This window comes from Equus caballus, chromosome 15, assembly GCF_041296265.1.
Source record: "Equus caballus isolate H_3958 breed thoroughbred chromosome 15, TB-T2T, whole genome shotgun sequence".
In the NCBI taxonomy this organism is placed as follows: domain Eukaryota; kingdom Metazoa; phylum Chordata; class Mammalia; order Perissodactyla; family Equidae; genus Equus; species Equus caballus.
In genome coordinates, this window is record NC_091698.1 from 11,111,209 (window position 1) to 11,183,297 (window position 72,089).

Genomic DNA, 72,089 nt, shown 5'->3' on the forward strand with positions numbered 1-72,089 from the left:
AAGGTGCTGAGAAATGGACAGATCCTTAGTATGTTTTCACAGTAGTCCTGGAAAGATTTGCTGTTGGAGTAGATATCAGGTGTCAGAGAAAGAGAAAAGTCATGAGTGACTCCAAGATTTAAATCTCCAGAATTGGCAAAATGAAATTGCTGTTTACATTGGGGCACAATGTAAGGACTTGGGTTTTGGACAAATCAATGTTGTGACCAATGTTAAATATCCAAATGTTGTTTGACAGATTAATTTCCAAATATGGAGTTTCAGGAGAAAAGTCTAGGCTAGAGATATGCATTTGGAATCAGTAAGCATATTAATGTAATTTAATTAAAGTAATGAGCCACCCAGAGCAAGAACACATTGAGAGTTAGCTGAGAAAGAGGGAATAGGTCCCACACCTGAGACCATTGATTTGTCCCATCGTGGTGGTGGAGGAGAGGAGAAAACAGCAAAAGAATCCAAGCAGGTGTGGCAGGTGGAGAGGGAGGGAAAACATGATGGCTGGTTTTTTCAGGAAAGAGAAGGGAGGTTCTCAGTGGCATCGAATGGCACAGAAAAGCCTTTTAATGTGAACTCTAATGACTCTCCATTATTCAGTGTGGAGGTCACTGAGAATATGGACACAAGCACTTTGGTTAGGGTATTGCTTTATCCTAGTGACCAATTGAGTTTAACAGAGAAGGGGTAAGGAGAGGAACTGGAGATAGACCCTATTGAAAACCACTCCACAGAATTCTTATAAATGAAACAGAGAAGTCTGGTGGAGGCAGAATGATGTGTAAAGACATAATATATGTTAAATACCCCTGAAAATTCCATGGAGTCCCACCTTTCAATCCCTGCTATTTAAAATTTCTAGAGTTTTGGGAAATCACATAAACTCCCTGACTCTGAATCTACTCCCCTGTAATGTGGGGATGATAATGACCACCTTGACTGTGGCTACACAGCTTGGCATAAATGATTTAATACTTATGTGACTCAGTCAGGTTTTAGTATCAATAAAAGATCACTAGAAGTGCTTTAGACACAAATAAGAATAACAACTGTAGTAGTAGTATTAGCTATTATGGTATTAAAAATAAAACTATGTTAATGAAATTTACTATTTTTAAATATTTATAAAGAGAAGACACTGAATATTTTACATCCTCCCTTCTTCACTGAGATTTCACATGTAGACATTTATTAATTATGTGTACAATTAAAATTTCACATCAATCTCCCTAGGACTCACACAATCAGTATTAGGTTTCTATTGCTATGTAACAAATTACCACAGGTTTAGCTACTTAAAACCACATCTATTTATTAACTCACAGTTCTGCAGATCCTATGTCTCGATGAGATCGGCTGGCTTCTTGGCTTAGGGTTTTACATGATCAAAATCAAGGTGTTGGCCAGGCTGGGCTCCTCTGAAGTGTCTGAGGAGGAATCCAATTCCAAGCTCATTCAGCTTGTGGGAGTAAGTCACTTCCTTGTGGTTGTAGGACTGAAATCCCATTTCCTTGCTGGCCATCCATTAGAGGTCACTTGCCTTTCTTCTCACATGACCCACTTCACCGTCAAAGCCAGCAATGACACATCAAATCCTAATCTCTTTGACTTTCCCTTCTGCCACCATCCCAATAGCCAGAAAAAACTTTCTGATTCCAAAGGACTCACGTGATTATATTAGAACCAGCCAGACAATCTCCTTCTTGTCATAAAATATAACATAATCATGAGAGTAACTCGAGTCTGAAGTCATGGAGTCCATCTTAGAATTCTGTCTACCACAGTAGCATAGCTTTAAAAGTGGTAAATTTCATATTAATGAAATTTTCCTATAGATCTTTGAGAAGAAACATTACATCCCAAGGGAGTTGTAAATATTGTTTTAATGAGAAGTTCTTCCTATGGGCACTCAAGTGCTCTGAATGTAGATGAAAGGAATCTAAATGGTTATGTACTTGGTTTGTCATAACATCAATGGTTATGTTTTTGTTGGGGTGATAATGAGTCCTGAATTATGCCGACGTAGCAGTGAAATACATCCCAAAATAATGAAGAATATACTCCATGACTTTTAAGGTGAAATACTTATTTTTTCTCCAGGAATTGTTAGAGAAAAATGGGGAGTGGCCTGACTATTCTCCTTGATATTGTGGCTTCCTAAGTTTTTACCAGTCTTTTCTGTCCTTTCAAGTGTCCCGCAAAATTCTCTCCAGACACAGTTTACGTAACTCTGGTCTCTTCCGCAGAGCATCAGAGCCTCCTCTTTTTTTTTGCTGAACTTCACAATGTGCAGGGTGGAGAACTGTGAAGGAATGTCTCCAACAACCCCAAGTGATTGGACACATGGGCATATATCCTGGGGTTGTAGACCTTCTTATCAGGGAGGCATTCTTGAGAAGTCATGGTGGGAGAAAGAGCTGAGTAGGGTTTAGGTCTCTATTAAGATCTAAACCAAGAAAGGCAGAAATCATTCTCTATCAAAAAAACGGGATATGGGCCATCTGGCTATGGAAATGGAAGGAGTACATGGCCCTGCCTGCCCATCAGCAGCTCTCTTCCACCTTGGATGGCCTTCCTGTCTTGGGATTTTCCTGGACTATGAAGCAGATGAAATCTTGTATAACATGAAAAACTAATCTATACATCCAACCAACAGTTCTCTGGTCTTCTCCAACCTTATTTCATCATCTGTGATGTGATTCTTCTTGTCTTTCCAGCTGTGGCAGAAGTGGAGTCAAGAAATTGAACATCCATGGGTCCTCTTGACCCTACCTCTAATGTTAGGAATTGTCATTCCTAAAATTGTCTTCCTGAGAATTTTAAGTCTAGTAAAGATTCCTGGAGTGGAGTAGAGGATACAAATACACTAAGCCTCAACAAATTAGAAGTTTAATCTTTATTGCTATGGAAATTTTCCCATAGGGACAAAGCAGAAAATATGAAATATTCACGTTTGGAGGAGGATTTTGGAGCCTAATAATTTTAGAAATTGAGCAATCTCCTCACTCTTCTTCCAGGTCTCCCCACACAATTTCTTGACAAGTCTTTCTTCAAAGGGATATGGCTTGTATTAAACAAAGATTTTTATACATTTATAATTATTTATTTCAATATTCTTTCATCCTTAGATTTCCATATATTAGGTACTTAGAATGATAATTCTTAAATTGGTTCAGAATTGGCCAATATGGTTGCAGCATCAGATCCATAATTCTGTTTCTCTTCCTTCTTATTTTCCTTGTCTTCCCTTGTTCTCTTTCTGTCTCTCCACTTCTGAGTTTTTCTCTTTCTGCCTTTCCTTTTCTCTCTTTTCTGATCTTTCCTTTCTTTTTTGATTTACACCAGTCATTAGCCTTCCATTTCCTTCTAAATTAATATATTCAGAACCACTCCTTTATGTATTAATGATTCCTAAAGACTATTCAACTACTTTTTAAATCCTCTTTATTCAGGGACTGATTTTGGAGGATTATGAAATTCATTCCTCTCAATCTCATATCGCTGATTCCCACTCAATGCCCTTCTGAGATTGCAACATTTTCCTTTACTTCTGATACATTTTTGTTAGAGTAGAAATTTCTCAGAATTCTGATTCAACTAGTTCTTTGACCTAGCCATATATTTGTTGCAAACTTTTAAACAAATAACCTCTCTCTCTGTCAGTCTCAGCTTCTTAATATGATTCCTAGCTACAGAATAATGATATTGACCTACAACATTATGGTAAATATTTAAGGTCATGATTGGTATTATTGGTTTAAATTCAACTTTGCTACTGAAATACAATGTAAAGATGGTAGAAGATGATGATGAAACAACAGTTATAGCTGCCTTGTTTTTAAAGAGTATTCTGTACCTTCCCAACAAAATTCTTGTCATTAAAAATTAACTTTTCTTCCAGCTTAATCTTTGTCTGTGTCTGATAAATAATTGGTAATCAAATGCTAAAACACTTAAATGCTAAAAAATTATTAATTAATTACAAATTTAGTTAACATTATCCTGCTAATAAACTGCCAGGTCTTTAATCTCATTCTTTATCTCTACCTTGAATTTTAAAGTATTTTGCTCATCTAGGAGGATTTCTTTGACTGAAATCTTTCACTCACTTTTCAATAATATTATTGACGTAGGTTTCTTTCTAGGATTTTAAACATTTTTCTCTCTATACTTTTTGCATTTGGAGGAGCATTATGCATTATAATAATTTTAGAAATGGAACCATTTCAAACTCCATTTCCAGATGGGTCTACAGACCTTAATGATGAGTTCTTATATTAAAGAAAGATTTCTATATATTCACATTTGATACATTTTTCCTTGATCGTAAGCAAAGAATTCCTCTTCCCATCTCTCATTTACCAACATAAGAAATGGTAACATATCCTCCCAACCCTCTTTTTGATATTTTATAGAACATTCATGCCCTAGGCCTCTTCCATACATGATCTGAGTAGGGAAGATGTTCATGCTGTGGATCCCAGCTCGCCACTCCCCGTCATCAGAGGCTAAGTGGGGGCTGGAAACTCAGTGTAACACTTGACTGTTTGTGTCACTGCAAGGCCAGCACTCTGTGACAGGAGTCATGACAGAGGACATACACTCAGAGCAGCAGAGCCCCTTCCCCATGGGGATCAGGAGGGACAGAGTCACTGGCACGAGATCATGCATCCCCTGGGGGCTCCACCCTTTTACCAGGACAAGGAAGACTAGTGGGTGAAAGGAGACCACCACACAGGCTCAGGCCTTTTATCCTCCTCAAGAGGCAACCAGGGAGTCCCAGGAATGACTCCTGTCTACATAGAATACTAGCATCCTGTTCTCCTCTGTCTCCTTTGAATTCAGTCATCTCATGTGCATTTCATCATGACTTATGTCTGTTGCTTAAGTATTTCTTCATCCTTTGCATCCCAAGATTCACAAAGTTTTGTGCACCTCCTATTATGATCTTTCTTTTCCCCTTTTCAATTCCTAAAATGTTTCTACTGTTCTATCTGGACTTTTAGTTCATTGACAGCAAAATATTCTAAATCCACACCTATTCTCTGACTGCCCCTTTACTTTCTTCCTTATCTTTCTCCTGAATCCCACACTTCCATATTCAACTGTCCACTTGACATCAAAATACACATTTTAAACTCAACAAACCGAAACTTAACCCTAACTTTTCCCTAACCAAAACATACACATGCACGCACGCACACACACATACAGACTTCTCCATCTCAGTGGAGAGTAACTCTATTTATTCAGTTGCTCAGGTCAAAAATCCGGTTGGTTTCTCTCTTGATGTCACCAGCCCACATCCAGTCCATTAGCAAACCGCATTGGCTCTGCCCTCAGAAGGCATCCAGAGTTCAGCCAGCCCTATCCACTCCAGTTCTACAACCCCAGGGGGAACTTCCATCATCTTCTCTTGGATTACTGCATTAATTTCCTAACAGTAATCTTGGCTGTACTCTGGCACCTCCCATTTCCATTCTCAGTGCAGCAACTGAACTGATCCTTTTAGCACCCAAGATGGTAATACCACTGCAATGACCTCTCATTCAACCTAAAGTTAAAGACAAAACCTTAACAATGAACCTTCAGAACTTAAGGATATAAACACCAGGTCCTTCTCTGATTCTGATTTCTTCCCCTTACTTCCCTTATCATCCTGATCCCTCTACTATGGGCTCCTGGCTGGGTGCTTCCCACCATTGGACCCATCTCCCAGCTGTGCCCTCTACCTACAGTTCCCCTTCCCAGATGTCTCATCCATTCATCCCCTTTCCTCCTTTAAGCCTGCTCAAATCCAGCTTCTCAGTAAGGACTAGAAAGCCCTACATGCTCCAGATTATATTTAGAATACACTGTCCCAGTCCTCTTCAGCAAGGCTAATGAAAACTGGTTTTCCAATATAGTGTTTATCAACTTCTAATGTGTTATATTGCTACCTTATTTATTAAGTTTATTGTGTTTCTTTGCTTTTGTCTCTTCTTGGTAGAATGCAAGCACTCTGTAGGGAGGGATATTTGTCTGTTGATAACAATATGTTCAATATATCTCAAGGATCTCAGACCTTGGTCTGTACATGGTTATCACTGAGTGCATATTTGTTGAATGAATAAATGATTAACTTTCTAGGGAATAGAATTAAAATATGGACTTGAAAGTGTTTTGCAAATTGTAATATATTATAGTGGCAACATTATTATTATTTATAACTAGATAATCACTGACCAATAAAGTCAACCGTCAAGTGATAAATGAGTAAAATCAATTTTATGTATAGATTAAATTTGAATACAGGTCTAAACTTATAGTGGTGATGGATTCCAGTGACACAGTGACTTACCATGCCCAGGTGTAGTCTCGTCGAGCCTCCTGTAGCTTTGATTCCCTATGACATCACAATGACACCTTTGAATCATGAGTTGCCTCATCCTCAATCTATACATCACCTCTCAAAATGTTGCCATCACCAGGAATGTGGGGAATGTTCTATGAAATTATATGGACTAAAACGCTTTTCTTATTTGACTCTTTTGTGCTTTGTGTGCTCCTCTTCATCAGCCACACAGGAGAACCACTTCCTCTACTTGTGAGATGTCTTGGGTCTGCTCTCCTCCCCATCACTTCCCTACTGCTGTGCATCCCCCTGTTATTATACATTGGACTTTTTTCTGGCCCAAAACATTATAGTAGCTAAAATCATAAATGATGATTAAAAAGTCAGCTCCAAACATTAGATTCGAGATTTTCTGAAGCTATCACTCTCAAGAGCTATATCTACAGTTTAGCCGAATACTGGATGATTTATTCGACAACTAATTTGATCATTTCCCCCTCCCCACAATCAAGTGAATGGCTTGTCAAGTAAATTAATGAGCAAATAAGCTAATTATTCTAGCATGTTTGGAAGGCCCTGAATGAAGGGAACCAAAAGAAGGATGATGTTTGGAGCTGGGAGAGAGCAGGAAGTAAAATTGCTTCATTAGCAGGAAGAGGGAGCTAAGAAGATTCAAAGTGGTGATTTAAACTGTTAATGTCCCAAAGGGCAGAGAAATTGGGAACACTGAGATTTATTAAACGCACCTGCTCTCCAAACACCATTGACATCTTCTGGGTGATCTGGGGCCCTCTGTGGCTCTGCTCTCTCATCATGTGGGGAGGAGGGAAGCATGGAGTTGGTGTGCATATGAATAGAATATGTATTCTATAAATGTACAAGTTCTACACATTCACCTATATGGAATATTCTCTTTACTCTCTGATTCTGTGACTATATCTACTCAAAAGAAAGGAAATAATAATTTTGACAAATTTCTTAGTAAATTGACTCAAAATAGTCTTATTTTTCTCTGATAATGCCTGACTGATTCCAGGGACTCTATTTCTATTAAGTAATTTATTTTATTATTATTGTTAAAAGGTTAAGTTCTGTGGTGCCAATTTTGCCTTTACGAAAGCATTACAATGAGGTCATATATGCACGCTCTAATAGGTCATCATTTCATGATGCTTGCTCTATTTCCCTCTAGTTAGATTTTTTATTTTTCTTTTTTTTGGATGTACATCATATTTCGAATTCTGTATACATTACATCATGTTCACCATGCAAACACTAATTATAGTGCATCCCCTCACATGTGAGCCTAATCACCCCTTTTGCCCTCCCTACTCCCCCCTTCCCCAATGGTAAGCACCAGTCAAATCTCCAATGCTATGTGGGGTTTTTTTGTCGCTTTTATCTTCTATTTATGGGTGAAATCATATGGTATTTAACTTTCTCCCTCTGACTTATTTCACTCATCATAATACCCTCAAGGCCAATCCATGTTGTCACAAATGGTCGGATTTCCTCATTTCTTATGGCTGAATAGCAGTCCATCATGTATAAATACCACATCTTCTTTATCCATTCATCCCTTGATGGGCACCTAGGTTGCTTCCACATCTTGGCTATTTTGTATAATGCCGCAATGAACATAGGGGTGCGAGTATCTTTATGCCATTGTGTTTGCAAGTTCTTTGGATAAATACCCAGCAGTGGAATAGCTGGATCATATGGTAGATCTATCCTTAATTTTCTGAGGTTACTCCAAACTGCTTTCCATAGTGGCTGCATCAGTTTGCACTGCAACAGCAGTGAACAAGCTTTCCCTTCTCTCCACACCTTCTCCAACATTTGTTGTTTCCTGTCTTGTTAATTATAGCCATTCTGACCAGAGTGAGGTGATACCTCATTGTAGTTTTGATTTGCATTTCCCTGATAGCTAATGATGTTAAGCATCTCTTCATATGTCTGTTGGCCATCTGCATCTCTTCTTTGGAGAAATCTCTGTTCAGATCTTTTGCCCATTTTCTAATTGGATTGTTCGGTTTTTTTGTTGTTGTTGAGCTGTATGAGTTCTTTGTATATTTTGGATACTAACCCCTTATCTGATATATGGTTTCCAAATATCTTCTCACAATTGTTAGGTTGTCCTTCGTTTACTTGATGGTTTCCTTTGCTGTGCAGAAGCTTTTTAGTTTGATGTAGCCCCATTTGGTCATTTTTTCTTCTGTTTCCCTTGCCCAGTCAGACATGGGACTTGAAAATATGCTGCTCAGACCAATGTTGTAGAGCTGACTGCCTATGTTTTCTTCTAGAAGTCTCATGGTTTCGGGTGTTACATTCAGGTCTTTAATCCATTTTGAGTTGATTTTTGTGCGTGGTGTAAGGGAATGGTCTACTTTCATTCCTTTGCATGAGGCTGTCCAGTTTTCCCAACACCATTTATTGAAGAGACTCTCCTTTCTCCAGCGTATGTTCTTGGCTCCCTTGTCGAATATTAGCTGTCCATAAATGTGTGTGTTTACTTCTAGGCTCTCACTTTTGTTCCATTGATCTGTGTGTCTGTTTTAGTGCCAGTACCATGCTGTTTTGGTTGCTATGGCTTTGTAGCATAGTTTGAAATCAGGTAGTGTGATACCTCCAGCTTTGTTCTTTTTTCTCAGGAATCCTTTGGCTATTGGGGGTCTTTTGTTATTCCATATAAATTTTAGGATTCTTTGTTCTATTTCCGTAAAAAATGTTGTTGGAACTTTGATAGGGATTGTGTTGAATCTATAGATTGCTTTAGGAAGTATAGACATTTTAACGATGTTAATTCTTCCAATCCAAGAGTGCGGAATATCTTTCCATTTCTTTGTGTTTTCTTTGATTTCTTTCAACAATGTTTTATAGTTTTCAATGTACAGATCTTTCACCTCTTTGGTAAGTTTACTCCTAGGTATTTTATTCTTTTTGTTGCAATTGTAAATGAGATTGTATTCCTAATTTCTCTTTGTGCTACTTTGTTGTTAGTTTATAGAAAAACAACCGATTTTTGTACATTGATTTTGTATCCCGCAGCTTGACTGTATTCCTTTATTATTTCTAAAAGTTTTTTAGTGGACTCTTTAGGGTTTTCTAGATATAAAATCATGTCGTCTGCAAACAGTGACAGTTTCACCTCTTCTTTTCCAATGTGTATCCCGTTTATTTCCTTTTCTTGACTGATTGCTCTGGCTAGAACTTCCAATACTATGGGAAATAAGAGTGGTGACAGTGGGCATCCTTGTCTGGTTCCTGCTCTTAGAGGGATAGCTTTCATTTTTTCTCCATTGAGAATGATATTTGCTGTGGGTTTGTCATATATGGCCTTTATTATGTTGAGGTATTTTCCTTCTATGCACATTGTATTTAGAGTTTTTATCATAAATAGATGCTGCATCTTGTCAAATGCTTTCTCTGCATGTATTGAGATGATCATGTGAATTTTATTCTTCATTTTGTTAAGGTGGTGTATCACGTTGATAGACTTCCAGATGTTGAACCATCCCTGCATCCCCGGAATGAAACCCACTTGATCATGATGTATGATCTTTGTAATGTATTGTTGTATTCGATTTGCTAGTATTTTGTTGAGGATTTTTGCATTGATGTTCATCAGTGATATTGGCCCGTAATTTTCTTTTTTTGTGCTGTCCTTCTCTGGTTTTGGTATGAGGATAATGTTTCCTTTGTAGGAGTTAGGAAGCCTCCCCTCGTCTTCAATTTTTTGGAAGAATTTGAGACGGATAGGTTTTAAGTCTTCTTTGAATGTTTGGTAGAATGCACCAGGGAAGCCATCTGGTCCTGGACTTTTATCTTTTGGGAGGTTTTTGATTGCTGTTCTGATCTCCTTACTGGTGATCAGTCTATCCAAATTTTCTGCATCTTCTTGGTCCAGTTTTGGAAGGTTGTATGCTTCTAAGAATTTATCCATTTTTTCTAGATTATCCAATTTGTTGGTGTATAGCTTTTCATAGTATTCTCTTATTATCTTTTGTATTTCTGAGGTGTCCGTTATAATCTCTCCTCTTTCATTTATGATTTTACCTATTTGAGCCTTCTCTCTTTTTTTCTTGGTGAGTCTAGCTAAGGGTTGGTCAATTTTGTTTAACTTTACGAAGAACCAGCTCTTGGTTTCATTAATTTTTTCTGTTTTTTTTCAGTCTCTATTTCGTTCATTTCTGCTCTGATTTCTATTATTTCCTTCCTTCTGCTGATTTTGGGCTTTGTTGGTGTTCTTTTTCCAGTACGTTTAGGTGCACTTTTAGATTGTCTATTTGGGATTTTTCTTCTTTGTTGAGGTAGGCCTGAATTGCTATAAACTTCCCGTGTAGAACCTCTTTTGCTGTATCCCACAGATTTTGGCATGTGGTGTTTCCATTTTAATTTTTTTCTCCAGGATTTTTTTTATTTCTTCTTTGATTTCTTCATTGACCCAATCATTGTTCAGTAGCATTTTGTTCAGTCTCCACATTTTTTGTGGCTTGTCTGGTTTTCCTTCTGTAGTTGATTTCCAGTTTCATACCTTTGTGGTCAGAAAAGATGCATGGTATTATTTCAATCTTCTTAAATTTATTGAGACTTGTTTTGTGGCCTAATATGTGATCAATCCTGGAGAACGTTCCATGGGCATTTGAAAAGAATGTTTATTCTGTGGTTTTTGGATGGAATGTTCTGTATGTATCTACTAAGTCCATCTCGTCTAATGTGTCCTTGAAAGCGAGTATTTCCTTATTGATCTTCTGTTTGGATGATCTATCCATTGGTGTAAGTGGAGCGTTAAAGTCCCCTACTATTATTGTATTACTGTCTATTTCTCCTCTTATGTCTGTTAATAATTGCTTTATGTATTTAGGTGCTCCTATGTTGGGTGCATAGATATTTACAAGTGTTATATTTTCTTGTTGGATTGTTCCCTTTATCACTATGTAGTGCCCGTCTTTGTCTCTTATTACAGTTTTGAATTAAAGTATATTTTGTCTGATATAAGCATTGCTACCCCTGCTTTCTTTTCTTTGCCATTTGCATACAATATCTTTTTCCATTCTTTCACTTTCAGTTTGTGAGTGTCTGTAGGTCTGAAGTGTGTCTCTTGTATGCAGCATATACATGGATCTTGTTTTTTCATCCAGTTAGCCACCCTATGGCATTTGATTGGAACATTTAGTCCATTGACATTTAAAGCAGCTATTGATAAATATGCATTTATTGCCATTTTGTCACTTTTTCTTTTTTTGGGTGTTTTAGTAGTTCTTCTCAGTTCCTTTCTTTTTCTCTTGCTCTCTTCCCTTGTGGTTCAATGGCTATCTTTAGTAGTATGTTAGATTTCTTTTGTCTTACCCTTTTTTCCGGCTTATAGGTTTCTGGTTTGTGGTTACCATGAGGATCATATTTAATATACTATGCATATACCAGTCTCTATTGAGTAGATAGACTGTTTACCTTGACCTCTTTCTAAAAGCTCTACTTTTTCACTCCCCTCCCCCTCGTTAGTTTTTGAAATTAAAGCATAAATTCAATTATGCTGACATCTTCTTTTAAAATTCAAAAACAAAGGAAATGAAAATAAATAAATGAAACACTTCACACTTTTAGCTCCTTAAGTTAATAATAAACTTTCTATTAATTGATGTACCTGTGGATTTCTTCTGCTATCTAAGACAATGGGTTTCTTTCTAATTCACACAATTTTTAATTAAAAAATGTAAAATTACTTTTGTCTTATCTTCAGTAGATTTAAGAAAAAAAGAAAGCATGCTCCTGTTCAAGGTAGGAGGGGACTGATTACGTGTCAATTATTTCTTAGACACATGAGAATCCTTGGAAATGAGGAAAGGAGCACATGATCAGCAGTATTAATGTCTTTAGAACAACAATAGATTGAGTCCTCTATTTTACTTAACATGATGTAGTAAATTATTTTCATGTCGAGGAACGAATTCTCATGATCCTCATTTTCTGTGTGTGCCCTATGGCAGATTGGAGAGTTTGATGCATGCTTACAGCAGCTTCAGTGTATGTACTTAGAGCCCATGGGTACAGAAGTTTCCCCAGAGCTTGGAGCTGTTGATGAACCCAGACCACCATCAGGGTCCCTCTCTAGTCTTTCCTTGGGAGAGTTGCATCATGTTGTCACTTCCATGAATAATGCTGCACAAATATCATGGTCCATAACACTTATAGAGGAATGGGCCAAGCCCAGGAGTGGGGCTTTCATTTCCTCCCACATCTAGAATTGTACCTGGATGGAGCACCTGTGTGCACTCATGAGGAAAGAAGACATTGCACGTTCTCACCATGTCCCTCCAGCTAAAGCTGCACCCTCTGACTTTTGATCTTTAATGATTCCTTGTAGCTTACAAGTAACCTGGTGGTGAGTAGATTTCTAGATTTATAAGCTCAACTCAGAAGTCAGCACTTTTCTGTTGGCTTGTTGAATATAAAAAGCCATATGGAGTTCATCAAAGAAAAAGAAAAAAAAAGGAAAGGAGGAAATATTTCCTTGATCTTGGAAAGTTTATGGACGATGACAGACGTACCAAGACAGAGATCTACACACAAACACACACATCATGACATGTACTATTTACTTTTAACACAATAAATTTATCAATGCAAATGATATTTAAAAGATGAAATATAAAAGTGCTGAGGATACATAATATGAAGAAACACAAACTAGAAGCATTTTGACTTTGAGACTGGCGTTTGTCAAAAGAGACTGAGATTTGTCAGACAGATGTAAGAAAATGCAATCAGAAATGTGAGTTTCATTTTGGAAAAAAATAGCATTGAAAAGGGTATTCTCAGCCTCTTGGGGGCAGATGGGCAGGTATTAGCTCGTGACTGGGGTGATCTAGGCCTGCTCCTTGGCCTGAAAACATTGAGCCCATTTCATACCTTCTGTAATTGTTGTCATACTTCTTGTGAGCTTTAAACTCTTTCATCTTCAAGACTAACAATGCTTTGCAAATAAACTAAAATCTTTAGCCATATGGCCACTCATCCTCCAGGAAATGAAAGAAGTTCATTTTGTTTACTTGTGGTTTGAGTGTGGGCATTTCTGAGGCAGCAGGTGCATTTGGGGGCAACAGTGTTCGTATTGTTTGATCAGGACCCAGAGGGAAACATATATTTTAACCTGTGGAACACTGTCAGCACATAGACTCCCAAATACACACTTTGAACAAACGTTTTACAAAGCAATAGTTCCCTTTGTGCTGGTGAGATGTTCTGCGATCTCCAATTCCATGCAAAATCATGCCTGAAAAACTATGAGTCGTCAGTCATTGGTTTCATTTCCTGAGCTTTCCGTCGGTCACCACACATTTGTGTGGGGACAGCTCTGGTCTCTCCAGTTTAGTACTTGATAATATCTTTCAGGTTTTCTAGCTTTGAACGATGAAAAGTACATGTTTCCCTAAGATAGGAAAGGCTTTGACTGCCACATTAGCAATAAATTACTCATTCTTTGAGGTGCTACTCCGAGTCCACATATAAAAGATAAAAGAATGGATATTGCCCTATCTCTCCTCTCACCAGGAAAGTGGTGACTAATTCACATGATGTGCTGTAAAATTTGCTATGTGCAAGAACAGGTGAACAGTTAAGTTAAATATGAAGATACTCACATGGCTGTAGAAGGTACTTATCAAGTGTAAACTGCAAGTGGAAAGGTGAAGAGAGTGGGAAGCTGTTAATAATGGACCAGTATGCTCAGAAGGACCTCTACACAGAGGGGAAAATAAAATTATATTCCTTCCACAGTTTAAAGAGAGGAAATATGTGTCCCTCCTTAGAACCATTCAGAAAGTGAAGGCCCTCTATGTTCCATGTCAGAGATCTGTTTCTTCCATGGAAAGAGGCGTGTGTCAGCAGCAGGGCTGATGGCAAGGCAAGTGCTCCTGTCTTGTTCCAAGAGGAGGAAAGGGCAGTATCCTGGTTAAGAGCTGGAAAGACAGGAGGTATTAACAAGAATATTCTCTTTCAGTTGTTGCAATTCTTCCTGTAAAGAAGACTTTCTTCCCTCTACATCAAAGTTGAGAAAAACAGTTCACAAGGAAGTGGGAGCACAAGTTATCATGAAAGCCAAACTCATGCTTTTCACTGAGTTTGGCTTTTTTTCAGCTCCTCATTTTCACTTTTCTCTTATTTCACAGGGTTCACAATTTTAGGACCATGAAATGATGCCACAGTTTGTTGTGAAACACTGACTTTATTATGGTGGTTGAAAATTTGCTTCAGTCTGTTTTCCTTCGTAACTTCCCGCACTTTTTTCTACTTTTATTCATTTTCCAGTTTGTTAAATAAAAAAAAAATATTTTTAAGAAGGATGGGACCATTATCTCTGTAAAAGAGGAATGACAAAGTTAAAAGGACATATAAACAGGTTAAAAATCATTCATAGGGAAATTTTCTCAATAATACATTATAGTATGTATACATGCATGCATATGCATTTTTAAAATTTCATAATGGTTCAATTATTAACTGTTATTTAATAACTAAAGGATTATACAAAAATGGACATCTCCCTTAAACCCCATCTCAATCTCCAGAAGTGAGTTTTTTTAACAATTCAATGTACACTTCCAGACATTGTTTCAATTTCAATATAAATATACACACATAGAGAGAATTTGTGACCCAAAAAATGGGATCACACTACATATAATCTCACTATACATTATATTTTGCCTTCCACTTGTTTGAAATTAATAGGATTTTTGGAAAAAAATCAGGTGAAGTCACATACATATACTTATTTCAATTACAAGTGTTTTTCTTTTCTACTTAAAGTTATTTATTAAGTCATTTCTGCCGGGGGTCGAGGCAGCATTTGATCAGCTGTTTGACAGGGTCCAGTTGATCAAGAAGAGCCGAGGGGTGCAGGGCGCCCCTCCACGAGAATATGAAGAGCCGGCCTTTCCCCAGCAATGCTGAACTTTAAAAACTTGTTTTTCTTCCCTTTGTCTTATACCCCATTTTCCTACTCATGCTGTAATTTTCCAGATGGTCGCTTTAGAGAAAAGAGCATGCTCCCCCCGCGGGGTTGGTACTGAGAAAAATATGTGACCACCTGCATAAGCCTTCAGAATATCGCAAGGGGCAAGTTCCCCCCGACGCACATAGATAGTGGGAGAATTTTTCTCCCTAATGAGGGGTTCGTACTGAAGAGAGTATTTGGATCAAAGCAGCTGCCTCCTTCTGGTTGATGTTTTGCTCTTCCTCCAGTTTCCCTGATAAGCATAGATATACTTCTTCCTCTGTAGTTAAGTAGAATTTTCTTATGTGTTAGTTATTGAAAAATATATTATTCCCCTACATGTGTTTGGCAAAATATTATAGAAGTCTTTTCTTAATTGCTGAAGTTGCCTTTGTGCAGGAAAAGATAGTTAACCTCTGCCTCCCTAAAAGTTAACTCTGTTCCCTGTAAGTATATACTTAATCAATGAATGCTTTGTGGTTTACTCTGCAAGAACATCTGCACTGCTATATTTATCCCCTGCTAAAAAAGATATAAAAACACTGTATAAGCCAGTAAAGACAGACTTGCTTTGTACTTCCTTATCTCTCTGAGAATATTTGTAGAGCTATTTCTGTACTAATCCTGAAAAATTTAAAAACGACACTTGTGCACAGTAAAGTTGGACTTGCTAACACCAACCCAAGTCTCACGTCCTCTTCATTTCCCTCATTGCGCCAATGCCAACCATCCCTCAGGAACAAGCATTCAGCTGGAGCTGTACTCCGGCAATTTCAATAATTTTAAACATATACATTGTTTCTGAGTGTTATGCATTTTAATCAAGGCTATAATGAATATTCTTGAGGAGGTATAATTACATGTTGCAGGTTAATAAATGAAGGAAAGATTCCTAGACGCAGAGTTAGTGGGTCATAAAAACATGTAATTTTAAATTTTATGGAAGACAAATGTTTCTTTTGTTAAAATAACATATGCAATGTCAAAATATATGTGCTTTTTAAATTAATGATTTTTTTAAGATCTCTGCAAAGATAAAATATTCCAACTTCACTTCCTATTAAGAGTCAATTGGCTCATTTCCCCACACTTTTTCAGGCTCTGTATATACCACGTTTTTAAATACTTACTTGTCTGGAAAGCAAATATTTTTATATTTATATTCTAAATTTATATCCTTAATCATCAGTGGGAATACTGTAATGTTTTTAAGTTATGTTTTTGTAAATCTTTTGTCTGTGAGCTGCTTCTTCAAATCACTGCTTATTTTTTGTTACGTTTTCTTGCTAATTTCTTGAAAAAATTATTAAGCTGATTGAATTTCTCTAGTATAATCATTATTCCTTAGTCTTTGTTAGTTGTATTTCCTATAGTATAGACATTTTTAAAAATATGCAAATTTATCTACATTTTGCTTCAAAGCTTTTGGGAATTGCAACTTGCTTATCAAGATCTAACTAAATCCAAGATAACCAGGAAAAACAAATAAAGAGAGCAACTATTATTCTTTCTTACTGTAGTTGTATTTTTTTAATGTTTACATATTTGAATTACTAGTTGGGGTGAATAGAGTTAATTAGGGGTCCACACTCCTCACAACTCAAAGGCCTGGTCAATGATCGCGTTTTAATTGTTATATTTTACAAAGTATGTTTGGATATATATTAAGGATAGTTTCTCCTCATTAGAATTGCATTTTTTTTCTTTTTCAGAATTTCCCTGACTACTCTCATGGGCTTATTTTCCCATTTCCTGTTTGTATAACAAACAGCTTTATATAACATACATATAAACTTTCATACTTATCAACTGTCTTTCATATTAAAAAAATCTCAAAACATATCTGTAAAACAAATAAGGTCATTTGATTCTTACCATTTTAGATGAGAAAACTATAAAAAGGTAAATGAGTTTTCTAAGATCTCCTAAGTGCACCCATTAGCTAAGGGATTGTAACAAGGGACATTGGGGCTATAGTCCAAGACGTTCTGCATCCGTTCCTCTGTATCCTCTCTAAGACTCATGGTTTATGTCCTCAGATTTGCTTTACTTTGAATGTCAGGCGTTCTTGGAATTGCAATTTCTAAGACGTTTCTGCACATATGTGTGAATTGCAGCATTAAAGTTTTATTATCTGCCTCAAAGACTTGTGATATTTTTTCCTCAAGCAGAATATAGTACTAAAAAAGAAAAAAATACTGTATTTTTTCAATACCCGACCCAAGTGAGCAAAAGGGAGCGAGATTATGTTTCTGTGGATGCTGTTTCTTTCGTGTTCTACTGCCTCACGCAATGTTTATTCACTAAGTGCTTTGCCTCAAGAATCAAGATCCAGTGAATGAGGTGTGTCTTGGGGGCATTCTCCATGTAATGAATATTTCCTAAATACTGTTACTGGGTGATTCTGCAGCTCTCTTTGGGCCTCGAGGCTTTGGCAGGAGCGTAGGAACTCGTGTCTGGAGAAGAATCAGTGGGTGGGCCATAGCAGGACTTATCTTTCCTGTCATTGGAATTAGAGGCAGTACCAGCAGTGAAGGGCGAAGACTCTAACCCTCATTTCCTGGCTTCAGAATCAGTTCTGCTCCTTTCTAGAATATAATTTGCTTAACACATATATGCCTCAGTTTCCTTTTCTGTAAGACAACGATAAGAAGAGTGGCCACTTCTTATCACTGTGATTGGGGATAAATGAATAAGTAAATGTAAACAGCATAGAACACCTGGCTCATAGTAAGTGCTCCCTTATATATACTGTCAGCATTATTAGTATCAATGTTTCTCTTCAGTTGCACTAGAGATGGATGGAACCAATGACAGTATCCAGAGAAATTTCATCCTTTTGGGGTTTTCTGATAACCCAATCTGGAGAGGATCCTCTCTGTGGTCATCTTGATTGCATATCTCCTGACCCTTGTGGGCAATAGCACCATCATCCTGGTGTCCCAGCTGGACTTCCACCCCCACATTCCCATGTATTTCTTCCTCACCCACCTCTCCTTCCTGGACCTCAGTTTTACCACCAGCTCCATCCCCCAGCTGCTCTCAAACCTGAGAGGAGGTGACAAGACCATCAGCTACACTGGCTGTGCTATCCATCTCTTCCTAATCCTGGGTCTGGGTGGTGTGGAGTGTCTGCTCCTGGCTGTCATGGCATATGACAGCTTTGTTGCAGTCTGCAAGCCCCTTCACTCCATGGTGATCATGAATCCATGGCCTTGGTGTCGGTGGCCCAGCGCTGTGGGATGGCCAAATCCTTGGCCCTGTCCCCAGTCATACTTCTCTTACCACACTATGGGAAACACCACGTGGACCACTTCCTGGTTTACATGCCCACTCTAATCAGGATGGCCTGTGTCAATACAGCTGCCATTAGGGCATTGCCCTTATCCTAGAAGTAAGCATTGTGCTGTCACCTCTGGTATTTATCCTGGTCTCCTATGGCTACATTGTGAGGGCAGTGTTACAAATTCAGTGTCAGGGAGGCAAAAGGCCTTCAGCATCTCTGGCTCCCATCTCACCGTGGTCTCACTTTTCTATGGAAACATAATCTACATGTACACGCAACCTGGGAACAGCTCTTCCCAAGACCAGGGCAAGTTCCTCACCCTCTTCTACAACATCATCACCCCCCTGCTGAACCCCCTGATCTACACCCTCAGAAACAAAGAGGTGAAGGGGCACTGAGGAGGCTGCTGCTGGGTGACAGAGAGGTAGGATAGAAGTAAGGGCAAAGGGGAGAGACGGGCCTCACCAACTGGTTGTCACTTCCATCGGGGACTAGAGATGGCATCTGGAGCTGTTGGATCAGATCTGGGCTTGACCTAGGCTTCCAAATTTACATCTTTACCCAGACTACAGTAAGACTGTTTCAGTTACAATGTTAAGTGTTCTGATGAGTGAGCTGCACAACACACATCATCCAAAACTCCTTTATATGATCTGTAAAGCAGGCCCAAAGGACAAAGCAAGATAAGTGTGTGGTTATAAAGATAAGTTCCCATAGCGTATACCAGAGTGCCAAGGATGAAACTACTTTTCTCCATCAGACTTTTGTTTCTGTAGCTGTTTGTTTTCAATTCATTAACAACTTTCTGAGTTCTTTAGTCAGAATGATCACAATCAACCACATCTCTTGGCTGACAGCCATCAAACAGGGGAATTCAGCACAGTTGGCTAATTTCTATTTCCTAAATTCCCATCAAAAGCCTTTAATTAAATTATGGAATTTTTTTCTAGCTTTGTTCCCAAAATTTGACATTTTCCATAAAGTTTGATGAAGATTCTGATAAACCAAGACGTTAACCTCAACAATGATGCATGTGTAATTTAAACTTTAGAGAATTATTTCTAGGTATTTTTTTTATTAATGAGAAGAACCTAGTGTTTATTAAGTTCCTGCTATGAGTCAAGTGTTCATAATTCATATAACACTTTCTGTGTTTGTGGGAGGTGACCATGATTTTCATTGTCCCTATTTTACACATGTGGTACTTGAGGCTTGGAGGTTAAATCACTCACTCATATAGAACTGAACCAGAGGTTTACTCCAAGTTCTGTGACTGTCATTTCCTGCTGTTTCTATTGCTACATGAATTTCTAAAGAGCAAAAATCAAAAAGGGTTTAACGAGTAGCGTCAAAGCCTCTTTAGAGATAAAGAGCGTGACTGGCTTCTGTTCCTTAAATAATCCAGACCAGGGTGTATGGGAGGAAAATGGTTCCCTGGAACCTCGTAAGGTTCCTGTATGGATTTGAAGTTTTAACTGATGTAAATTAGCAGAGCAAAGCATGCACAGTTATTTAATTCAAATTTTATGTGACACAGGGGCCTTATATTAAAGATGCAAAAAAATGATTTTTATGATGGATTTGATGAAGAGTTGACAGTGGTGGAGGAATATGATAGGACAAAGGAGGTATGAGCTAAATGTGATAAACTGGATAATCATAGCAGGGCCTGTTTGTCCAGGTTCTGCTCCATATCCCTCCATCTTGACAATAATGTTGGTCCTTCCCTGCAGGTGTGGGGGCAGCTTTCACATGAAAGTCTGTCCACCTGCTGTAAAAGAAAGTCAGAAAATCTTTCCCATACCTGCTAGTTTACACATGTCTTTAGATCAAAATAGTCAATATGCCAAAGTGCCATATTTTGAAGTAGCTCATCATGAACCCTGCCAAGGGCTTCTCTCAGTTATGTAAAACTTAATTATCTGGGATAATTATTAAAATGCATATTCTTATTCAGTAGGTCTTTGGAGGGGTCAGAGACTCTGTATTTCTGCACACTTCCCAGGTGATGCCCTCACTGACTCTGCTGGCCCTTAGACCCTACTTTAAGGATGTTGGAAATAGATTGCCCATGACTCTCATTGCAGGCATGCAGAGGTTGGATACATTCTGGAATAAGTGAAGATTGGATTCATAGACTAAATGAAATGGGGAGGAAATAATGTGAAGAGCCAGGCCAGGGTGGTGTGGTCTTCATTCCTCTGCCATCATATTGATTTTCTGCCCCCTCGGCTGCAGAGCCTCTTTTCCAAGGCGGACTGTATTGCACCCCTTCCTTTTCTAACCTCCTCGCTCTCTCACATCACTTCACCTTCAAGGGGACCATGCCCTGTGGGATAATTTAAGTGTAAGCAAAACAGGGTCTACTGGAAGGGGGATTCCTATGCTTCAAGAGGCCCTGGTCTAAATACTCAAAACTGCTGTTTTTAAGAAACAGTGACACTGATGGGCTGGTGCTGAATAGGAGAAACAGAGTTATCTGCCTGACAGTCAGGGTTTACTTCCAAGATTTATAAAACTCCAAAATACCAGCTTGGTACTGAAATAACTAATAGGGAGATATAATAAAGAATTAGAGGTGGGCTCCCAGGACTTCTCCATGCTTATCTTCTTCTTGGAAAGAACTTACTAGTCATCCTGTGCGAATCAGCAGAGCAGCCCCATGGTCTCTGAGGTCACAGTTTGCCAGCATTCCTGCCACTGGGAAAAAGTCCTGGAGAGGACAAAGGAGGGTTCCATAACTCTGGTGAATACAGGGAGTTAGTGTGCACAGTGGTGATGGATTTTTACTGTGTTTGGTCTGCTAAAGAACAAAACTCAAGAGAATAAACTTTAAAGACTGCATTGGCTTTATTCGGTAACTCATGAATCATGCAAGATTCTATCTAGCAGATTGAAAGAAGCTATGACAAGATGTAAAAAATGAAACAGTTTTATAGGTGAAGGAAGAAGGAGTCAGGAAGTCATACTAAGAAAAGGAAGGCTGGTTATTGCAAGGTTGATTTCCTTACAAGGGTTGGCAGGGGGTTCTCAGGCAGATTACCTAGCTGGTGCTGATCAGGTGATTTCTGATTGTCTGGTGTAAGATTCCATTTCTGGGAAAGCTGAAGCTGTAACTAAGCTGTCTCATTTTGGTGATGTGGGACTCAGCATAAGTGACTCCATTGACTCTTGCTGTTTTGTTTTTAACAACTCTGGTCATCTTATGATGTGGGGTCACCAATAAAGACAGTTGCTGTGGAATTGGGTAAGAAACTCAACTCAATGGGTCTAAGCCAGAGAAAAGTTGATTTTACTGAGCCCTAGGCTCCCAAAAAAATCAACAGGTGAGAAATCTCCACCACACTTTTGTGCCCCAGGAAAGGGCTGACTTTGAAGAATAACTCTTCCCCACATGACTCAGATAAGGCCCCTCTCTCCTGTTCCTCAGGCTCATAACTCTCTTGTTTGGCTTCTCTGTAAATCCCCAGGCTTATTCCTTTTCTACAAAATATTCCTCTTGTTGTAATAAACTTCTTCACCCAAGATGGAGCCATTTCTTCCCAGAGTGCCATATCAGCAAACCGAACTTTGCTGTTCCTGTAAATGCTCTGTCGACCAGAAACACAGTACATCCAGTCTGCCAATCCCCAAATGCCAACCACACTCTGCCCTGCATTCTGGTTTCATTGTTCCTCGATCTTTCTAAATAAGGTCAGACATACAACCTCAGCCCATCGTGCACTGCTTCTGCAGTGTTGCCTCTAATGCTTTATGAAATTTGCTGTTGCCCAAACAACCTTAGGAAGAGCACTTCACCGCTTCTGAGGCACCGGGGTCCCCCAATCTATGGACTGTTTTCCCATTAAAAAAGGGCATCAAACTCATTACTAAACTGTTTTACTTTTGCCATTTGACACACATTAAGGAACAGCTCTCTATTGCAATAGCCTAGAAAAAGTCATCTCCTTAATTTCCAGTGCATTTGGTTTCACAGTAATTTTTTCTACATCATGTTAAAACATTAAGATTAAAATTGTGTCAAACTGTGAGGCAGAATAGAACAGAATGGAATTGTCCTTTCTTTTAGGTGCATGATTTTCTCTTCCAATCATTGCTTGATAACTGCCACTTTTTCTTCCTCTCTTAATTCTCTGTGCGTTCCTCTTCCTTGAACAGCCACCAAGTTTAATTTATTGTCTTATCTTTCTTTTCTCTTCTTCTTGTTAATCTCCCTTTATACTGCTCTAATCAGGTCTTTTCTTTTTTATTTTTTACTACAGCCATGTATGCCTCTTCTACAAATGCCACTTCTATCATGCACATTAAGAGGTAATTTTCAGAAAAAGGTAAAATTATGAACTCATACAATATAAAAGCAGACTCATGTTCAAGGATTTGTTTTACCCTTAGGATCTGAGGCAATAGGGCAGATGCTATAACCAGCTTAATGGAAAAGTCAAACCAGTATAAATTTACTGAATAAAGTGATATTGAGCTGAATTGCAAATGAAGCAAAACTGGTTTTCCACTGGGAGGAAGAAAGTCAATTAACAGTCTACTAAACATGGCACAATTTGCATATCTATCAGTAGCCTACAACTTACAACAAGTGCAAAATAGCTGAAACCCCAGGAAAGAGGACGAGAATCTGATAGCCAGAGGGTGTGCCATCAATAATGCATAGCTTTCTATCAAAACACAAGGGTTTTATTCTACATTAGTAATAATAGCATGTTTGGGATGCTTGGTATGTGTCTGCCACTCTTAGAGTTTTACCTGTATTTACTCATTGAATCTTCAAGAAGGAGATCATGGTGTGAAATATCACATATATTTTACATTTGAGAAAGTTGAGTCTCAGAGATTTTAATATTCAGTTCCAGGGAGAGTGGGAATGCAATAGTGTAGCTGCTTGGCTGTACTACTTATGTGAGGCCCTGAGCAGTCTGATGGGCTTCAGGAAATGCTACCCCAAAATATGGCATTGGCATATCCAATAGTTGAAACTTGAGCAGTTTGAGAGAACAGCCTTCCACCCACCATCTCCACTGAAACAGGTCATAAAGCCCTCATGTGGGAGGTGCCCTCCCCTTACCTGGAGGAAAGGAGCATCCTTATCTCCAAAGACAAAGGGACACCAAGAAGAATCTTAATAAACAGGCCTTCTTAGGTTTTCTCCAGTTTACTACAGTTACTTCATACTCCTCAAACTATCATATTCCTCTGACTGGCCACTCTTCATTGAGCCTAGCATATCAACACACAGATCTGTTTCTTTAGGTCTTCAGTTCCTTATGAAGCCTCCTGTATCATGTAAAACTTATATTGAATAATTTCGTATGCTTTTCTCCTGTTAACCTGTCTTTGTCAGTTTAGTTACCAGACTCAGCAAGGGATCCTAAAGGAGTCCAGGGAAACTTTTTCCTCCCCTAAAAGGCTGAGGCTTCGCAAATCCTGCAGGCTCCAGATGTAAAAGAATTATAGTGTTTTTCCATTTAGGAAGGTGGTAGTTTTATTTTAACCAGATTAATGTTTCCTCCTCCCGCAATCAATTCCCTCTACTGAATCATCTAAATATTTCTCAGTATATGGAAACTTGTGTAGTGGAGGAGAAACTTCTTCTCAACCCTCTTAGGGTCCCCAGCTGGGTCTGAAAATTAAACTGACAAAGACAGATTAATAGGAGAAAAGCACTGAATTTAGTTGAGTGTACATGGGAGCCTTCACAAGGTACGGAAGACTCAAAGAAGTGACCAGAGTAAGAAATTTTATACAGTTTTGGAAAAGAAACATTATTTGTGAAGAGTCGACAATACAAAGAAATTTGGGCCAGGGATTGTAAAATGGTGAAGAAGTAACAAGGTGTGTTTATACAGCATTCTCAACCTAAATTCCTTGTCTCTGATATGTTAAAAGATAAGCTAAGGCATACTTTTTAAGAGTTTATTTGAGCAAAAACAAATTTGAATTGAGTAGCAACCAATGTAGCAGATAAAAGGAGCTCAGAGAAGCTGTATAAAATGAAAAACTTTTATAGGCATAAGGGATCAGGGAAAAGGTAGTTATACTGGTAAAAAAGCAAGTTGGTTATTGCAAAGCTACTAGGGGATGGCAGGGGTCTTCCAGGCAGATTATCTAATTGGAGCTGATCAGGTGATTCCTGATTGAGCAGTTTAAGATTCTGTTTCTGGGAGGTTTGTTGACTTGGGGCCTAGCATAAGTGACACCATTTTGGGCCTGTTGTCTTGTCTTTAAAAGGTAATAAGCATGTCTCCCTTCTTTCTGGTACAGGGAGGGGAACTTTACATGGGAGATTTATCTCATGCTTTCAGAGGAAATTGATGAGAAAGGGGAGGTCAGAGTGACCTTGCTTTGGCATTTTCTCAAACTCTTCCAGCTTAAGATACTCAATATACCAAAGTGCAGTATTTTGGGGTAGCACATCCTGAACACCATCAGTGGAAACTAACAAAACCTTGCCATGTAAAATGTTTTATACTTTCCTTTGTTGCTGAGTTGTCTAACTCAGTGTTTCTCAATCTGTTTTTAATCATCAGTGCCCTTAAAGAGACTTTAATTATTTTTTCTCATCACTCCATCCACCAAAAACTTTAATACCACAGATATAATATTATATCTATGTACTATAGCCTTTTTAGGGCCAAAAACTATTGTAATACCTGAGATATTTCTGAACTCCTAGCAGCAATGTTTACCCTCTTGGAGGTGATATCACCAATTATATCATTAAATCTAGCAGAAAATATATCTAAGATGAATAAAGTTCCCATAGTCTATAGAAAATTTAGAGCATGAAACTTTTAAGTTTCCTGAGAGGTCAAAAGTCATTATTTCAGAAGATTTTCAGAGGGAAAAAATCAAGCAGGACTCCACTGGTAGCAGTCTAAAAAGTTATGGAGTCAGAGCTGGAGATAGAAATTCCTGTCACCTTGGATCATTGTCTCACTGCTTACCTGTGCCTGAGTGTGGGAATCATTCCCACTGAACGTTTTTGACTCTACCCCATCTCATCCATAGGAAAGCCTCTCCAATGTTACCCAAATGTCAATTAATCTCATATGGAATATTTTAAATCTTCTCTATCTAAAAATTGTGTGCATCCTTGCACATCTATTTGATCTGTGATTCCACCCACATATTCCACACACAAGTAAAATATATACACATAATATATGTACACACGTGTGTATGTATCTGTGTTTACATATGTATCTCGTACATATCTGTGTGTGTGTGAGTGTATTTTAGATAGAGAAGTTACTAAGGAAAGTTGTTCAAAAACAGTGATGCACATATATATATTATACTTCCTGGGTAATAGTAATGGAGAAAAACAAGTCATTTGTATTGTTTCACATAATTATTATTTTGGGGATTTTAGTAGTCCAAACAACAAGAAATATTCCATATTCTTTGACTTATTTTGTCCATATTTTCTACTTGACTATGATAAAACACATGGATCGACTGACTTAGTATATGCTGACCTCAAATTCTCCACAGTACTTTGGCTCATTTAATCTTACTTTTAACACAGCTTTGTTTCCAGTTTGAAAATCTAAAGTGCCTCATGATCTTTTATTCCAAACATTTCATGATTCTAAGCCCTTCCATTTCTATTCTACCCATTCTTCCTGTTTTTTTTTTTATTCCAAACACTGCTTGAAGAAAATAACCTCTCCAAAGTCTCTCCTGATCTACCAAAAGTGCATTACCATAACTATAGTTTTCTCTTTGGCACCAATGCTTATAGCTTTGCCCTTTGTCATGAAGAGTGTCAAAGATCACAGAAATAGGCATTTGCAGAAGAAAAATGAGGCACAAGCTAGGAAGTTATATTGAGTTGTGCTTAGTTCTACACTATTCTGCCAAGTTGATACCAACCCTGATATCAGTTTCCCTATATTAAACCCAGCATATACGGGGTTAAAACCAAAACACTCATTCCCTGCTTATTCCCTGGCTTCCTGGCTCCAGAATCCACTATCATCCATGGAGACAGAGACCACCAAGGACAAGCACATGGGGTCATTATCTCCTCCCCGCAAAGAGGTACAGGTTGGTGGGAAAGCTGCTGACCAGCAAGGTCATGGGCTCACTCCTCTCTACAAGCAGTCTCAAGGCCAAACACAAGATGATAGCAAAGTCCCGACTAACAAGGCCATATGCTACCCCTCTCCTTCCTAGAACCCCAAATAAAAACCCTTCCTTTTAGAACGAATCTGGTGATATCATAATCTCTGACTTCAAAGTGTATTACAAAGCCCTAGTGACCAAAATGGCATGGAACTGGTACAAAAATAGGCACACAGACCAATGGGACAGAACTAAAGGCCCAGAAATAAAACCACACATCTACAGACAGCTAATCTTCAACAAAGCTGCCAAGAATATACAATGGAGAAATGAAAGTCTCTTCAATAAATGCTGTTGGGAAAACTGGACAGCCACACTCAAAAAATGAAGGTAGACCACTATCTCATACCAGAGACAAAAATAACCTCAAAATGGATCCAAGACTTGAAGGTACATCCTCAAACTATAAAACTCCTGGAAGATAATATAAAAACTCCTGGCAGTTCACTCTCTGACATCAAACTAAAAAGCATATTTTCAAATACCATGTCCCCTCAGAAAAGGGAAACAAAAGAAAAAATAAACAGATGGGAATTGATCAGACTAAAGAGCTTCTGCAAGACAAAAGAAACTAGGATCAAAACAAAGAGATAACCCACCAATTGGGAGAAAACATTTGCAAATCATATATCTGACAAGGGGTTAATCCCCATATCATATAAGGAACTCATACAGCTGAACGATAAGAAAGGAAACAACCCAATCAAAAAGTGGGCAGAGGAGATGAACAGACATTTTTCCAAAGAAGATATACTGATGGCCAATAAATACACGAAAAGATGTTCAACATCAGGGAAATGCAAATCAAAAGTACACTAAGATACCACCTTATGCCTGTTAAAATGGCTATAATCATTAAGACTAAAAATAACAAGTGTTGGAGAGGATCTAGAGAAAGGGAACACTCACACACTGCTGATGGGAATCAAAAATGGTGCAGTCACTATGAAAAACAGTATGGAGATTCCTGAAAAAACTGAAAATAGAACTACCATATGACCCAGCTATCCCATTACTAGGTGTCTACCCAAACAATTTGAAATCAACAATCCAAAGTAACATATGCACCCATATGTTCACTGCAGCACTATTCACAATAGCTAAGACATGGAAGCAACCCAAGTGCCCATCAACCAATGATTGGATAAAGAAGATGTGGTATTTATACAATGGAATACTACTCAGCCAGAAAAAAGACAAATTCATCCCATTTGCAATAACATGGAAGGACCTAGAGGGACTTATGCTAAGCAAAATAAGCCAGACTGAGGAAGACAAACACCAGATGATGTCACTCGTGTGGAATATAAATAAGTACTTGGACAAATAAAACAGTTCAATGGTTACTAGGGGAAGGGGGTTAAGGGGGGGGCAGGGGGTGAAGGGGAGCACCTATGTGCTGACAGTCAAGAAGTAATGTACAACTGAAATGTCACATTGATGTAAACTATTATGAACTCAATAATAAAAAACTTTCCTTTTAGCTTTTCAGGGAGTTTGGGATTTCAGCATTAGCTGCCCTGTCTCCTTGCTGAGCACTGTGCAATAACAAAATTCCTACTTTCTTTCACTACACCAAGTTTCAGAGATTGGTTTTCTGTCCAATGGGTAAGTGAACTCACTTCAAGTTCAATATCAATTTGGTGACCCAGATGGGACCATGTCCCAAGTGGACATCTCACCTGCGGTACACTGGCCTCTGGCTAAAGGCCACTCTTGGAAGCTGTCCTGCAGCTTCCTGAGCTTTCCCTGAGCCTCTTGTCTCAGGGACTGCCTCAAGAGACTGGATGCTAACCTGATGTCATTGGCCCACCGCACTGTGGCTTTGGTGGTGGAAGAAACTAGGTTCAAGGCTTAGGAAGACGTCTCTTGTAAGTAGCTGGTAGCTTTTATTTTTGTAGTTGGGCTAGTCTTTTCCAACAGGACCAGCTGGAAATAATGGGTACTTGGCAGCCCTCTGGGCTCCATTTCTTTTGAAGTCATGATGCCCTGGCCAGATTTTGATAAGACCCCCACGTGTGCACAACCGAGGTCCCTTGTCCTTGCTCATTTGGGAATATCTGTGTAGCAGATCTTCATTTGTTGGGTGCCCCCCGAGTGCAGGACACGAACTAAACTGAGACTGGAAGCTCTTTGGCTTTTGGTTTTGGTCATTGTTTGGGCTTCTATTTGTGGTCGAGGGTTTTTTGGAAAGAGTGCTTGTTTGGTATTTGTTGTTGTTTGACTGTTTGTCTTTGCTTTTAAAAGTATTAACATGGGAAGTGCTGCATCTATTCCACCTGAGAGCCCCTCGGGAAAAACTTTGGCTGACTGGTCAATCTATAGCTATAAGCCAATGTCTGAAGAGGTATGATTTTCTTTTGTGACACCACGTGACCACAATATTCTTTAGACTCCAGAGAAAAAAAATGGCCAAACAATGGATCCTTAAGTTGGGAAACATTTTAGAGAGCTCTCATAATAAACAGCTGTTTTATTGTTACCTATGAAAAGACCAAATTAAAAGGAAAACACAATGAATAGTTAAAAACTTAATCAAACTTGGGGTCTCAGGTTCTTTTTCTGGTCTTATAGATGTTAATGAAAACATTAAGTAAACAAAGATGAATTAGAAAGGAAAGAGTCACAGGACTCATCCCAACAGGATGAAAATCTTTAGCTAGTTATTCAAAAAGTAAAACGGGATAAATGGAACAGACATGAATCAAATTAAAGCAAAGGTTTTAATAAAACACTTCTTAAGGTTGTATGGGCTAAACGGACTCCTCTCTTGACCCCCTGACATTAAAGAACATCAGACAAACCTGTTCTATTCACCCCAGTTTGAAAAATTTTAAAAGGTCAGGAGGCAAAAATCAGAGTGAAAAACCTGACCAACGATTGTTTGGGGCAACAGCTAGGCTACTAAGATTAATGACTATAAAAATTAAAGTGTTTAAGCTAATATTATATGAAGAGGTTATGTCAACTTTGTTTTCTTTGGGAATAAATGTTATTTTATAAATGTTATGTCTAGCTGGGAATGATTTCCCTACACAATATTGTAATACCAAAACTTGTTAATGAAATTCTAATGTAAGTTATAGTTAAAAGTATAAGAGTTAGTAAAACTAAGATAGAGTTTTGTAAAAATTGATGTACTTCAATGGGCCAATTTCAGTTCACCCAAACTGGTGTATTTACATATGCAATTGGAAAATCCAGTTACAACAACGGAAACTTGTTTTAATCTTTTGACTCTTCTAAACAAAATGAGGAATACGTTACTGCTTCTTTAAGAGAAAATAATTAAATAAATGAACATGCCAGCAACCAAAGCCAAAGTTGAGCTTTGCCTCAATTCCCCCAAAATTCCTGATGTAAAATTGAACAAGTGAAAATAAGTAAACTTTTGAGATAACTTAAAATTATAATGACCATTCTGGGAAACCTTGGTTTCAGAAAGAAGAGAATTCAAAACCTCTCCTGTTGGAATGTAGTCTTTGATTAACATGCAAAAACTTCTAAGAGACAGTTATTTAACATGATATAAAATGATCTTTGGTAAATGAAAGCCTGTTTACGTTCACTGGTTTAATTTAAAATAGACATGTCCTCAGAGTTATCAGCACTAGACATGATGCAGACATACAGCCTGCATTTACTGGTCAAATAAGCTCATGCTATTTGTTACAAAATTTATAAGCAAAACTAGTAACTCAGTGTAATAGCTAAGTTTTTTTAATGTCTCATGAGGTTTTTGTAAATGATCTAAATATAATTGCTAAAGACAGGTAAACTAAATAAAAGGATAAAAGTTTTTGGAAAAACTTTTTAACAATAATTATATGTATTTTGATGTATGTACTTAAAGCAACTTAAAATGATGGTTAACTGCTTTAATATCACATGAAGGTTTTAAGAGTAATTTAAACATAATTGTTAAAACTGGCTAAGAGTTTTCAAGTACAGTAATTATGTTTTATAGCCTGCATACTTAAAAAGCAGCTTTCAAAATATTTTTGGAAACAAACTCTATAGCTTTACTAATTTAAATAATAACATTTTATTGGATAGCTAGGTCATTTCCACATAAGGTAAAATATTAAAGATTAAGTACTGAGCATATATTTGTGTGCCTTTGGTTTTTTGCATCAAAGAAACTGAAAAATGCTTAGGTTTACTGATAAATATGTTGTATGTATGCTGAAGAATTTTCAATACATACAAAATTTTGTATGCATTTTGAGGAACAAGCAATGCAGTGGCTGTGGGATGAGGCTGCCTAATATCCACGGAAGTGGTTTTATGATTTCCAGATCACTGTCTATAGTTAGCTTAAATATATATATATGACCTGGGAAGGGGTATGAGGAGCTGGGATTGAAGAAGATTCTCAGATTCTTCTTGAAATACGAGGATAACAAGATACAATGTCCAGGAGGAGTAGCATGTTGGACAGGCATAGGTCTTATTAGAAGTCAAAGTCGGTTTTTGCCTGAAGAGATCTGTGATTACAGTTAGCTACTCTGGGCATAGTAGGAATAAAATCTCTGAGCCACCTAAGGAGTCTATAGGATTTATAAAACCCACAATAGTCTGGGTTGGGTAAATGGGTTGCTGGCTTGAGCCAACTAAGAGAAAAATGCTGTCTTTCACCAAAATATTGAGTAATACAATAGTAACTTGAGTCATTTACTAAATAAGGAGAATCAGACTAGAAGTCAGGCCAGATATACGTATTGAATGACTCTCTACTTATCCTTCAAGTTTTTACTGAAATTTTTGTTCTGACTTCTTCTAAGGGACTTCTGACTATACTGACAAATATGCACTAGGGAAATGTAAATGCATGCTTTGGCAGATAAATAAATGCTAACTCTGATAAATCATTAATGATTGGCTTGTTAGTGATATAAGGTGGGAAACAGTGTAAATTTTTCATGCTAAGAACACAATGTGCTGTAGTCCAGCAGTTGTCTTCCCATCCTCGAGAAAACAGTAGAAACATGCAGACTCAGAAACCGATGAAATGCTCACAGTGACTTCCTGGCCCATAGAGGACTATTATGGTCAAAAGGCTAAGCAATACTGCCATCTGGGGAAGTTAGAAAGATTAGAGATTTGTCCTATGCTTAAAAGATGTGGAGGCAGCAATACTTGTAATATCACCACATTTTCTTACTTTCTCCAATGTAGACTAGGTCTTAGAAATTGCAATGTGTTTTCAGAAATATAAAGAGGGATACCTGTTGCAGCTCCTGTCCCATTGCAGCAGTCTTAATGGAATAAATTCATATTTCCTCGTATACTCTACAGCAAGCACCTAGTTCAAAGGTCATATAATTAGGGATGATCATAGATGTGATGAAGTAGAAACAGAAACTTGGTCTAGTTTTAAGAGAAAGCACTTGGTGTTGGTAGCACCATAGAAGGACATCACAATAATGTAAGAGATTGTCAAAGTGTTTCTCTCCCCCAAACCATGGAGAGAATATGTCCATATACGATTAGGAGGAAGTGGAATAAAAAAATAGCAATGTCACGTGAAAATGACATTTAATTAAAATTTAACAACTGTGTGGAGACATACTTTATATACGATAAAATTGAAAAGTCACCATTTGATAAAGACGTCAGCACAGATACATTTCTTAATAAGGGGATTTCACAAAATAAAGGTCTGATTTCCCTGGAAGCAAAGTACATCAACAAATACATTGATAAAGATCTTGAACAATGCACCCAGAAAAGGCAAAGCACCTTATGTATGCACACCGTGGTACTCAAAGTTAACTATCACGGTGGGAATTATGTAAAATTAGAGGCCATAACACATGACAGCCAGCAGGGGCACTTTGCTCACTGCAAAGTCTTGAAGAAAATATTGAATCACTGAGTTTTCAAGAAAATGGTACTTCTCTTAGGAGATGGTAAACATTTAGAAAAACCGTGCAGCATACAGAAAGCCATGAATAACTCTAGAATTTAAAAGAGAAGGAGCAATACTGGTGGTGTTTGAGGTACCAGACCCAGAGACAGAATCTGTTCCATTGTCTGATTGCTTCACTTTCAAGGTACTACAGTGGGCAGATGTACAAACATCTATAGATTTCCAAAGGTTATCTTTTCTAACACTTGAATTGGCCTGAACTCTATTCTCCTCTATTATGTCTTCATTTGATGACTGTTTCTTATATTTGTATGTAGAGAGCATTCCTCTGCATTTCCAGAAATGTCTATCCCACTCTGTAGACTTACTGTAGTAAAAGGATTGCAAACCTAATGTCCTGAGACTGAAGACGATTTTACAAAATTGCCAGATTCTAGAGAGGTGAGGTAATCCTATAAAAGATAAAAATTCCAACATAATCATTAATTACATTTATATCTCCATATAAAACAATTAAAGGTAATATAGTTGCTTAATTTTATAGGAATTTCTAGTTCTTTTTAAAGTATGGTTTGAACAGTATAATCAGGATGAAGAATGAGAAGCTAGAGGTAAAATGTTAGCTATTAGCTATACTTTACATGAAGACAAGAGTTTAACCAATAAATCAGTCATTATACCAATGTTACCTTTATTTTAATTTTATTATCCAGAGATATGTGGTGAAATTAACAAAGTTGCAAAATAGTTCAATGAAAGATTGGAATCAGATAACCTGGAAGCTGTGATATAAGCCACATATATCTTTCCTTTAAAGCACATTTTTTTATACAATGGATTTTATTTCCTTTTAAAATACTTTAGAGAAGGTCAAAATCTTAGAAGATAGTTAAACAAATAAAAAAAATCTCCAAAGTTAAATACATATCTGAGTCTATTCACTTAAAAGGAATGGGAAAACAACAGTAAATAAATTCACTTATTATTTCACAAAGAATAAAAAAGTCAGAGATTTCTAAGTGCTAGAGAAAGAGAGTTCTGTGGTTATGCTGAGTATGACTTGAAAACTAGCATTCTGAATATGGTGAAATGTGTCATTAAATCTATACATAGTTTGTTAAATCAAGCGTCATTAACTGATTGAAAGTGTCTACTTAAGTCCAGTGAAGGATGGCTTACTACGTTATTGGAAACTTATGATACTTTATCTATTTGATCTGATTATAACCTTTTTGTTAATACCTAACATTCAGATGTAATATCTCCTAGGCAACTACTATTATAATTAGAAAAAAATTTATTTATAAGACAGACCTAAACAATTATATATGCATAATTCAAAGTCATCTGAAAAGGAGAACTACAGTTGAATTAGATCAACTTTAACTACACCTGCAAACTCTCTTCAGTTTTGCCATAAACTAATCATGAGGTAATAACCAGTCTTAATCAAAGTAAAAGAATTATATTATACTAGGACATGGGTCAGTATGGGCAATCTTTGAATTCTGATCACTACATTGAACCAGAAACTCTGTAATATACAGCATTCTTCTCTTTTCTGTATTGTTTATTACTAACCTTCAGTTCCAGTGTGTCCCTAAAAGATTTAGAGGACTGGCAGTATCTTATGAAAACCCAAAGCTTCTCTTTAGAGGCTTTGAACCAGAGGGTGCAACAGTGACAGATGCAGGCAGATGACCAATTTGACAACAGAAGTGTGTGTAATCATCCGCATCCTGAACTGGAGACCCTGTTCATTCCCCTTTGCTTGCTAATACTGGCAGCCATGCTAATAAACCTTAGAGGGGAGATTGACATTTTCTTTCCATAGAAGCTGGTCAACTCAAGAGAAGAGAGCCACAGGCCCTAATATTTTACATTTCTCACAATCAAATAGTGTCCCCACTTGGAACATATATTGGCTATATTTTAAAAAATCTTCCCTCTCCACAAAACTTCCAGTGAGGTTAGGGGCTAACTCATATATATGAACAGAAAAGAATCATCAGATACATGAGGAAACTTCCTTTCATGAAATATAGACCAAGGTAAAGGCAACAATGAAACTTGAAAGGGAAATACATAGGGTAGGAAGAAGAATTAACCTTTGAGAAATTACTTTTAAAAAATATAAAAGAAGATATAAACTGAAACAAAATTGGAACATAGAGAAATAGTCATTCTAAAGGCAAAATATATTTTTGTTAGTTAAAAATATGAGCAATTTCGGGCCAGCCTGAAATATATATATATATATACGCAATTTCTATAAAGAATAAATAGAAAGGCATAGAAATGATCAAGATGGTAAATGGAGGAGGAAAATTCTTAGCTCACTTCCTCCCACAGGCACGTTAAAATTACAACTACATATAGAACAACTATTGCTGTGAATGACCTTAAGACTAGCAAAACAAATTTTTCACAACTAAGGATAAAAAAAAAAAACACATTAAGATGCGTAGGAAGGTTGGAGATGTGGTCTAGTCAGGACCAACACCCCTGGTATGGCAAGCCACAGTAGGAAGGCTATCACAACTCACAACCATGGAGACCCTCTTGCCATGAGTGAGAGAGACTCCTCTCTTATGTGTGAGGGGCCTGAGGCACACATTGGGTTTCCCAAACTATGGGAACTGCATCAAGAAGACAATTCCCCTAAATGTCTGACTTTGAAAACCAATAGGGCTTATGTCTGGGAGAGCCAGAAAGCTATAAGAAACCAAGACTGCACTCTCAAAAAGCACATGCACAAGCTCACTGATTCTGAGGTCACTGTCTGCCAGTGCAGAGGCAGCAGTTTGAAAAGGGCCTGGATTACATGTGAAGGAGATCCATTGACTAATTCTAAGGCATGTGTCTGAGGAGCATAAATATGTTGGAACATTCTCCAGAAACAAAAGTGCTGTTGGGTGCCATTTTTTTACACTTCTACCTAGGTGCCATCCCTGGTGGGCACCCATATTTGAGACTCTCCATTTACTTCACTCACACCACTCACCCTGCCCTGGCATTTCCCTATAGACCTGCCCCAGTCAATGTTACTCCAAAATGACTCCTGCCCTGCTGCCCTGGCAGGTGGCCTTGGCTGGTACTGAAGCCCCTCCAAAGCAACTCCCACCCAGAGGGAGCCAGTCTCACATGCCAGCATCCCCACAGCAACTATGGCCCAGGCACAACAGGAGGACACTCGGAACCTGCATAAGAGCCACACCCATAACACCAGGCTCTGGTGACCCCTGCACTGTGGGCTCCTGGGCTCTTTCTACATAGGCCAACTCTTCAGGACTGGGAGACATAGCTAACACACCTAACACATAGAAACAAACGCAGTCAGGCAAATTGTGGAGATGGTGATTATGTTCCATATTCTCAGAAGAAGACAAAACCTCAGAAAAAGAAACAAATAAAACAGAGATAAGTAATTTACTGGATAGCATTCAGAGTAATGGTCATAAAGATGCTCACCAAACTCAGGAGAAGAATTGATGAACATGATGAGAACTTCATCAAAGAGATATAAAGTATAAAAAAGAACCAATCATGGCTAAAGAATAAAATGACTTAAATGAAAAATATATTTGAGCATATCAATGGCATATTAGATGATGCAGAAGAATGCATCAGCAATGTGGAAGACAGGGTAGTGGAAATCATCCAACTGGAACAGCAAACAAGTAGAAAACAACATGAGGGGGGCCAGCTCTGTGGCCGAGTGGTTAAGTTCATGCGCACTGCTGCAGTGGCCCAGGGTTTGGATCCTGGGCACGGACATGGCACCGTTCATCAGGCCATGTTGAGGCGGCATCCCACATCCCACAACTGGAAGGACCTGCAACTAAGATATACAACTATGTACTGGGGGTTTGGGAAATAAAGCAGGAAAAAAAAAGGAAGATTGGCAGCAGTTGTTAGCCTAGGTGACAATCTTTATAAAATATATATGAGGATATCCTAAGGACCTCTGGGACAAGTGTATTAATTTTTTAATTATAGGAGTCTCAGAAGGAGAATTGAGAGACAGGGATAGAAAAACTATTTGAAGAAATAAAGGCTGAAAACTTCCCTAATCTACGAGAGAAACAGACCTTCAAGTCCACTAAGCACAGAATCTCAACTAATATGAACTTAAGGAGACCTATATCAAGACATACTAAAATTAAAATATCTAAAGTTAAAGATAAAGAGAGAAACTTAAAAGAAGTAAGAGAAAATAACTAGTTACATACAAGGGAACCACATAAGACTTTCATGTGATTTTTCAGCAGAAAGGAGTGGTACAATATGTTCAAAGTGCTGAAAGAAAAAAAAATAGAAGCACAGATACTCTACCCAGCAAGGTTATCTTTCAGAATTGAAGGAGATAGAGTTTCCAGGACAAGCAAAAGCTGAAGGGGTTCATCACCACTAAACCAGCCTTACAAGAAATGTTCGTGTCTTCTTTAAATGAAAAAGAAAAGGTCATAACTAGAAGTTAAAAATTTACAAAAGAAAAGATTTACTGGTAATGGCAAATATATAGTAAAGGTAGTGGATCAAACATCTATATAGCTAGTTTGAGGTTAAGAGACAAAAGTAGTAAAATCACATATATCTATGATAATTAGTTAAGGAATACACAGAACAAGATGTAAACTATGACATCAGAAACAAAATGGTGGGGAGTCAAAAAGTAGTGCTTTTGGAATGTGCTTGAACTTAAATGATCATCAATTTGAAATAGACTGGCATATACATAGATTGTTATATTTAAACCACATGATAATAACAAATCAAAAACTCAAAATAAATACACAGATACTAAAGAGAAAGGAATACAAGCATAACACCAAAGAAAATTATCAAATCACAAGAGAAGTGATCAACAGAAAAATAATGGGATCAAAAATCACTGCCGAACATGCAGAAAACAATTAACAAAATGACAAGTAAAATCTATCAATAATTATTTTAACATTAATGGACTAAATGCTCAAATCAAAAGACATAGGGTGGCTGAATGGGGTAAATACCATATCCTTATAGTTGCCTACAAGAGACTCACTTCAGATCTAAAGATACACATAGGATGAAAATGAAGGAATAGAAAAACATATTTGATGCAAATGGAGACAAAAAGAAAGCTGGGGTAGCAATTGATGATCTTAAGTAGATAGAGAGCCAGTCCTTTCCTCAGCAAAATGAGTTTATTTGACTCAGCTTGTAGAACTATAGTGATAATTGTGGTAGCCCCCAGTAGAAAAGGTGAGGAAAAATTATTTTATGGAGGAGAAGGGGAAGTTGGGATGGCTATTGAAAACAAAGTGTCTATTGGAGGGATTTACAGATTGATGTATAGTGGCTTTTCATTGTCTGGTTTGTGGAAGTGTCTCATTGGCTGATCTTCTTGCCACTCAAGAAGAGGCAGTCTTTCTTCTTCCTGTTGGACTCCAATATCAATGTAGGATGTGAGAGCTCCCCCTTTTGGTCTCCCTATTCCACTTTAATGAGGATTCTGTTTGTTAATTTTCATATTTTCCCTCTTTATCAAGATCTTTCTCTGAAAGCATCACTGATCAAGAGTCACGTTTTTCCAGTTTCAATCAACCATTTGTCACTTGATGCCAGGAAGGAGCTTTTCTGGGTGTCATATCCCACTCTGGAGGGAAAGTGCACAGTTTGGAAACCTATTGTAGCCACATTTGACTAACAAAAAAGGGGTAGGAAGGAGAACCTTCAGGCATTTTTTTCTAAATTCTATGTTATCAAGATCATAGGCATTGGAAATCATCTGAAGCGTTATGTCATTACCAAAGGTTTGGCAAGAGAGACAGGAGCCAAGTTCATTGGGCGTCCAGTGATAATCTCAAAGGATGAGGGTTTATGAGTTCAAAAGAGGGTGGATCTGAGATTTTGAAGGACCAATCTCAGGGATTTTGGTCAAGGTATTTGGAGAATCTCTAGAAATTTTGCCAATTGGGTCTTAATAAGGCCATCAGTGCATTCAATTAGACCAGAATGTTGAGGATATTGAGTGCAGTGAAAGTATTGTAAAACTGCCCAAATAGTGCAGACTTGTTGAAGTACCTGACCAGTAAAATCGGTTCCTTGATCACTATAAAGTTTGAGAGCTGTTCCCCAGGTAGCAATAACCATTCCCTAAAGGACTTATGCCACAGAAGATGCAGAAGCATGTCTGAAAGGGAAGGTTTCTGTCCAGTAAGAAAACATACAAACCATAAGTAAAAGGTATTTGTATCCATGATCTGGGAGAAGTTGCATGAAATCCAGTTGTCAAACCTTGAATGACTGATTACCCATGTTTAAAAAGTCCATGAGCAGTACCGACAGGCTTTCCTGTCGTATTTTGGACAAATTGAACAAGTGAGATAAGTGCTTTTTGCAGATTTGTTAATATATCCTCACCTATATTAATTAGTGAATGCCATCATTTTGTCAGTAGACCAATAGTCAAATGCATGTACAGTGGTTAGGAGTGGGAATCTTAGAGTCTCTAGTAGGACTGGCTTGTTATTTGGTCTGAAGCAGGACTTTCTCTTTGTATTAAACCTACAATTATTGAACTTCCACTCTCATTTTCCCATTTGTGAGGCCAATAGTTAGGCTTCTCTAGACAGTTTTTCTAAGTTTTCAGTAGGGGAAATAGCCTTTGATGCATGACGGATTTTTCATTGCTGCTTGTTCCTTTAAGGGCTGCATTTCTTGCATAAATATCAGCAAGGTAATTTCCCTTAGTTTTCAGAGAGTCAAGTTTACAATGCTTGATCTTCATATTAGCTAAAGCAGCAGGGAAAAGTATAGCATCTAATGAATTCTGAACATAGGGACCAATTTAAGATTTATTTTAACTGGAATTAAGGAAGCCAGGTTGCTTCCACAACATTCCAAAATCATGAGTTACTCCAAAATCACATCTACTCTCAGTATAAATATTGGCAGTTTGCTCTTGGCTAGAGTACAAGCCTGTTTAATTGTGTGCAACTCAGCCTGTTGTGTCAAAGTAGCCATATGTAAAGGTTCTGCCTCAACAATATGAGTTTGCCATCGTCACCTATTAAATAAGAACCGGGACTGAACCATGAGAAGTCAGCATTACCCAAAATAGTTCCCTGAAGATCACCGTGAAGAGTTTTGGAGGTGATCTATCAGCACTAAGTGGTCCTGAGGGACTTTGTCAGTAATTGAGGGGAGAATACTAACAAGGTTAAGGTTATTACAACATAAAAAAGTTATGTCAGGAGCAGTTAACAAAAGGAATTTACAGAAGGCGTGGCAGCTGATTGAAATATGTTGAGTGTAATAAGAATTTATGAGGGTTTTTGCTACATGATATACCAAAGTGGTTAAACGGATCCTGCAATAATCTTCTCAGTGGTCTTAACCAAAAAGGCAGTGGCAGTAAGGCTATAAGAGGGATATCCCTATGCCACAGGGTCCAGCTGCTCACTATAATACCCTATGAGTCAATGGCGGTCCCCTGTTTTTGGGGGAATTCTCTTCCTCTTTATATACAAAAATGGAAAAGGGAATCTGATAACTGGGATGTCCAAGAGCAGGTGGGTTTATCAAACTCTCCTTTAAAGCCATAAAGGCCATGTTGTCCAATCTTCTCATAAAATTGAGTTGAGTCTGTTATACATCAGTAAATCATAGAGAGTGGGAAATGACAGAAAAAAATTTGAATCCAGTTTTGGCAATAACTAACTAGCTGAGGAAAACCTTACAGTTGGCACTTAGGTTTAGGTTTGGGGAAACATTAATCACCATGAAACCTATGGGGATCTAGATTTAGCCCTTGCTCTGACATCAGATGTCCTAAATATCAAACTTGGGTTTGGGCAAACTGCAATTATCCTTGTTGACCCTAGATCCTTTGAAGTCTAAAATCTTTAGAATTGCATTCTGTCTTCCCCTGAGGAGATTTGAGAAACGGACCAAAGAAGTAAACCACCCACATATTGCAACAGAGTAGAATCCCTGTATCTTCCACATTAGCCTTTATGATTTGTGATAAATAAGAAGGGCTCTCCGTACAACCCTGAAGCATTACTGTCTAGGTGAATTGTTTTTCTTCTCAAGTGAAGGCAAAAACATATTGACTATCTTCGTCAACTGGAACGCAAAAGAATTCACTACGTAAATTAATTACCATAAAGAGTTTGCTTCAAGTGCGAATAGATGTAAGTGTACGAAGATTAGAAACAATAGGAAATCAATGGATAACAATATTGTTTATTGCTTGGAGGTGCTGGACAGACCTTCACACTTGAATCTTGGGTTTCCTCACAGGTGTAATAGAAGTTTTGCAGGGACTGGTATAAGGGATAATAAAGCCTTGAGCGTTGTAATTCTCTATTATGGGCTTTATACCTTGATGTCTTCGTTACCTATAAAATATTGATAATGTCTGGGGAGAGACTTTGAAGAATCTATTTGACTCTTGATGGGAAGTACACTGTGAATTTTATCAATATCAGTTGAAGACTTCGCTGATAAAGAAAGTGGTTGTTGATCCAATAGGAACAAATAATCAATGTTCCCAGAATCAGCTCTAGTACAATTAGAGACAGAGACAATGGATAATATCAAAGTGTCATTTAATTCACTTGGCTGGCTATTTTTATGACTATTATCAAATTCTAGAATTATTTCCTCCTTTTGAGGGAAAGACATTTTAGTATACTTTTCCAAGAAGTATCAGCTTAATAAATCCACAGAGGCAGAGGAAACCAAGAGAATAGGGTATATGTCTCTCACAGGGCCTGAACAAAAGGAATATGTTCAGAGACAGGACCTTTTTGAGATTTATTAGTAGCCCCACTATTTGAGCTGTTTTACTGCTCCAAGGCAGGGACTGCTTTAGAGACCTGAGGCTGAGCTCCAAGAGTGTGGCTCCAGTATCAATTAGGGCAGAGAGAGCTTCATCTCCAATCTGGAGAAACGCTTCTTCAAGCAAAGAGGCAGGATTTGGAAGAGCCCCTGTATTTCCTCAGAGCCCAATCGTTTAGGATTTGGAGAACATAGGAAAGGCAGGTGAGAGGGCTGAAGGTACTTGAAGCAGTTAAATCTGTAACAATGTATTACCCAATGTTCTGGCTGTTTGCAATAATAGCAGGAACTAGGAGGGTTTTTTAAAAAATTTCATTAAGATGACTTCATTTGCTACAGTTGAAAATTAAGAATGTAAAAGATATATCTTTCACGTTACTCATTTAGTGTGCAAGAAAATTGTTTTATCAGATTAACTCAATCTGGAGTGGTCATAGTTTCTCATTCCATTCTGGTTCTTCCGGTAGAAGGGAAAATTCCCAGTTCAGCCCATTAATGAACATAGAGTTAAAAGCTACCTGGGTGGAACCAACATCTGAAGGAAAATCAAACTTACTTTAAAACTATCTGAAGTCGATTGAAGTAGCCATGAACAGGTTCATCAAATTTTTATGCACCAGGGTGAATTTTGTTTCAATCAATGCACTTTGGGCATGTCCTAGGACTTGCCTAATTAAGACATCTAATGATTACCCAAGACTTATCATGCCACAGGTCAGCAGGTTGGTCTCCTGGTTCTAATTTGAGAGACATTTCCAGATTTTCCCAACTGAATGGTTTTTATCCAATGTTGGGCCTAACCTTCACTGACAGGCATATGAACTATGTCTTTCAAATCATATAAACCAGGTTGATAAGTTTGAATGACTATATTAAATTCCTCAGCAAACTTGTAAGGACTTTTGGGTAGTTAAGGAGTATCTCTGACAAAACCTTGAGGTTCAGCTTCAGTCAAGGGAGTACAGAACATTAAAGGTTTAGACTTTGGATTTTAAGAAGGTTTCATTTTAAAGGGAGAAACAATAATATGTTCAGAGGAAGAGAGAGAGGGGAAAGATTCAGGGAAAATTAAGATTAGAGAACTTTAACACCCCATCAACATCAATTAATAGATCATCACACAGAAAATCCATAGGAAAACATTGGCCTTAAATGACACATTAGACTACATGTAACTAACAAATACATACAGAACATCCTCCTCCCCAAAGAGAGCAGGATATAATTCTTTTCAAGTGGATATGGAATATTCTCCAGGATGGAACACATTAGGCCATAAAACAAGTTTCAATAAATTTAAGAATATTGAAATTATATCAAGTATCTTTTCTGACCACAGTGGTATGAAACTATAAATTGACTACAAGAAGAAAACTGGAAAAAACACAAAGATATAGAAGCTAAATAACATGCTAGTAAACAACTGATGGATCAAGAATGAAATCAAAGAGGAAATTAAAAAAGTTTGAAACAAATAAAAATTAAAACAGAAATTTCCAAAATCTGTGAGACATAGCAGAAGCAGTTCTATGAGGAAAGTTTATAGTGATACATACCTACCTCAGGAAAAAAGAGAAGTCTGAAATAAATGGTCTAAATTTACACCTAAGGAACTAGAGAAAGAAGAACAAGCCCAAATTTAGTAGAAGGAAAGAAATAATAACAGAGTGGAAATAAATGAAATAGACACTTAAAAATAACAGAAGACATCAATGAAACTATGAACTGATTCTTTGAAAAGATTTTAAAAAATAAACGTTTTGCTAGACTCATAAAAAAAGAGAGGGGACCCCCAAAAAGCATCAGAAATAAAAGGGAAGTTGTTAAAACCAATAACAAAGAAATAAAAAGGAGCATGAGATTGCTATGAACAATTATATGCAATAAATTGAACAATCTTAAAAAATGAATAAATTCCTAAGAACATGCAATCCTCCAAGACTGAATCAGGAAGAAACAGAAAATTTGAACAAACTATTAATAAAATTCCATGAATAATCAAAAAACTGGTACAAACAAAAGTCCAGAAACAGATAGCTTCACAGGTGAATTGTGCAAAATATTTACAGAAGAGTTAATATCTATCATTATCAAAGTATTCTAAAAAATTGAAGACAGAGGAACACTTCCAGATTCATTCTATGAAGTCAGAATTACCCTAATATTGAAACCAGACAGTTACCACAAAAAATGAAAATTACATGCCAATATCTCTGAATATTAATATAAAACTCCTCAACAAAATATTAGAAACAAAATTCAACCGTACATTCAAAGGATCACACACCATGATGAAGTCGGATTTATCCCAGGAATACAAAAATGGTTTAATATTGGCAAAGCAATCAATGTGATACACCACATTAGCAAAATAAAGGAAAAAACTCACATGATCCTCTCCATAGTTACAGAGAAACAGTTTGATAAGACTCAACGTCTAATTATGATAAAAACTCTCAATAAAGTGAATACACAAATCTCAACATAATAAAGGCCATATATGTCAAATCCAGAGTTAACATCATATTCAATGTTGAAAAACTGGAAGCCACCCTCTAAGAACTGGAACAACACAAGCATGCCCACTCTCACTACTCTTATTGAACACAGTGCTGGGAGATCTATTCAGAGCAATTTGGCAAGAAAAAGAAATAAAAAAGATCAAAATCAGAAAAAAAAAGAAGCAAAACTGTCACTATATGCAGATGATATGATTTTATGTATAGAAAATACTAAGAATCCATCAAAAACTACTAGAAATAAATTTCTTATTTATTATTATAGATATTGCGATGTTTTTGTATTATTTATTATTAGAAATAATGACTGAATAAAGTTGAAGGGCATAAAAATCAACGTACAAAAACAAGTTTTATTTCCAAACACTAACAACAAAATAGAAGAAAGAGAAATCAAGAGTACAATCCCATTTACAATCATAACAAAGATAATATAATACCTAGGGATAAATTTAACCAAGGAGTTAAGACCTGTACACTGAAACTAGAAGACACTGTTGAAAGAAATAAAGAAGACCAAAAGAAGAGGAAAATTTTTCTGCACATCCTGCAGATCTTCAGATTCAGCAATCTATAGATTCATTGAAATCCCTTCTAAGTCCCAAGAACATTTTCGCAGAAACAAAACAGAGAAAACTTTATATAGAACAAAAAAAGACCCCCAATAAGCAAAGCTATCATCACATAAAAGAACAAAGCTGGAGGCAGCACACTGCCTGGTTTAAAAGCATACAACAAAGCCATAGTAAACAAAACAACATAGTAGCAGGACAAAAACATACAAAGAGATCAATGGAATATTTTTGAGAGCACAGAAATAAACCTACACACTTATGGGCAGCTATTTTTAAACAAAAATGTGAAGAACATATAATGGTGAAAAGAATGACCCTACAATAAATGGTCTTGGAAAAACTGGACAGCCATATGCAAAAGAATGAAGGTAAACTACTATGTGATACCATATGCACAAATTAAATCAAGATGGATTAAAGACTTGGACTTAAGACATGAATCCATAAAATTCTTCAAAGAGAACAAAGGCAATACCCTCCTTGACATTGATCTTAGTAATATCTTTTGGAAATATCTTCTCAGGCAAGGGAACGAAACAACCAAAAATAAACAAATGGGCCTACATCAAAGAAAAAAGCTTCTGCACAGCGAAGCAAGTCACTAAGAAAATGAAAAGACAACCTACAGATTAGCAGAAGATATTTACAAAACGCATGCCTGATAAAAGAATAGTATTCAAAATATATCAAGATCTCATACAAGAATAATTCTAAACAATTCAAAAAAATGGACAGAGGATCTGAACAGACATTTTTGCAAAGATATACAGATGTCCAACAGGCATATGAAAAAAGCTTGAATGTCAGTAATTATTAGAAGAATGCAAATCAAAATCACAATGAAACATCACCTCATGCCCATCAGGATAGCTAAGATTAAAAAGACAAAAAATATGTATTGGAGAGGATGTTGAAAAAAGGGAACACTTGTAGCCTGCTGGTGGGAAAATAAATTGGCATAGCCAACATGGAAAACAATATGGAGATTCCTCAAAAAATTAAAAATAGTGCTACCATATGATCCAGCTCTTCTACTTTTGAGTAATTATCCAAAGAACATGGAAACACTAATTCCAAAATGTTTCATACAACCCTATGGTTATGGAAGCAATATTTACAACATCCTAGCCTCAGAAAAGACTGGAGTGCCCATGAATGAACAAAGAAGATGCAGTATACACACACAAACAACAGAATATTACTCAACCATGAAAAAACATGAAATATTGCCATTGCCCTTAAGTGAAATAAATCAGATAGAGAAAGCCAAATGCTATATGATTTTACTCATATGTGGAAGATAAAAACATAATAACAAACAGACACAGAGATCCAGAGAACAGATTGGTGGTTACCAGAGGGGAAGGGCATAGGGGAAAGGCAAAAGAGGTGAAGCAGCCCATTTGTTGGTGAAGGATGGCAACTAGACTTTGGGGGGGCAAACGATGTAGTCTCTACAGAAGTCACAATATAGTGATGTACCCCTCAAATTAAAACAAAGTCTTCCAAGGTAATCTATTGATCATGGCTGGCACACGTGTCTACATGGTTCTTGTGCTGTTCTAAAAAACTAGGGACAGTGAGGTATGCCATGCATTCTGGTCAGGTGAGAAAGGAAAGGGAGGAAGTAGAGATGGAATTTCTCTTACCCAGACGTTATGAAATGTATAACCATTAATTGGAGGACAATGAGTATTTCATTTTTATTATCCATTTTTGCAAATCTTTGTAAGATGCTAATAGCATGAACACAAGTTTATAACATACTTTCAACATCCTACAACAAAACCAAAAGAAACAAAAAACACTTTCTTGGCAAAATGTGGCTAGTATTTCTTCTTATCTATTCATTTACTTAACAATAATTATTGAATGCCTTTTCTGTTCCTGATAATGTTCTAGGTGCTGGGATTAAACTTCTGATCAAGATTGACAAGGTCCCTAAATTTGTGAAATTTACCTGCCAATGTGTGCACTGGTGACAATAAATGACAAAGAATAAAGCTATCATTTGGGGTTAAGTGTTGTAAATAAAACAAAATACAGTAATATTATGTAAAGTAACCATGGGGTTGGGAAAACATTAGATAAGCTGTCCTGGAAAGAACTCGATAAGATATTTCACTTGCAACTTAATGATGACAAGAAAGACCTCCACAAATCACTCTTTGAGAAGGGATGTGGAGTTCAAACGTCCTCAGGTGACAGTGAGCTTGGCATGCCTAGGCATCATAAATATGGCCATTGTTACAAGAGTGAAGTTCCAGGGAGGAAATAATTGGAGCAACCATCAGAGAGGAAATAAAAGGCCAGAGCAGGGATGATATTCTAAAGCCTGTTAAAGAGTGGAAACTTTAAGTGCAAGTATGAAAAATGTTTAAGTTAAATAATCCGATTTACAGTCCTACATGTCCACTTCATATGCTGTGCAGAGAATGGATATCGCGGGACAAAGGTGGAAGCAAAAGAGGCCACTGCAGTAAATCAAGTACCAATGGGTGATGGTTTACACTAAAGAAATGTCAGTGAAAGAGAAAATTCCTAAGTCAGGGGCATATTTTAGAGATCAAGCCAAGAGTATTTTCTAATGGAACTTGTGGGGTGAGAAAAGATTACAATCAAGAATGATTCGTAGGTTTGTAATTTAAGCGATTAGCTAGTTACTGAAAGCAGGCCTCAACTTAGGACTGCTCCTCAAGGCATGCTGGGGTGGCATCCCAAATAAACTGGAGGAACACTGGCAAAGATGTTAGCTCAGGGCCAATCTTCCTCACAATGGATAAACATGAACTAATATTTAGAAATCAGGCAGAGGAAAAGAAACCAGCAAAACATATTAGAATGGGCAGTGTGTAAATTGTTGGCAAAGATGACTGTTACCAGTTTTTCCCATTCCATACATGTATGCTGCTCCTTCCATCGAGAAATAAGCCCTTTATTTTTTTAATTTTATTGAGTTAATGATAGGTTACAATCTTGTTAAATTTCAGTTGTACATTATTGTTTGTCAGGCGTGTTGTATGTGCACCCCTTCACCTTTGTGCCCACTCCCCACCCCACCTTTCCTCTGATAGCCACTAATCTGTTCTCTTTGTCTACATTTTTAAATTCCTCATATGAGTGGAGTCATACAGAAATTGTCCTTCTCTGGCTTATTTCACTTAACGTAAGTCCTTCAAGGTCCATCCATGCTGTTGCAAATGGGACAATATTGTTCTTTTTTATGGCTGAGTAGTATTCTATTGTACATATATACCATATCTTCTTTATACAATCATCTGTTCATGGGCACCTATGATGTTTCCACGTCTCAGCAAGCATTGGAAATAATGCTGCAGTGAACATTGGGGTGCATGAGACTTTTGGATTTGCTGACTTCAAGCTCTTTGGATAGATACCCACGAGTGGGATAGCTGGGTCATATGGTAATTCTATTTTTAATTTTTTGAGGGATCTCCATACTGTTTTCCATAGAGGCTGCACCAGTTTGCATTCCCACCAGCAGTGTATGAGGGTTGCTTTTTCTCCACAACCTCTCCAACATTTGTTACTATTAGTTTTAGTTAGTTTTGTCATTCTAATGGGTCTAAGGTGATATCTTAGTGTAGTTTTGATTTGCATTTCCCTGTTGATCAGCGATGATGAACATCTTTTCATGTGCCTGTTGGCTATCTGTATATCTTCTTCAGAGAAATGGCAGTTCATGTCTCCTGCTGATTTTTTCATCACATTGTTTGATTTTTTTGTTGTTGAGTTGCGTGAGTTCTTTATATATTATGAATATTAAGCTTTTGTCAGATGGATGACTTGCAAATATTTTTTTCCCACTTAGTGGGATGTCTTTTTGTTTCAATCCTGTTTTAATTTGCCTTGAAGAAGCTCTTTACTCTGAAGCATTTCCATTTGTTTATTCTTACTATTGTTTCAATTTTCTGAGAAGGCATGGTGTCCGAAAAAGTCCTTTTAATACTGATGTCAAAGAGTGTACTGCCTACATTTTCCTCTAGAAGCCTTATGGTTTCAGGTCTCACCTTTAGGTCTTTGATCCGTTTTGAGCTTATTTTGGTGACTAGTGAGAAATAATGGTCAATTTTCATTCTTTTACCTATGGCTTTCCAGTTTTCCCAGCACCATTTGTTGAAAAGACTTTCTTTTCTACATTGTATGCCCTCGGCTCCTTTGTCAAAGATTAGCTGTCCATAGATGTGTAGTTTTATCTCTGGGCTTTCAAGTCTGTTCCACTGATCTGTGCAACTGTTTTTGTACCAGTACCATGCTGTTTTGATGACTGTAGCTTTGTATTATGTTTTGAAGTCAGGGATTGTGATGCCTCCCTTTTGTTCTTTTTTCTCAGGATTGCTTTAGCAATTCGGGGTCTTTTGTTGCCCCATATGAATTTTAGGATTCTTTGTTGTAATTCTGTAAAGAATGTCATTGGGATTCTGATTGGGATAGCGTTGAATCTGTAGATTGTTTTAGGTAGAATGGACATATTAACTATGTTTATTCTTCCAATCCATGTACATGGAATGTCTTTCCATCTCTTTATATCCTCATCCATTTCTTTCAGAAAAGCCTTGTAATTTTCATTGTATAGGTCTTTCACTTCATTAGTTAAACTCACCCTGAGGTATTTTATTTTGTTTGTTGGGATTGTGAATGATATTATGTTCTTGAGTTCTTTCTCTGTTAGTTCTTTATTAGTCTAGAGAAATGCTACTGATTTATGTAAATTGATTTAATACACTGCAACTTTGCTGTAGTTGTTGTTTACTTCTAAAAGTTTTCCAATGGATTCTTTGGGGTTTTCTCTATATAAGATCATGTGGTCTGCAAACAGTGAGAGTTACACTTCTTCCCTCCCTATTTGGATTACTTTTATTCCTATTTCTTACCTAATTGCTCTGGGCAAGATCTCCAGTACTATGTTAAATAAGAGTGGGTAATAGAGGGCATACTTGTCTTGTTCCTGTTTTCAGGGGTATGGCGCTCAGATTTGCCCATTGAGTATGATGTTGGCTGTGGGTTGGTCATATATGGTCTTTATTATGTCGAGGTATTTCCCTTATATCCCTATTTTCTTCAGAGTTTTTATCATAAATGGCTGTTGAATCTTGTCAAATGTTTTCTCTGCATCAGTTGAGATGATCATGTGGTTTTTATTTCTCAGTTTGTTGATGTGGTGTATCACATTGATTGATTTGCGGATGTTGAACCATCCCTGTGTCCCTGGTATGAATCTCATTTCTTCATGATGTATGATGCTTTTGATGAATTGCTGAATTTGGGTTGCCAAAATTTTGTTGAGAATTTTTGCATCTATGTTCATCAGTGATATTGGCCTACAGTTCTCTATTCTCCTGCTGTCCTCATCAGGCTTTGGTATCAGAGTGATGTTGGCCTCAGAGAATGTGTTAGGAAGTGTTCCATCCTCCCTAATTTTTTGGAATAGCTTGAAAAGGATAGGAATTAAATCCTCTGAAAGTTTTGTAGAATTCCCCAGGAAAGCCATCTGGTCCTGGGCTATTATTCTTTCAGATGCTTTTGATTGCTGTTGCAATCTCCTTCCTTGTGATTGGTCTGTTCAAACAGTCTGCTTCTTCTTGACTGAGCTTTGGGAGATTCTAGGAGTCCGAGAATTTATCGATTTCCTCTAGGTTATCCATTTTGTTGGCATACAGTTTTTTGTAGTATTCTCTTATAATCCACTGTATTTCTGGGGAGTCTGTTATTTCTCCTCTTTCATTTCTGATTTTGTTTATTTGAGAATTCTCCCTTTTTTCTTTGTAACTCTGGCTAGGGGTTTGTCCATTTTATTTATCTTCTCAAAGAACCAGCTGTTTGTTTCATTGATCCTTTCTGCTGCCTTTTTTGCTTCAATAACATTTATTTCTGCTCTGATTTTTATTGTCTCTCTCCTTCTGCTGACTTTGGGCTTTATTTGTTCTTCTTTCTCTAATTCAGTTAGGTGTACTTTAAGATTGCTTATTTGGGTTTTTTCTTGTTTGTTAAGATGCATCTGTATTGTGATGAATTTTCCCTTTAATACTGCTTTTCCTGTAACCCATACGACTTGGTATGCCATGTTATCATTTTCACTTGTCTCCAGGTATTTTTCGATTTCTTCTTTAATTTCTTCAATGATTCATTGCTTGTTCAATAGCATGTTGTTTAGTCTCCACATCCTTGTGCCTTTCTCAGCTTTTTTCTTGTAATTAATTTCTAGCTTTATAGCATTATGATAGCAGAAGATGCTTATTATTATTTCAATTTTTTTTTTTAATTTGTAGAGGCTTGCCTTGTTTCCCAACACATGGTCTATCCTTGAGAATGTTCCATGTGCGCTTGAGAAGAATGTGTATTCTGCTGTTTTTAGATGAAGTGTTCTATATAAGTGTATTAAGTCCAATTGTTTTAGCTTTTTATTTAGCTCCACTGTTTCCTTGTTGATTTTCTGTCTGGATGATCTGTTGTCCATTAATGTGAGTGGGGTGTTGAGGTCCCCTACTATTATTGTGTTATTTTTGTAATGCTCTTTTAGGTTCCCTAATACTTGCTTTATGAACTTTGGTGCTCCTCTGTTGGATGCATAGATATTCATAAGCATTATTTCTTCTTGATGAAGTGTCCCTTGGATTATTATATATTGACCCTCTATGTCTCTCTGTGCATGCCTTATTTTGAAATCCGTTTTGTCTGATATCATTATTGCCACATCCTCTTTCTTCTGTCTGCCATTACCTTGTAGTATGGTCTTTCACCCCTTCACTCTGAGCCTATGTTTGTCCTTGGGGCTGAGGTGTGTTTCCTGGAGGCAACAAATTGTTGGATCTCGTTCTTTAATCCATTTGGCCACTTTGTGTCTTTTTATTGGTGAGTTCAATCCGTATACATTGAGGGTGATTATTGATGCATGAGGGCTTAATGTTGTCATTCTGTCACTCATTATCCGGTCTTCCTGCATTACCGTTTTTTCTCATCCTGTGTGTTTTAGCCTACCCATTGACTTCTGCAATTTCTTATGCTGGGTTTCTTAGATTTGTCCTTATCTAGGTTTTGTGTCTCTGTTCTGTTTCTTAGTTTAGTGGCTACGCTGAAGTTTGTATTCAGAATCTTGTGTATAATTTAGTCCATTTTCTGGTGTTCTCTTACTTCCTTGGTCTAGACTGATTTAGTCCATTTCCTCTTCCCCTCCTAAATTATTATTTTCATCTCTTATTCCAACTCATGTTGTGAGTTTGTGGTTAGAGTGATAAGATCATCTTTGCCTTGGTGGTTTCCTTCCCTTTATCCTAATGCTATAGTTGAATATTTGCTATCCTATTCTGATTACATCTGTCTCCCTATTCTGTGTTTTGTAACCCCTTTCTCCCCTTTTTTCTTTTTTCAGGTATGAGCACCTTCTTGAGTATTTCTCGTAGTGGAGGTCTTGTGACTACAAAGTCCCTTAGCTTTTGTTTGTCTGGAAAAGATTTAATTTCTCCCTCATACCTGAAGGATATTTTTGTTGGATAGAGTATTCTGGGCTGAAGATTTCTATCCTTTTAAGTTTTCAATATGTCATTCCCCTTACTCCTAGCTTGTAAGGCTTCTGTAGAGAAATACACAGAAAGTCTGATAGGAGCTCCTTTGTAGGTTATTTTCTGCTGCCTTGCTGCCCTGAGTATTCTTTCTTTGTCACTCATTTTTGCCATTTTTACTACTATATTCCTTGCAGTAGGTCTTTTTAAATTGACAAATCTAGGAGAACTGAAAACTTCCTCCACACACAATTCTCCCTCAATCCCTAGCTTTGGGAAATTTTCTTCTGTTATTTCTTTGAGCACACTTTCTTTTCCATTCTCCTTTTCCATGCCCTCAGGGATTCTGATAATTCTTAAACTGGGTTTCCTTATTCAGTCCACTATTTCTCAGAGAATTTCTTCATTTTTAAATATTCTTTGTTCTCTTTCTTCGTCTGCCTGGAGCCATTCAGACTGTCTATCTTCGATTATGCTAATTTTCTCCTCTATGATGTCTACACAGGCATTCAGGGAATCCATAGTCTGTTTTGTCTGATCCATTGTATTTTAGTATTTCTGATTGATTCCTCTTTATAGTTTCAATCTCTTTTGTGAAGTAACTCCAAAACTCATTGACCTGTTTCTCTATATTTCCCTTTACCTCATTGAGTTTTTTGATGATAGTTACTCTGAACTCATTTTCACTTAGCTTACCTATTTCCAATTCCTCAGGCCTTGCTTCTGTGTTTTTATTGTTTTCATTCTGGTCTGGAGCTTTTATAAATTGCTGGATGGTAGATGAGCGGTTCTTGTGCATGATGCTATTATTCGGTTGCAGTTACGGTCTGTTGCCACTAGATGGGGGTAGAGAGCACCACATTCAAAGCCCTCTGCCTTCAGCCAGTGGTGATGCACAGTGCCTGTTGGGGAGGGAGGTCACTTTTTCTCATGCACAGACCTGGATTCGGATCAGATCTTGCTCTCTGGTTTCCCAGGGCCCTGGCTTGATTGGGTCTCCCAACATGAAAGCTTTCCCCCATTAGAGGGTTACCACTGCACGCATGGTGGGAGTCCTGGACAATCCTGTGGACTTGCAGCTCCTCGCTCTCTCCTTCCCTCATTTGTGGGAGTGATCCCAGTCTCTAGGAGAGGGAGCAAATTTCTCTCTTACACTATTCCAGCTCCTCTGAGGGCAGCTCCAGCCTCTCCGCCCTCCATCATTTGGCTGCTGTGGTTCTCTGATGATCTCTTTGTTATTATAATTTTTCATTGAAATTCAGTTCCTTTTGGTTGTACTTTGGATGTGAGAGAGTCCTGAGTGAGCTCAGTCTGCCATGTCGCTGATGTCACCCTCTCCCAGAAATAAGCCCTTTAATACGCTTTGGTCATGTGACTTGCATTGGCAAACAGAGTGTGGCAAAGGTCATACTGTACTACTTCTGAGCCCAGATAATTGGAGTCCTTGAAGCTACTATTTTTGTTCTCTTTGGATCCATGCTTCATGTAAAGGAACTCAGACCACACCGTCAAATGATGACAGGTGACATGGAGAGAGATAGGTCCCACCAAAACCCGGTCATTCCCGCCCCCAGCATTGAGAATGAGGTCATCCAGGCAGAGTCAAACACCCAGCAAATGAAGCCTTGCACGTGGCCCTTACAACCAGAACATGGAGCAGAGATGAGCCAACTCTGCAAAGCCCTGTCAAAATTTCAGACTCATAAATTGCAATAGCAATATTGTAGTTCATTTATACCAGTGAGTTTGGGGGTGGTTTGGTTTGCAGCAAGAAATAACAATCAGAAGTGAAATAAAAGGAAAACTGAGAGTTTTATGCTCTTTGAAAACCGAGCTTTAGATGGTGTCATCAACTGTTTGGAATGCTGCTAAGAAACTTACAGGAAAGGACATGTAAATGACCATGAGATGGGCCAGTGAAAAGGTGTTGGTGGGTTGGCCTGGTGGTGTAGTGCTGAAGTTTGCATGCTCTGCCTTAGCCTCGGGTGTGCAGGTTCAGATCCTGGGCTCAGACCTACACACCACTCATCAAGCCACATACAAAATAGAGGAAGAGTGGCACAGATGTTAGCTCAGTGACAATCTTCCTCAAGCAAAAAGAAGGAGATTGACAACAGATGTTATCTCAGTGACTATCTTCCTCACCACACAAAGTAAAAGAAAAAAAAGGAAAAATAAAAGGAAACGTGTTGGTGACTTTGACGATAATTTCTGAGGATCACTTAAGAATTAAATCCTAGCTGGAGTTTAGTAAAGAAAGAAGGGAGGTGAGAAAGCAGAGGTTTTGCTTATAGAGTACTCTATGGTATAAAAAGAAAACAGATATATGAGGCACTGCCTCATTGTGGGAGGTTTTGATTCCTTTCTAAAGATGGGAAATGTAAGTGTGTTTTTAAATTGAAGTAATCATGTCAGTGGAGAGGAAGGGTCTACTGACACCAGAGGAAGGGTCTGGCATAAGGATTCAAGTCTTTCAGGGGCAAACATTGGTGAGTTTGAGGCTTCCAGTAGGAACCAGCACATTTCTCAGGTGTAATAGGCCAGAAAATAGTGCAGTGAACAGACGCAAGAGAGTGACAAATAGAAATGGCGAGCAATAGGATATATTGGAGCATATGAGGAAGCCATTTGGTGCAAACCTAATTTGGTCTGATTTTGTTTTTTTCCAAAAGAGCCTAACCATGGCCATTGAGTCTTCATTGTATATCTGCTGTAAACATTTACTATGGCAAGAGTAAATGCCCATAATATAAAGGTGCAACTTACCCCCACATTGGCATTTCCTTAAGGATAAGCATCTTTCCTTAGCCTAAGAACTGATTGCTGAGGTGACCTGTGACCACCCAGCTTGAGACAACAGACCTGCTACCCTGCTATGTCCACCAAGACAGCAGACCTACCTGCTGTGTCCATCAATCACTGTGCTGACTGAGGAATGTTGAGACTACTGTAAAATGGACATTTCAATCACATGTGAAACGTCCTTTTTGGGGGTATATAACCACATTGTGCTCCCCACTTCTTCAGTGTACTTTCTTCCTTCATGATGAAAGCCCTGGTCATGGTCCTCACATTTTAGCTCAGAATAAACTCACCAAAATGTTCATTTATAGATTGGTTATGGATTATTTTCATCGACATTTCTTGGCATAGGCATGGCAGGATTTCAGAGAAACCCACCGAAGACCACCTGGAATCTACACTGAACTGGCATTCGAAACCAATAGGGGCCCATTGAGCCCCCAGATCACTGCATTCTTCAGGTGACCCTGGTGAGTTCTCCTGAAACTGGGATCTCCACATTTTAAGTTGACGGTCCGAGAGTTTATATGAGCTGTTGAAGGTCTTAAGACTAGGTGTCTTAAGGGGTACTGGTACATACCCTAGGTAAGAGGAACCGAGGAGGAATTTCCTAGGACAGAGGAGCCTAGAGGAACTTGGGAGTGAATGGGGAAGGCTGACGTTTTTTAATTTGGCTTTAAATTGGAAAGAATTGTGTTTATAAGTTCTGAGCAAGCTGCTTGATAGAGAAATGAGAGACTGAATGTGTTCAGCTCCAAAGAAAAGGGACAGTGCTCCTCCCGGCCTTTACCAAAAGTCCTCCTTAGGTGACTAAGGACATCAGTGGGAGTGTCAGAGGATCAATCTTCAAACCATGTAGCGGTCCCATAGGGAACTCCACTCTCATTCATGGTAATTAATTACAGGCTTGTCCGGGGACACACACATAATTGCTGGTCAACCAGCTCTCTGAGCCCCAACAGTGGTTTTAGACAGCCAGAGGGAAAAACTGAGGCACGTAAGAGAGTGTTTACGACCTTTCTATAGGCAGCAACGCTCACAAGCAGCACACTTTCTTACCCATTACACTGCCCTCAGAAGTTGTTTGGACTATATAACAAAACAAAATCAAGAGAGAAGTGGGAAATCGAGCTTCTAGAAGAGCCCGATCAGTTCCTGAAGGGTCAACCTTTCCTTCAACTCCAGTTGGTTTCATGCTGTGACTACAATTGCTTAAGAAAGGGGGATCCCAAGCCAGATGGCTAGGGCCAAAAGAAAGAAAGAGAGAAAAATGGAAAAAAAAAAAAAACTGGGAAAACAAGTTTTTCCACCTCGGTCTGCTATGAGAACACCTAACTCTAAATCTAAAGAAAATCTTTACTGTGTCTGTTTGTTCTTTGTGTGTGTCTACATATGTTACAAATGTGTGGTATTTTACCTCCGATGGTACACTTTCTAAAGAGCTCTATTCAATTGACTTAACGTAAGCGCTTACAAAAACTTTTTCCAAATAGAACTAACCCAAATGTCTTTCAAGTTAACATGATATATATTAATCTTTGGTTAATGAAAGTTTAAGTTTGTTGGTTTGATTGAAAGGGCATGTCCTCAAGAGTTGTCAGCATTTGAATATGATGCGGACATGCAACCTGGGTTTACTAGTCAAATAAGCTCCTGTTTCCTTTTAGAAATTTCTCAGCAAAATAATAGCTTTAAATGGCAACTAATTTTGTCTAATGTCTCATAAAGTTTTTGTAGATAATCTAAACATCATCATTTGGAACAAATGATTTAACTATAAATGAAATAAGAGTTTAAAGATAAACTTTTGGAAATAATTATAGTTGATGGCATGTGTATTTAAAGTAACTTCCAAAATCTTTCTGGTAGCTTGAAACTTTGAAGTTGTACTAGGTTAATTTTAATGAATAATAAAACTCTTTGAGTATCTAGATCATTTCCAAATAAGGTATCAGACATTAATTACTAAATCTAAGTTTATCTACTTTTGGCTCCTTACTGTAGAGAGGCTAAAAGTCTTTGGGTCTGGTATTGTTAAGTGTGGCACGTTTCTAGAAATTATGAAAAGTGTTTTGAATGCTGATATAAAAGATAAATCATAATTGCTTACCATTTTAGTGTTTACTAGGGTCTGTTCAGGGTTAAAAGTTATAATTGATGTGTATAATTAAAGCTACTGGAAATTAATAAGGAAAACAGTTCTGTATATAAAGAAGTTAAAGTGTATGTTTTCAGTAAAGAGGGTATAAAGAAAGGAAGTAGTTTTGTTTGTTCAGTTAAGAAAGATAAATTCGTCCTAAAGTACTAGAAAGTAAGAAAACAAGCATGGGACAAATTCTGAACGTAAAAAGAAAGTTGTAGAAGTTTTGTGAAGGAGTAATTGTGAAAGGAGTGTTATGCCTGGTCAAGTTGGCTAAGATTAAAGTAAATCAAATTAAGTAAATGAGTTTTAATGTTAAAAATAAGATGGTGCAGAAATTAAAATTTGGTGTTCTCTCAAAGGATGATTATCTTGAACATTTCAGACTGGTCTATGTCTACTTAAAAAAACAAATCTGTTTTGCTAAAATAATGACTGAGGTCACTCTTAAGATTTTTGACTGTTTCTGTGCGTTGTCATTTTGAATAGATACCTGAGCATTGTTTCACAGTGAGCTTGTTTCCTATTTGAACAAGTGTTTTAAAATCTTTTGATATTTGTGACAAGCTTCTCCCTCAAAAAAAAAATATTCAAGTCATGAATGAAGGCTTTCCTTTGACCTGGATGAAGTAAGAGAATTTTCCTGAGGATTTTCACAGGACCCCGGGACTTCCCAAAGAAATTTGTTCTCTCTTCCTATAAAGGAGGGATACTAATTAGGCTTGTTTGGTATGCTAAATTGCATGGGAAACATTGTCAAGTAAATGATGATAAACCTTAGGTTATGTTGTGTAGGTAAACATTATTCACTATTTTAACCTTGCTACCTTGCTTCCAACATCACAAGGGGAGAAAACCAGGACTGCATTCTATTGTTTAATTTGGTTTACAAACGGGTCTTACTTAAATGATAAGCAAGGATGCTGTCAAGCTGGATATGCTGTCCAGCCTCAAGAATGCCTTCTACTTTCCATTAACTCTGCTAACCCAGTAAAAAGATTTCCTTCTACAGGCTTAATAAATCACCACAGAAGAAAATATATATACATAAAGGTTACAACAAAAGGGAAAAACAATACTTTTGGAAACTTTGTACCAGTGGCTCATATGGTCTCTACTTGTTGTGCTATATACCCAAAGTATAATCCAGAAAAGCCACTTCATGAGTCACGAGGCCAGTTTCCCTTCCTAAGGGACCCTTTGAGGTATGACAATTGGACTTTTTTCCAAATGCCACCATCTCAAGGATAGATATATCTTCTAATGATCTGTATGTTCTCATTTTCTTTTGAGGCTTTTCCTTGCAGAAGAGCAATGGCTTTAGGTAAATTATTATTGAAAAGAATAAATTCCTGTTTGAGGAATTCCTCCAAAATTACACAGTGACTGGGGAACTCAAATCTATCTGTAATATTTGGCAAATATTGCAACATTTCAACTGTGCTTACCATCCTCGATCCTCAAGATTGGTAAAAAGAACTAATGGCACAACCAAAACTTAATTGGCTAAGCTTTTAGTAGCACTTACTCTCTGAGAGCCAAAGGTCTTGTGCTAGTGCTCCTTAATCTTAGATCTATACTTTTGTAAACATTGACTGTCTCCTTTTTAAATGATAATAAGGCAGCCTAAGCAATTAGATAAAGAAATATATTAACCAACCTTGCTTAATGGATATATTAAATTGTTGCCAAAGTCTTATTGAGGTGCTTAAAAGAAATGAAAGATTGGTAGCTGATTCTTAACAGAGAGCTCCCAGAACTTAAGGATCTTGGACTATAACCTGGAGAATTTGTTGATCCAAAGAGATATCAAATAACACTCTTTGCAGGCCTGTTGGAAAGGAGCGTACCAGGAGGAGAAGAAGATGGCATCTGTTGTAGACAGCTGTCCCAAGACTCCGCACCAGGCCTGTATTCCCAACCTTTTATCTCCTCATTTAAACCTTTGTCATGCTTAAACTGTATACCTATTTTATAACTTGTTTGCAATACTATCATGTACAAAGAAAGGGATTAGTTTGCAACAGACTGGTCTTGAAGGCCAGGCATTTATAGAATGACTCCTAACATAACTCAATAATTTTGTTAAACAAATCTTTGGCCTTGGCTACTGCCTGGATGGCTAGAACACTGCACCCTGAGTTTCCTTTGAAAGCAGGGAAGGGGTCCGGCTGAGTTAAACCTGTTGCCTCTCTTTAAGGCCAGATGGGCTTGTTCAGTGTTCCTCTGGCATGGCCACTGAGCTGCTATATTTGCTTCTTCTTTGAGGCTAAAGATGTCATTATTAAATATGAAGCTCTGACTAAATTTACTCAAGAAGCCCTTAATGATAGTCAAGCAGGAATACCCTTATTTAAATACTCAAATATCTTTAATGAGAAGGGCTGTCCTTCAAAACAGAATTTCTTTAGATATTCTTACTGCATCCCAAGGTGGTACAGATACAATCATTCAGACTGAATGCTGTGCTTTAATACGTGATGAATCTTCCAATGTGTCTTCTCTGCTAAAGCACATGAAGAAGTAGGTGGATGACTTAAGTGATCTTACACACAGTTTGATTTGTTTGGTTGGCTCCCTTACAGTATTGGTTCCCTTTTTCAATCCAGATTGCAACTCCTATTTCTATCACCTCTTGGAATTCTTGTAGTAGTCATAACATTCAAACAAATTGTTGTTTTCTTTACTCATTGTTGTAAGAATAGCATACAAACTAGAGTAATGATTGCTTGGTGACTCCAGATGCTTGATCTATCTTATAACCCTGCACAAATTTCCTTTTCTCATAAGGACTATGCCCAAGAACTCATTTTAAAATACATATTTTCAAATATGTTGAATTATTATCATTGTTACTATATTTATTCTATGATCCTGTGAAATGTAAATGTGAAGAGTCATAGAAAAGCACATATACAATGTTTGTGCAACAATCTAAAATTAATTGAAAATTACATAACCTATGAAATGCTTCCTCTGTTAATATATATTCGTCTATTCTTGTCCACTATTTACTCCCAACATGGACAAGTGGGCAAATAAATTGGGTAAGAGCCTAGCACCAAGAGACATGATGGGCCCAGGGCAGGCAGCAAACACCCTGGCATGAGGGACAATATTTTGATCATTGATGCTTTCTATCAAAAGATTATAGATCAAAAGGGGAAAATGACAAAGAGAAATGGCAAGCAATAGGATATATTGGAGTATATGAAGAAGCCATTTGATGTAAACCTAATTGACCTGATTTTGTTTTTCACAAAAGGGCCTGACCACGGGCATTGAGCACGCGTTATATATCTGCTTTAAACATTTACTGTGGCAAGAACAAATGGCCTTAAGATAAAGGTACAACTTACCCCCACATTGGCATTTCCTTAAGGATAAGCATCTTTCCTTAGGCTAGGAACTGATAGCTGAGCTCACCTGGGACCACCCAGCTCGAGACAACAGACCTGCCATCCTGCTGTGTCCATCAATCACTGTGCCGACGGAGCAGTCTCGTGACTATTGTAAAAGGCACATTTCAATCTTATGTGAAACATCCTGTTTGTGGGTATATAACCAGTCTGTGCACCCCACTTCTTTGGTGCCCTTTCTTCCTTCAGGAAGAAAGGCCCTTGGTCATGGTCCTCACATTTTAGCCCAGAATAAACTCACCAAATTTTTCATTTATAAATTGGTTATGGATTATGTTCATCAACAAGAGGACATGCTTTTATGGAGATAACACATGCAGTACTTGGCTGCTTCTGTTTCCTCATTGTAGCATAAGAACTAGTTATAGTGAAACGTTGACTGGGTGGAAGAGGATGTACGATGGTTGAAGAGTGAAGAGAAGGTCAAACATAGTCTTGAATTGGAAAATTGGAGTGATTTTGTAGACATAAAACCATTTATTGGATTGTTTTCTCTCCTTTTGTTTTTTGTGGACATGCATTTAAAATGAAACAAATTAGCACAATCCAGAAATATTTCCCAATAGGTATGAAGTGTAGGGGAGGAAGACATTTCCTCTACCCACTGTGGGTTCTTATGGCCAGAGAACGAATTAAATTCACATGAGACAGAATAACAGGAGAAAATTAAACAAAGCTTTATAACATGTATACATGGAGAGGCTCAGGCAAGCTGAGCAACTCAGCAAAATGGCTGAAGCCACCAGCTTCAATATCCTCTTCAGCTAAAGACAAAGGAGGATGTTGGGGTGGAGGGAGTCAGTTACAGGAGGTTACCAGACAAGTACAGTAAACAGGAATAATATTATGCAGATTTAAGTGCTTGCCTTCTTCATTGATAAGAGTCTCTAGAGATAAAGTCACCCCCCTTTCTTCCTGGTACAGAGAGGGAGACACCTTTGCAGATGGAGATTTCCCTTAAGGTGTAAATGTTTCGTAATAAAGGGCAAGTAAATCCAACCCCTCAGTGTTGCCTTCCTGTGTGCAGTTTATTAAAAGTAACCAGCCCCAAATAATGCTCATGCCAAAGAGACATATCTTGGGGTGGCCAATTCCAGTCCCCCACAAAAGCTTTTCACATGCTAATGAACAGTTAGCAGACTGGTTTTGTTCCTGGAATGAGGATTTGCCGAACGTGTATGATAAAAGAGAAAGCATACGCCCACTTGCAGTTTGTAATCAAGAATTTTTCTTCATATTGCTTGCAAATGACAAAATAACAGGTTGGAGTTTCTGAAGTGGTCAAAACAGTTGTGAAGGTACGTGAATAATTAATTTTGCTGTAACAGAGAAGCAGAACAAAAATGGACCAGAAAAAATGAGGGCACTTTAATTTATAACACAGAAAGAAGTTAGCACAGAGGCACCCTATTCCGTTTCCAGTTCTTGCCTATCAATCTTAGAATAACTTCACCTTCATGCCTGATTTACATGGTCTTAAGAAGGCTGCTGCATCTCCAAATGACCATCAACATCAAAGGCAAGAATCATGAGAAAGAAAACAGGATTTAGGGGCTTTAAGAGCCATATTACTCCCTTTCACAACACTGTCTGGCAAAAATTATCCAATACTTCTGTTTCAATTTCATTATCATCTCTAGCTGAAAGGACATCTGGAAAGAGTAGGAATTTTGGCTAAGTATCTGATTCCCACCATCTAAATATGAAGGTTCTACTAACAATGCCAACGATTCTACCACATAATCAGTTGTCAGAGACTGGTAAACATGAAGTCCGTTCCTGAAGGGCATTGTTCTTAGCAGTGAGCTCCAATGTGATAGTCCTCAACTGAAATCACCTTGGCAAGGATTAGGTAAAACTAATGCTGACATCTCAACCCAGAGTAATTTCGTCAGTATCTCTGGGATAGACCTAGTTTATGATTCTGTGTAGTCGCACTTCATTCTAGGTCTCAAAGATGATTATGTGGTTAATCACCTGAGAAGGTGAGAGGAAGAATAATGGAGCAGTCAGGTTCAGAAAGCCCAAGGGCAGAGATGGGCCAGATATAAGAAGGTTGAAGTCACCAAGAAAGATGAATAACAATGTAATATAAAAGACCTCTCAGAACAAAAGACAGGGGCTGTGGGGGTGTGTTCTGAAGGTACTTCAGTGTGATGGTTGGCTTTCAATGCGTGAGGAGGTTAATGAGAAGAACAAAAATAAGAACGTTTACACAGTATTTCTTTTCCTATGGGCTTTGCAGGTTTTCACATAAGCTTCAGGTTACAAAAATAAACTTAAGTCAGAGGGTATGGGGAAATACAGTATCCAAGATCACAGGTACCTTCATTTTACTTATCACTGGGTTACAATAGCCTAAACGAGTTCAATTTTAAACAACATCAGCATACTATTTAATGCCTGGGACCTTTATTGTCAGTTCTATGAGAGGAAACATCTCTTTTTCCACCCATCTTAGGTTCATTGTCTGAGGCTCTGCAAATTAGAGTTACAACAGACAAATTACCAAGAGAAAACAAACAGAAATTTACTAACAAGCGCATCGCACATACAATTGCGAGGACTCAGTGATGAGTAACTTAAAGCAGTGGTTAGAGCCTGAGTTTATCTAGCTTCTTAGCAAAGAACAATCATTTTGTGGAGGAGTGACAAAACAAAGGAAAAGGACTTTGGGCTTTGAAGGCGTGCAAACTCTGATGAAGCAATATATGGGGGAACAAATGGTAGATAAGTGCTACTTTTAGAATGGTTTGTTATGTCAAAAGTCTGTTATGTAAACACCTCTGGTGCTTTCTCTGGGATGAAAAGGGTCTAGAGATATCTTTAGTGATAAACTTTTGTCCTTCTCGGTAGAAAGGAGGAGGGCACCTTTACAATTTTATGTCCTGATTTCAGGCCTGTTGAGAGAGGGAAGAGAGCCTTTCTTGTATCCGCTTTTACTTAATTGTCTTCAGGACAAAATAACCAATATGCCAAAGTGGCATATTTTGGGGTGGCATATTCTGCTGCTCTTCATTCTCTCATTTGAAATTATAAGAAATTTCATGTATTTTAAGTTGAGTTGAGTGACATCAGCCACATGGCAGAGTGAGTGGTTCCCTGTGTCTCTCCCCTTTCAAACTGCAACGAAATGGGCATTCCTTGATCAACAGAGGATGCCCACACCGCCCCTCAGGATGCCTGAGAGACCTGCACTGCTATACATTGGAAGGTGGGTGGACTGCCCCAGGGGAGGTGGTGGGATGGGTGAGCCCTCTCTGGCCCCTGACAGCCCAGGACCCCTGAATGACTGCTCTCCCGGCTGACATGCTCATAGCACTGCTGTGGCCCCGAGAGTGGGCATGTTCCTTGGTGTGATTGTGGAAACAGGTGACTGCCCTCCTGAGCTCCCCGTGATTGCTCTTTGGTCCAGTGGGAAGGAACACATTCCCAGCGCAGCTCCAGGGAGAGACTTGGGTCAGTTCTAGTGGAGAGGCCCTGCCCTCCAAGCACAAAGGCTGGTGTGGCCAAGGAGCAGATGCTGCACAGCTGTGAGTCTGGGCAAACAAACCGCCGGCTGCCTTAAATGCTCATAGTTCTGCTGCAGCCCTGAAGGGGCAAGTGACATCCAGCAGGGCCGAGGGAGTGTGTGGCAACAACTCTTTGGTGGTAATCACCAGTTGAGCCATCTGGTAGGGGATTTTTCTTGAGTGGCAACCTCCTTACATCCCCCACACTAGTGGTGCACGTGTTTTAAATACAGAATCCATCTTATTAATGATTTGTTGAAATTTTTTATTTCCTCTTGAGTAAGTTTTCAGAATTTTTGTATTTTCAAATATTTGTCCATTTCATCTAGGTTTCTAATTTGTTGGCAAACTTTGTTGTCCATATTAATCTATCGTAATCCTACTTATTTGTATGACTTCAGTAGTAATATTTCCATTTTCATTACTAATTTGAAATATTTCTTTCTTCTCTTTGTCAATATAAGTTTTTCTATTTTGTTGATATTCTCAAAGACTCAACATTTTGTTCCATTAATTCTCACTATTGTCTTCTATTTTCAACTTTATCTATCTCCATTCTAAACTTTATTATTTTGTTTTTTTCTGCTGTCTTTGTGTTTATTTGATCTCCTCAAGGTGCAAAATTAGGCTTTGAATTAAGATTCTTTTTTAATATAGTCATTCACAGCTATTTAGTACACTCTAAATACTGCTATGTCTATATATCATATATTTTGGTATATTTTATTTTTCAATCATCTCCAAGTATTTTTAATAGGATATGTTTTTAGCAGAGATATGGGTTCAGAGAAAACTTGAGCAGAAACTACAGAGAACTGCTGTATACTCCCTGCCTCCATACACGCACAGCCTCCTGCATTATCAACATCCCCTATCAAAGTGGTCCTTCTTTCACAACATGAACTACATTAACACATCATCACTCAAAGTCCATAGTTTACATTGGTGTGTACTCTTGATGTTGTGCATTCTGTGGCTTTTGGCAAATGTATAATGACATAAATCTACCCTTATAAAATCATAAAAAGTCATTTCACTGCCCTAAAATACTGTCTTCCATCTGTTAATCCTCCCCACCTCTAAACCCTGGAGATCACTGATCTTTTTACTAGCTCTGTGATTTTGCCTTTTCCAGAATTTCATATAGTTGTAATTATACAGTAGGTAGCCTTTTAAGATTGTCTTCTTTCTCTTAATATTATATGTTGAATGTGCCTCCATGTCTTGTCTTCTCTTGATAGCTCATTTCTTTTTAGCACTAAGTAATATTCCATTTTCTGGAAGTACCATGGTTTGTTTATCCATTAACCTACTGAAGAATATCTTGGTTTCTACTAAGTTTTGGTAATTATGAATAAAGTTTCTATAAATATCCACGTGCAGGATTTTATAGAGACATATATTTTTTAACTTTTTGTGTTAAATACCAAGGAAAGTGGTTTCCGGGTCATACAGTAAGAGCATCTTTCACTTTACAAGAAACTGCTAAATTCTGTTCCAAACTGGCTGTATGATTTTCCATTCCCACCAGCAATGGATAAGAATTCCTGTTGCTCCACATCTTCACCAGCATCTGGTGCAGTCGATGTTTTGGATTTGGGCCATTCCAATAGGTGTGTAGCAATATCTCATTGTTGTGTTAATTTGCAATTCCCTAATGACATATGATGTAGAGCAGTGTTTCATATGCTTATTTGCCATCTGTATATCTTCTCCAGTGAAATGTCTATTCAGGACTTTTATCCATTTTTAATGAGGGGGTTCATTCTCGTATTATTGAGTTTTATGGTTTCTTTGTGCATTTTGGGTAACAGTCCTTTATCACATATATCTTTTTATTTTATTTTTTTATAAAGATTGGCACCTGGGCTAACAACTGTTGCCAATCTTTATTTTTTTCTGCTTTATCTCCCCAAAACTCCTCATACAGAGTTGTATATCTTAGTATGTCTTAGTTGCAGGTCCCTCTTGTTGTGGGATGTGGGATGCCACCTCAACTTGGCCTGACGAGCAGAGTCATGACCGCACCCAGGATCAGAACCCTGGGTTGCCACAGTGGAGTGTGCGAACTTAACCACTTGGCCACGGAGCTGGCCTCCACATATATCTTTTGGCAAAAAATTTCTCCCAGGCTGTGTCTTGTCTTTTGATTCTCTTGAAAGTTTCTGTTGTGGAGCAGAAGATTTTTTTGTTTTATCTTTAGTAAAACATAGTTTATCAATTATTTATTTCAGAATTATTCCTTAGGTGTTGTATCTAAAATGGCGTTGCCATGTTCAATGTGTCCTATTGTCTTTTGTTAGCTTCTAGAATTTTCTTTTCTTTCTTTCTTTTTTTGAGGAAGATTAGCCCTGAGCCAACTGCTGAACACGCTCCTCTTTTTGCTGAGGAAGACTGACCCTGAGCTAAGACACATGCCCATCTTTCTCTACTGTATACGTGGGACACCTACCACAGCATGGCTTTTGCCAAGTGGTGCCTTGTCTGCACCCGGGATCCGAACCGGCAAATCGCAGGCTACTGAGAAGCGGAACATGCAAACTTGACTACTGTGCAATCTGGCCGGACCCCTAGAATTTTATTAATTTTGCATTTTAAATTTAAAGCTATGATTCATTTTGAGTTACTTTTTAATGATATAAGGCCTGTGTCCAGAAGAAGCCTTTTGCATGTGGATGTCTGATTGTTCCAATACTATCTGTTAAAAAGCCTATCTTTGCTCCGTTTTATTGCCTCTGTTACTTTGTCAAAGATCAAATGACTATATTTATATAAGTCTATTTCAGGGGTCTTGATTCTGTTCCATTAATGTATTTATATATTTTTTCACCACTATCACAGTTTTGATAACTAGCTTTACAATAAGTCTTTAAGTAAGGTAGTGTCAGTCCTCCAACTTTGTTCTTCAATGTTGTGTTGATGACTCTCTGTCTTTTCTTCTCTGTATAATCTGTGGAAATATTTATCAATATCTACAAGTAACTTGCTGGGATTTTTATTGTGACTTCATTAAGTCTATAGATCAAATTTGGAGGAGATACATGTTGACAATATTCAGTCTTTCTGTTCTTGAACATACTGTATGATATTTGAGGTGCTGCCAAAAATATATGTGGAAAAGCAAAAACATCGCATTATTGCCCTCTCAGCAGGGTCATTGTTGAGACTCTAAATTAACACACCACGGATACTTCCCCTCATAGAGATATTTAATAGTTTTCATCATTTACTCATCTTTATTTGGATTTTTTTTACACATAGCTAGAATTAATCTTTCTGACTGAGTAAATTATAACAATGATCCAGTAGAAATAATGAAAGGATTAGCGTCCTGGACAAGGAGAATGGAGAAGAAAGGATGAGTATAAAAGGTATTCTAGATAAACGTATAATAAGCCTTGTGGAATAATTCCAGGAGAGATAAAATGCACCATAGAAAAGACACGATGTCCAGGATGTGTGTGGGAAAGCATTTAAACGTTTTAAAGGATATACTACTCTTGACAGGGCAATTTCCTAATCTTTGAAATTTTCATCACAGGCTTAAAGACACAAAAGCAAGAATGGTTTGTTATCTCAATTCGATTGGATCCGAGGTTAATGGGGAGAGATTCCTCCAAACTGCCAACCGAAGGGCATTCCTTGTTTTTAAATTGTTTATAATTATACATAATGATTATTTGTTATTTATAAGGAAATTTTAAGGGGCTTTGTGTCACCCCAAACGTCCTAGTCTTCATCAAACACTGGTACCTCAATATTCTATGAATGCTGGCAATTTCAGTTACAATCATGAATGCCAACTGTGTGATCTGAAAAAAAACACTTTATCTCAAACTATGCCTAGACTGACTCCTCCTGTTCTCCAACAAACCTCGACATGGTTCACATGTGTGTGTAAGGGCGGCGTGCATGCAGGCAAGTGTGTCTGTGTCACAGATGAAATTATATGAGTATCTCCTCATCATTACTGCATTCTCTAGCGCCCTCTGGTGAGTCAGATCTCATAAATAGTGCAATGTATTGTGATATAAAGTGCAAACACTGCAGTGCACAATTGAATTAATCCCTTTCAATTTTCATACTAGTTTCTTACACAAATGAAAAAAAGTACCTTTCCCACATGTTGAAGTAAAGTTGAAGAAAAACTTTGTACGCCCCCAAATTGAACAGACATATAGAAAATGTAGGTAGTTACTGAAACTCTCTGGGACTCGCCAAGTGTGTGTTTCAGGATCAGTAGGCAGATACTTTGTATTTTACCCAAATCCACCCATCCCCACTCTCTCTCATTCAGCAGCTGTATTCACTCAAGAAACACGCTCAGACTTATTTTCCTCCCAATTTCATTCATGTGTGATCTCACATATATTTATTTGGTAGACAGAAATCAGAAGTCTGTCCAATCCATGATGTTTCTCTGGATTGTAGTTGAATCATAGACCTACTGACACTTCTGCCTGCATTAGCAACACGGGAGAAAATCACATAATAGGAAGCACTGTAGCCACTCACTTGTATAATCTTTCTCCAGCAGGGCTCTCAGTATGCCCTGCAACAGCCTTATGCTCCAGTTGTTTCTAAAGTATCCCTCTAACAGAAATTTTGGCTTCTCACCTTTGTGCACATACTTTTCCTCCTAATATGTTCTGTGTTATTCTCAATAATTTATTTTATCTCCTTTTTCACAGGGAAAAGAAAGTACAGAAACAACTAGAGAGGGGTACAGATATTTTTCTGGTTTCTGTCCTTTCAAACTACATGCATTTCTATGCCTACACCTTATATTACACTCTGCCTGCATAAAAGGGGCCACACTTTTATCCATGAGTATTCTTAGATAAGTCCCTTTCTGACTCCTAGCAGGCCATGTTACCTATTGTTTTGCAACTTCATGAATTCTCTTGGTGAAAATGGAAACTGGCCCCTCTACACAAAGGGAAAGGAGATATCAAAGAAAGGCAGACCACTCTAGGTTGGTAGGTGGCAATTTTAAGAAGCAGGGAAGATACCTGTCAGCATTATCTTGGGTGGCTACAAGATGAGTACATCTTTGCACCCACCTACCAGAATCTTAAAAGTTTATAGAGAGACCTTGACAAGGTTCAGTCATGTAATGAGTCCAGATTTTCTCAGCAACACACTACTTTCTTAAGGCTGCATCGTTGAAACAGCTACTAGTGTGGGATGATGGGCAGGATGTACATTCCAGGAACAAGGGAAAGAGTTAAGGAGCTTCCGTTTGCCTGGATTCAGCTCATGGGTCAATGGGTGGTCATGTTCTCTTGATGACCTCTTGCAACACTGCCACATCATTTTTTAATGTCTGTTATCCTGCTTTCTACTGCCCCAACATTTTAACACATTTAAGCCTCTTAAACTTAATTTGGAAACAGAACAGAACAACACCAGGCAATGATCCCTCGAATGATATTTCTTTGAATCCTCTCTATAACTTGACAATCCTACTCATGGGTAGCTTGTAAAATTTTCATACATGCTCTTCTCTGTTCCATTTCCTCATCTAACCTCTAGGTAATGTGGAATCCTCATTCCTCAATCTCTGGAAATTCTGTGACCAAATCACAAATGATGTCTCTATCATAAATTCAATGAGTATATAAAAAGTGACTGTTATTTAGTATCTTTGTAATTCAATTTCCTAAATTTTGACCTTTTAGTTTTATATTTATCCTATATTAAAAGCATTTCCTTTAATCATATACTTTCTGATTAATGAGGATATGTCAAATGAACCTCAAATAAATTGCGGTTTTATCTCCCTCACCTTTTTGAATGTCATTACGAATTCATGATAATTTATATACTTTAATCTAGTAATGTAAATATTTATTTTGATGCTCAAATTTTCCAGTCTTTTGCCAGTAATATTTGGGTAATTTCCACCGACAGCTGCACAATAAGATGAAATTGGCAGTTTTCCTGCCCAAGTTTTCTCTTCTTCTTCTTCTTCTTCTTTTTTTGGTGAGGAAGATTGACCCAGAGCTAACATCTGTTGCTGGTTCCACTTTTTGTTTGAGGAAGCCTGTTGCTGAGCTAACATCTGTGGTGATCTTCCTGTACTTTGTGTGTGTGATGCCACCACAGCGTGGCTTGATGAGTGGTGTGTAGGTCCATGTCTGGGATCCGAATCTGCCAACCCTGGGCCACAAAAGCAGAGCATGGGAACTTAACTGCTACACCACCACATCAGCCCCTGTTTTATTTTTTTATGTGAGATTGAATAAATTTTTGAGATCATTACCTGGACACCTGATGTTTGCTTTTTTTTTTCCCACTGCTACTTGATTGTATTTGGTTCCAGACTTTTCAGTTGTAAAACTAGGAAATATGTATTTTTAAAGATAATTCTTTAAATTCTCTCTGATATTTCCAAGCTGAATTTTATTTCTGGATAATTTCTCTGATCATATGCATTTACTTCTTTCTTCCTTTTTACAGATATCTGGCTTCCCATAGTTAATAATGTAACTACTTGTTTGATTATACTAAGACAGAATAGATTCATAATCTCATTGTCAATATTGTAAAACTACTAAACACTTTTAAAGATTTCCTTGGAGTTATTTATCCCTTAGACAAAATGAAATGTGCAACTATATAGATCCAATTTGCTTATGACAGTAATGACACACATGATCATAGGTTAGAATCTATGACAGATTTGACAGATTCTAACATAAATAGCAGAACAGTTAGGATTTTAAAAGTGATGTGTAACTATCATCCTGTGGATCATGGAGCATAAACGAGATCCACAAAATATGGAGAATATAGGAGTCATGTCTACTTTGTTGATATTAAAAGGCTAGTTCCTGATAAATGAAAGAATCTGAAAGTCAGGCACATTTTTCTTAGCTTTCTGAAAATCTATTGCCACACAAGATCTACAAGTAAGAATCTGAGCAAAGAGCATCAAGAACAGGCATAGTAGAGCCAAAGAGACCTCCTGAGATGCTCAGGGGGAGCCACTCAACTGCTTAATTTTCATCCCCCCCCAAAAGAATATCAAATATATGTTTATTCTCTTAATCCTGATCCTCAATATGGTATCACTCCATACAAAACCTACTTAGAAAAGCAGGTTACTTTTTGTAGTCAGTTAGATTCCAAATTGAATTTGCCTATTTATAAACTCTTAGTAGCTTGTGCACCCAATCAAAAATCATTTACATTGTGGGCTGGGTAGATGGCACGGCAGTTAAGTTCACACATTCCACTTTAGTGGCCCAGGGTTCGCTGGGTTCAGATCCCGAGTGTGGACCTATGCACTGCACATCAAGCCGTGCTGTGGCAGATGCCCCACATATAAGTAGAGGAAGATTGGCAGCAGATGTTAGCTCAGGGCTAATCTTCCTAAAAAAAATAATAATTTACCTTGTTCACATTGAATTAATTTGTTAATCTCTATGATCTTTGATGACATTTTTGCTACACTAAATGGCTTGCTATTTCACTAGATGCTGAATCGAGCTGTTGACATCTGACTCAACTGTAGTGCTAGCTGATCTAGCATCTTCTCTACCGCTTATACAGCACTGCGGATCAACCCCCACTATTGCAATCATCATTTTGCTTTGTGGTTATTCACAGTGAATACAAGAAACTTCCTTATTTAAGCTCCTGGAGACTACCAACGATATCTTCCTCAACTGTCTCAGGGTGGAATACAGGTTTGATGCAGATTAAAGGGTCATTGGTCATATGGAATCAAAGAAAAGAAAAGTGGGGCAATTAAGCATCTGAAAATGGTGGCTGGCTGTTTCAGGAACCTGTTGAGTTCATTCAAGGGCGACAGATGCTGAGTGTTGGATATTTTTAGTAGGTTTCATAGAATGGAAACAAACACTATCTGAATATTCAGTTGTTATTTTTCTTTTAAAATTAGACTAGCCAGGGGCTGGCCCGTGGCTGAGTGGTTAAGTTTGCCCACTCAGCTTCAGGGGCCCAGGGTTTCTCGGTTTGGATCCAGTGCCCAGAGATGGCACCGCCCATCAGGCCATGCTGAGGTGGCGTACCACATGCCACAACTAGAAGGACCCACAACTAGAACATATAACTGTGTACCTGGGGGATTTGGGGAGAAAAATCAGAAAAAAAAAGATTGGCAACTGTTGTAAGCACAGGTG

The 72,089-nt window shown here is 37.8% G+C and overlaps 1 pseudogene; it reads left to right on the top strand.

The window, feature by feature from the left end:
* Positions 1 to 18,120: 18,120 nt before the first annotated feature.
* Positions 18,121 to 19,042, top strand: LOC138917728 (olfactory receptor 2W3-like; annotated as a pseudogene).
* The last annotated feature ends 53,047 nt before the right edge of the window (positions 19,043 to 72,089 follow it).